This window comes from Cervus elaphus, chromosome 2 (genome assembly GCF_910594005.1).
Source record: "Cervus elaphus chromosome 2, mCerEla1.1, whole genome shotgun sequence".
NCBI lineage: Eukaryota > Metazoa > Chordata > Mammalia > Artiodactyla > Cervidae > Cervus > Cervus elaphus.
In genome coordinates this window covers 11,944,986-12,017,074 of record NC_057816.1, presented here as the reverse complement: position 1 = coordinate 12,017,074, position 72,089 = coordinate 11,944,986, and the positions used below count along the sequence as shown (strand labels likewise).

Sequence of the window (72,089 nt, the reverse complement as noted above, 5' to 3'; positions counted from 1 at the left end):
ACTTCTTATCAATCTGCCTAGGAATTGACTCTCTCATTCCCCACTTTTCTGTTAGGAGAATTATGTTGCCAAGGGATAGGGCCTTCATTTTCATTCCATAACTACTTCCTGCTGTTTAGGGGTGTGGCCCCTAAATTGTTAAGGCAACATATTCTCCTAACCCTCATATTGAGGGTCTCTGATCCACGGACCCCAAATAATAGTTGGAGGAGGCTGTGGCACTCATAAGAGCTCAGGCTTTGTAACTTAAAAGCCTTCATTCAACTAGAAACAAATCCAATAATGTAGTTACAGAGGCAGGGAACAAAAATAGAACAATCAGAATTATTGTCATTAAGATAGTTTTCCACCATGGGGAACTAGTTAACATCTCCCAAAGTGAGGCAATTGAGGCTTCAGGAGTCTCCATAGCCCCAATCATCTTGGTCATGTGTTTAGTAAAATGAGTAACATCAGTGCTCATATCAGGTATATAAGTATAGCATTGGGTATGAATAATGGTGCAAGTTCCTCTTTGCACAGCTGGCAGAATATCTAAAGCTAATCTGTTTTGTAAAATACCTTTTTAATTCATGCTTGTTCAGCATTAAGAGCTAAAATAGCTTTTTGAGAATCTTGTAATGCCTGTTGAATAAAATTAGTCAAAGCATCCACTCGTAGCATAACATCTATAGTTCCCAAAGAGGGAACAAACACTGCAACCAAATAATCATACCAGTGGAATACAGACCTTGCCCACTGGCTTTTAAGGTGGGGTAAATTAGCAGTTTTTTCTGGACGCTCTGAAAATATAAATCCGTGAGTAAAGGCTAGACCTAGGGTGCATCTCCCTATCCAACCAGGGGTAGCCATGCCCATAGGTGAGAGCCACATATCCAATAAGTCCTGATTGCAGCAAGCCAGTGTGACTGATATATCCAGTCACAATCAGTGCCTGGACAGACAAAGGGAGGACGTGAATTGGGGTTGAAACACACGGGGATGATTATACTGCATATTTCCTGAGGCAAAAATCCCAAGCGTTTCGTATCACTGTAATTAGGTTGCTAACTAACTTCTGGGGATGGCTCTCTTTGTTCAAATAGGGGCAGTAGATATTAGACGTCCTTTTTCAGGAGTTAACCATATAACCTCATCCCATATTTGATAGATGTCAGGTAAAAAAACATTAGATCTAGACCTATTTGCCTTATATGTGGCAAACTCGTCATTGAACTGAGACAATGAATAATCAAAATTAAAAGTCACATTATATCCATAGTTAAAGCACAATGTGTTGCACCCGTCCATTTTAGGGTTCTTAAATGTCTTCAGATGAAGAAGAGGCACTGCATATGATTGCTTTCAAAGGTATTCACAGACTTGGAGAAAGTATTTCCTTGAAGTAGAGATGTTCCCCATGGGAAGCCTTCCACTGATGAGAACGGGAGTGCTCCACAGACCCAGCAGTTAGACTGATTGTGAAATGCTGTATAGGAGTGAGCCCAGGACATGAAGGCTTTGTCTTGAGGATCAAACAACAGACTCAGGGTTTTTGGAATCAGCATAAGTAGACTCACATAGATTATCAGGCCCATCTGAAAAGTACAAAGTCAGAGCACAGAAAGTAAAGACATAAAATGAAGTCACTTAGTTCTGGTCAGGGCAACACATCTAACTCAAGTGTGATGTACCCATGAATCCATTCCTGGCACTTTGACAGCTATGGGAGAAGAAAGAATAACCTGGTAAGGGCCTTCCAGCAGGGCTCAAGGGATCGGCCCCTAGGCCCGATTGTTTTTATGGGGACCTCGGTTCCTGGCTCAAATAGAGGCTTGCTTGACTCAGAGGCTGGGTCAGGAGTCGTCTCTGGGAGCTCTGTTAATGCCTGTTGAAAAACTGAGAGCTGAGTTACATAACTTGTTAATTCCAAGGCTTCAGGGTCTATAAAAATGCCTGTGCATAAGAAAGGCCTTCCATAAATAGTTTCAAAGGGGGACAGTCCTTCCTTTGTGGAGGCAGTTCGAGCCCTCATTAAAGCTATGGGTAGGGCTTTAAAACAATTGTCCTGGGTCTCTTGAGTTAATTTGCACACATGTCTTTTGATAATGTCATTAGCTTTTTCAACTTTTCCTGAGGATTGGGGTCTCCAGGAACAGTGTAAGTGATATTCTATTCCCAGAGCTTTAGACACCCCCTGAGTTACAGCAGCTTTAAAGGAGGAGCCATTGTCACACTGAAGGCTTGGTGGCAGTCCAAACCTGGGGATAATTTCATGGATTAAAATCTTTATAACCTCCTTAGCTTGTTCACTACGACATGGAAAAGCCTCAATCCATCCAGTAAAAGTATCCACCCAAACTTTTAAGCAAAAATATCCGTTAGCTTTTGGCATATGAGTAAAATCAATTTCCCAGTCCTCTCCAGGATACTTTCCACTTCATTGTAATCCAGATTTTGCCAGCTTTTCAGTCTTTGGGTTATTTTTCTGACATACCTCACACCTTTTGATAATGGTCTTTAAAGTTTTCATTACATTTTTACCTTCAAACAAACGAGAAACCATTTGATAAGTACTCTCGGCACTCAAATGAAAACTCTGGTGTAAACCCTTAAGAATTTTCCATTGAGCACTTTCAGGAATTATTAATCGTCCATCCTCAGACTGTAACCATCCTTTATCAGTAACCTTTGCTCCTGTTTTCTCACATCTTTCTAATTCTTCCTCAGTATATTGTGGTTTTTCCTATTCCACAGGACCTGTCCAGATCAAAGGCATCTGTAGTGAGGGGTTTTGTAAAGTGCCGCTTTTCTGGCTTGACAATCACCCAACTGATTCCTTTCAGCTACTTTTCTCCCATCCCTGTTGTGTCCTTTGCAATGCACAACAGCTACTTCTTTAGGGCAATATATAGCAGTTAAAAGTCTCTCAATCTCTCTGAAATGTTTAATAACTTCTCTTGTTGCTGTTTTAAACTGTCTTTTTTCCATATTGGACCATGAGCATGTGAAAAAAAAACCAAAACTCTAGAATCAAAAACTCTAGAGCTCGGGTCAGAGCCACAAGCTCCGCTAACTGAGCACTGGTTCCCTGGGGGAAAGATTTTGCTTCTAAAACCTGTTCATCAGTCACCACGGTGTAACCTGCTTTATGCTCTCCATCTGGAACAAGAGAGCTGCCATCACGTCAGGATGGTCTAATGGGGTATACATTAGATCCTCCCGAGCTGCATAGTTTAAAGTTAGGAATTGGAAACAATCGTGATCAGGTGTTTCATTTTCCTTCTCAGGAAGGAAAGTGGCAGGATTTAAATTTCTACAAACTTTAAGCTTAGTTACTGGTCCTTCTAAGAACAATGACTAATATTTAAGAAGCCTACTGTCTGTCATCCAAATATTAACCTTAGAATTTAAGATTCCACTCACATCATGAGAAGTCAATACAGCAACGTTTTGCCCATTAATTATTTTAATATTAATTAATATTTAATTAATTAATTTAATTAATTAATATTTGTTTAATTACTTTAATTAATATTAATTATTAGCTTCAGGTGCTAATAAAGATTTTGCCCCAATTACTCTTAGACAGTGAGGCCACCCACATGAAATTACATCTAATTCTCTGCATAGATAAGCAATAGGTTGCTGGTGAGGCCCTCGGGGTTGTGTCAAAACTCCCAAAGCCACACCTTTTCTTTCAGTGACAAACAAATTAAATTCTGACCCTGTGGGCAAGCTCAGAGCAGGAGCTTGCAGGAGGGAAATATGAAGAACCTTAAAAGCCTTCTGAGTTATCTGGAGACCAAACCAGTTTGTCAGTTTGGGCCTGCTGACTTTCAGCTATAAGTTTATATAAAGAATGGGCAGGTTACCCATAAGCTGGAATCCACATGTGACAGTAGCCAGTGATTCCCCCAAATCCTCTCAATTCTCTTAAAGTCATAGGTAGAGGATGATTTATTATAGGTTTAATTCTCTCAGGGCCTATGGCCCTAGTCCCTTCTGATATGATTAGGCCCAGATATCTAACAGATTGTTGACAAGCTGAGCCTTCTTTCTTGATACTTTGTAACTGCAACCTGCCAGAAAGTTTAAGAAGTCTTCTGAGGCTGGTGAACAAGCTTCCTGTATCTCAGTACAGAGCAAAATATCATCTACAAATTGTAACACCACCATTTCGGAGCTTTTAAATTTGTGTAGAGCCCGTGAGAAACTTTGTCCAAATAAGTGAGGGCTGTCACGAAATCCCTGGGGAAAAACTGTCCAGGTTAACTGAGAAGCTGGCTGTGTAGGGTCCTCAAAGGCAAATAGAAATTGACTTACCAAAGGCACTGAATAGAAGGCATATTTCAAATCAATTACCGAGAAATATTTGACATATTCAGGAATTTCAGACAATAGCATATAAGGATTAGCCACCATGGGGTGTAAAGGAACTACAGCCTCATTTATTATTTTAAATCTTAAACGAGTCTCCATTTACCATTTGATTTCTTTATACCCAAAGTAGGAGTATTGCTTCAACTCTTATACTGAATTAATCGTCCCTGCTACTTTAAATTCTCAGTGATGGATTTTAACCCTTCCTTAACCTCAGGTTTCAGTGGATACTGCTTCTTATGTGAAAATAAGTGTGAGTCTTTGAGCTTGACAACTACAGGAATAGCATTTTTTGCTCGACCTGCAGATTTTCCATCAACCCATACTCCAGGATTCTCATTTTGTTCAATCAAAGGGAGAGAAAGGGAAGGCTCCATATTCATGAAAACAGGCATGGACCTTGCTCAGTATACACCCCTCCTCAAAGGGGTGAGGGAAACTCTGGCACAATCAGAAACACATGTGAAAATAGCACAGAGTAACTAACAACTTACAAAAAACTGAAGGAATACCTTTTGGCTCATCCAGACAGTCCCATTACGGAAGCAGATAGGGAAGAAAGTGGGCCAGGAGCTTCAATAAACAAGGAGTAAGTTGCCCCAGTATCTAAAAGGAAATCAATGGTTTGGCCCCACACAGTTATTAATGCCCAGGGTTCTTCAGGTGTAATTAGGAAGTGAGCTTGTGTGGGGACCTGCGGGCATGTTCAGTCCTGATTGTCTTGAGAGTCTGACCCCTGAAAACTATGCCTCTGGGGGCCATCTCTTCCAGTGTGGTCCCTTGCGGACCCAACATGGAGCCAGGGGCGGCTTGGATGCTTGAGGGCAATCCTGCTTGAGGTGTGCCTCTTTTCCACAGTAATAGTAAGCCCATCCCTTTTCACCTAGATCCCTCTGTGCATTTTTCTCAGGCTGTTTAAGAACGGTTTTCATAGCCATTGTGAGGGCTTCTGCCTGTCCCCTTGTCCTTTTCTGCCTTTATTTCGTTTCCTCATTTTCCCTATCATAATAGAGTGTCTAAGCCAGTTGTAACAGAGCATGTAAAGACTGATTTGGTCCATATGCACGTTTTAGTAGCTTACAGCAGATATCTAGAAGCAACTGAGTGACAAAACTATCCTTTAAGATGACTTGTCCCTCTTCACTTTTGGGATCAATCTCGGTGAATCTGCAAAGGGGTTCTCTCAGTCTATATAGGAATTTACCTGGAGCTTCCTTCTCCTCTGGTTCTATGTCTGCTAATTTGGCATAATTTAAAGGTCAAGCCAGGCTTCAGCAATTCGTGAACTGTGAACTTCCAGATGTTCAAGCTGGTTTTAGAAAAGACAGAGGAACCAGAGATCAAATTGCCAACATCTGCTAGATCATAGAAAAAGCAAGAAAGTTCCAGAAAAACATTTATTTCTGCTTTATTGATGACACCAAAGCCTTCAACTGTGTGGATCACAATAAACTGTGGAAAATTATTCAAGAGATGGGAATACCAGGCCACCTGACCTGCCCATTGAGAAATCCGTATGCAGGTCAGGAAGCAACAGTTAGAACTGGACATGGAACAACAGACTGGTTCCCAACAGGAAAAGGAGTACATCAAGGCTGTATATTGACACCTTGCTTATTTAACATATATGCAGAGTACATCATGAGAAATGCTGGGCTGGAAGAAGCACAAGCTGAAATCAAGATTGTCAGGAGAAACATCAATAACCTCAGATATGCAGATGACAACACCCTTATGGCAGAAAGTGAAGAGGAACTAAAAAGCCTCTTGATGAAAGTGAAAGAGGAGAGTGAAAAAGTTGGCTTAAAGCTTAACATTCAGAAAACTAAAATCATGGCATCTGGTCCCATCGCCTCATGGGAAATAGATGGGGAGACAGTGGAAACACTGTCAGACTTTATTTTTGGGGGCTCCAAAATCACGGCAGATGGTGACTGCAGCCATGAAATTAAAAGACACTTACTCCTTGGAAGGAAAGTTATGACCAACCTAGATATCATATTAAAAAGCAGAGAAATTATTTTGCCAATAAAGGTCCGTCTGGTCAAGTCTATTTTTCCAAGAGTCCAGTATGTATGTCAGAGTTGGACTGTGAAGAAAGCTGAGTGCCCCCAAATTGCTGCTTTTGAACTATGGTGTTGGAGAATACTCTTGAAAGTCTGTTGGACTGCAAGGAGATCCAACCAGTCCATCCTAAAGATCACTCCTGGGTGTTCATTGGAAGGACTGATGCTGAGGCTGAAACTCAAGTACTTTGGCCACCTCATGTGAGGAGTTGACTCATTGGAAGAGACCCTGATGCTGGGAAGGATTGGGGGCAGGAGGAAAAGGGGACAGCAGAGGATGAGATGGCTGGATGGCATCACCGACTCGATGGACATGAGTTTGAATAAACTCCAGGTGTTGGTGATGGACAGGGAGGCCTGGCATGCTGCAGGTCATGTGGTTGCAGAGTCGGACACAACTGAGCGACTGAACTGAACTGTATTGAACTGAACTGAAAGGCTTAGCACGTGCCTGCCTGAGTCCTTCAAGAACACATCTGACAAAATGACTCTGATCCCATCTTCCTTTAGCTGTGTTGTAATCCCAGTCTGGTTCTGTAGTTTAGACTGCCTGATTTCCAGTGGAGGGGGGGGGGGCAGTTATCTCGTCCTCTCTCTTCCATACTGATTCATTAACAAACCATTCATCCCCATAAGCATCCTCTTTCCCCAAAATTCAAGTCTTTGATTCAGGAGTCAGTGTTTGCCCCAAGACATACATCACATCCTTCCAAGTAAGGTCATAAAGCAGAGTAACACCTTTAAAAGCTCTAATATATTTTTCTGTGTCCTCTAGATAGTCTCCCAGATTCTCCTTGATTTTTTTGTATTTCTTGATAAGAAAAAGGCTTATTAACTCTCATAGACTGATTATTTCTCCTGGTGGGTACTTCCTGAAGAGGCAACAATTTGTGTGGCTGTTCCTCAGTCTCTCTGGCTGCTCTGTGCATATGATCCTAGGGATAGATTGGAGAAACCTGCCTTTCTTTATCTCTTTGTCTCCTGTCCTCCATCTCATCTAGCAAAATAGGAGGACAGGAAGGAGCTGAAGAGGTCACACCCAAATTTATACCCTTAGGACCTAACTCTTGCATATTTCTCAGACAGAAAAAGGGCAACACATATGCTACGTCTACCCATTTTCCTTGTTTTCTACAGAATTGGTCTAATTGTAAAACAGTATTATGCTTAAGAGACCCTCCAATTGGCCACCATTTGCTGTCTTCCAATGGATACTGTGGCCATGAAGTATCACATAGGAAGACAAGGTGTGTCTTCTTTAAGCCCTGGGGATCAAGTCTATCCCAGTCTTTCAGGATACAGTTCAAAGTAGTGAGGCTGGAATTATTAGATCCCATCTGTAAGAGAGAAAAAAAGCGACCAGCACCCTCTTTCTACCAGAGGCATTCCTCCCTGCTCTAGATGGGAGTATAGAAAGATTTCACACCAAAGCGTTTCTTTCCTGGTCAAACTTAGTCTGTCCCTTACTGACTCAGGCGACCTACTCATCCCTCCCGGTTCTACCACTGAGATGGGGTAGAGATGCACCAGGGGCAGACCTGATGGCATCCCTTACTGACGTCCAGCTCCTAAACATAAAAACCTTGATTGCCTCTGATGCCACCCGGGGTGCAATCAGAGTAACCATCCAGAATGCCTCCCAGGCTTAACTGCTGGGGGGAAAATTCTCGTCACCTGAGTGCCTGTGTACGACCCTGAGTACATTCCTGACCACAATACTACTGATATGAACATAAAACTGAGATGTTCCTTCCAAGCCTCACCATACCAATATAAGAGCCTCCTAAGTGTCACCAAACCAGTATAAGAGTCTCCTCTGGCCCACTAAAAGCCAGCGTTACCAAAGGGGGGGGGGAAAAAAAAAAAACATTGCAGTTCCAATCTGAGTAACCTTTAATCTCAGAGATGTTCTTGAAGCTAGAGTTCCATCTAGCTTCCAAACTTTGCATGCCTAGCAAGGCTAGGCGCTTCCTGACCACCAATCCAAGTTTGGGTCCAAAGTCATCATACACAGTAATAGCATAGATCACGAGTCTCTTGACAGTCTAGGATCCGAAAGATTAGGTTAGTACTTCTAATTCCAAGGAGTTCTGAAATGGTCAAAGAGACCAAAAAATTTGACCGGAAAGGAGAGTTCAGTCCACACGATTTGCCCGTTTCTAGTGGGTCCCCCAAAGGAGCTATGGGTGCCTCTTGGCATTGACAGGTCGGTATAAACCCCCAACAGGTATCTGCCATAAGCTGTGTGAGGTCATGACGGACCCGCAGAGCAGGGCTTCACACGTGCTTTGTGCAGGGCGTGTCATTCATTCACACAAGCACACCATAGAATGAGTAAAGTACAGCAGGAAATATGTTCGCTAGGAGAACAAGGAGCTAGAGCTCCAAGCATCCTTACCTTATCCTGAAGAATCCCCCCAGGATGAAAAGTTGTTGCTGAATCATGCAAAGACGCCGGGATTCTTGGACTCCAGAGGAGAAGAATTCAATCCGGGGCCCAAGATGACTCTTGAACACTCAAAACTTTTGTGTAATAAAGTATAAAGTATAAAAGTATAAAGTATAAAAAAAAGTATAAAATATAAAGGAGATAGAGAAAACTACTGACATAAGCATCAGAAGGGGGCAGAAAGAGTACCCCCTTGCTAGTGTTAGCCATGGAGTTATATACTCTCTTATTAGTTATTACAGTGAATCAAAAGAATGTCTGGAGGTTGTAAAGACTTTAGTTGACCTACTCCCATAATGTACACCTTAAGATACCAGGATTAGCCAGAAGGTTTTTTAATTTATTTTTTTTTTCCCCAGAGACTGTCCTCAAGTAAGATACATTATTGTTATATAATCCTAAGGAATGTAGAGGGACAAAGGAAGCTTGTCCTTTCTTCCTCCTTGAGAATTCCAGACCCCTCTCTCCTTGGGGATCTCTGGACTTCTTATCAATCTGCTTAGGAATTGACTCTGTCAACAATATACAGCCTTTACATACTCCTTTCCTGATTTGGAACCAGTCTGTTTTTCCATGTTCAGTTCTATCTGTTGCTTCTTGACCTGCATTCAGATTTCTCAGAAGGAAGGTAAGATGGTCTGGTATTCCAATCTCTGTAAGTTTTCCAGAGTTTGTTGTGATCCACAGTCAAAGGCTTTTGCATGGTCAATAAAGCAGAAGTAGGTGTATTTCTGGAATTCTCTTACTTTTTTTCTGATCCAGTGGATGTTGGCAATTTGATCCCTGGTTCCTCTGCCTTTTCTAAATCCAGCTTGAACATATAGAATTTCACAGTTCATGTACTGTTGAAGACTTGCTTGGGGAAATTACTTTGTTAACACGTCAGATGAGTGCAAATGTGTGGTAGTTAAACATTCTCTGAAATCGCCTTTCTTTGGGATTGCAATCAAAACGACATTTCCAGTCCTGTGTCCACTGCTGAGTTTTCCAAATTTGCTGGCATATTGACTGCAGCACTTTAACTGCATCATTTCTTAGGACTTCAAATAGCTCAACTGCAATCACCCCCACTAGCTTTGCTTGTAGTTATGCTTCTGAAGGTCCCCTTGACTTTGCATTACAGGATGTCTAGCCCTAGGTGAGTTATCACACCATCGTGGTTATCTGGGTTATTAATATCTTTTTTGTATAGTTCTTCTATATATTCTTTCAACCTCTTAACATATTCTCCTTTGCTAGATCCATGCCATTTCTGGCTTTCATTGTGCCCATCTTGCATGTAATGTTCCTTCCCTAGCTCTAATTTTCTTGAGCAGATCTGTGATCTTTCCCATTCTATTGTTCCGCTATTTCTTTGCACTGATCACCTAGGAAGGCTTTTTTTTTTTTTTTTTTTAATCTCTTCTTGCTATTCTTTGGACTCTACATTCACAGGGTATGTCTTTCTTTTCTCTTTTGACTTTTGCTTATATTCTTTCTTAAGTTATTTGTAAGGTCCTCACACAATCATTTTGCCTTTTTGCATTTCATTTTCTTGAGCATGTCTAAAGATGTGGTATGTACAGTTCAAACAACAAGGATAATTGCATCCAGTTTCATTACTTCATGGCACATGCAGGGAGAAAAAATTGAAACAGTGAAAGACGTTAATTTCCTGGTATCCAAATTCATTGCAGATAGTGACTGCCGCTGTGGGGGAAAAAAAAAAAAAAGGCACTTGCTCCTTGGGGGATGGGGGGAAACTATGAAAAACCTTGACAGCATACTAAAATGTAGAGACATTCCTTTACCAGTAACCCTCTGTATAGTCAAAGCTATGTTTTTTTCCATAAGTCGTGGGTGGATGTGAGAGTTGGACCATAAAGAAAGCTGAGTACCAAAGAACTGATGCTTTTGAACTGTCGTGTTGGACAAGACTCTTGAGAGTCACTTGAACTGCAAGGAGATTCAACCAGTCCATCCTAAAGGAAATCAGTCCTGACTATTCTTTGAATGGACCAATGCCGAAGCTGAACCTCCAATACTTTGACCACCTGATGGGAAGAACTGAATCATTAGAAAATACCCTGATACTGGTAAAGATTAAAGACAAGAGGCAAAGGGGAAGACAGAAGATGAAATTGTTGGGTGGCATCACCATGAGTTTGAGAAAGCTGTGGGAGCTGACAATGGACAGGAAACTCTACCGTGCTGCACCCCATGATATAGAAAAGAGTTGGACATGACTGAGAGACTGAACTGAACTGATGTACAGAGGACAATCAGGGAGCAGGTAAAAGTCTTTGGGGAAGGAGGAGGGAACGATTCCTAGATAGCTGACAATGATGGGTCAGCAGGACGTTTCAAGCTGGAGAAGCAGAAAGAAAGCAATTTTATGCCAGGTAGAGAGAATGGTAAGAGAAAGGCAGGGCAGCAGTGCTGGGATTACCCAGAGGACAAGATCCTTCTTCTGTTAAATTTTATCAATGCTCAATTTTGTTAGATGATTTGAAACATGAGTTTTGTTTAGGAAGTGGTGAGCAATATTCAGTGGAAGGACTGATGCTGAAGATAAAGCTCCAACACTCACACCATCTGCTGTGAATAACCAGTTCATTGGAAGAGACCCTGATACTATGAAAGATTGTAGGCAGAAGAAGAGGGATCAAAGGGATGATATGGTGAGATGGCATCACTGACTCAATGGACATGAGTTTGAGGAAAAACTACACAAAATAGTGAAGACAGGGAAGCCTGTTCTGTTGCCCTACATGTAATCACAAAGAGTCAGACATGACTTAGCAACTGAATAATACCAATGAAAAGAGAGGGTCCAGTGAAGCCTCTGGCCCTGGTGGGAGTGGAGAAAGATTTAGGTGGAAGGGGAGGCTCCCCATTCTCTGGTGCAGGTCCTTGAATCCAAGGCAAGGAGCACAAGATATTGAATGTGTTACCAAACATTATTTTCTAAAAAAACAAACAAACAAACAAAAGTCTCCTGCAGGAGTGAGAGCTTTGAATGGGATTGTGCTCTAGATATTACTGAGGGAATGTGGAAGGAAACTGGAGTGGGCTGAGTCTGCAAAATTCAGGTGACCAGCTACTGGAGGGTGAGGCATTTGGTAAACATTCTTCACTAGGTTGAAAACGAATGCAGAAAAACGTCCCTTCTGGAGTGTACATGCCAACGTTTCCCTTTGTTGCAGCAGATCACTTCAATGGTATTTTGGGGCAAGTGAGAAATGCACGATGGGTGGTTTGCTTTTGTCAATTCCTGTGGGTAGTTAGTTGACACAGTGTCTGGTTACTTCACTACATGGTTGGAATCATGCTTGGGAAAGAAAGCTAGATGAGGTCCACACATATTTTGTCATTAAACAGCAAGCATAGGAAGGTTTCTAAGGCAACTGTAGGTACTTTCAACATAAGGGGCCAAATGGGGGTAGTTTCATTTAACAGGCTGAGATTGGACTGTACAGGTTGCCATAGTTGTTGCTATGAAAAGTAGCCAAAACAGCTATTTGTTGCTATGCTGGAGATGTGGGAAACTGACAAGAGATCAAAAGCCTTACAACACTCCACGCACTGTGTTTTCAGACTAGAAGTAGTCGGCAAGGAAAGGCTGACAGGTAAGGCTGGGAAGGGAGTAATCTGAGCCAGTAGTCATTAGCTCTTGTTGGAGCCCAGAAAACAGAAGCATCGACTCAGTCAGAATTCTGTGTCATGGTTCAGAAATAGAGGTCATTTGGCTTGAATAAATATTTAGCCTTGGGGATGGGAGCCATAGCCTCTAAACAGAAGATTTCCTTCTCCCCAGGTGGGAGGATAATTCATATTTGTTCCAGACTCAGGAACCCAGAAAGCCCTATCAGCACCACTTGTTCTTAGCAGGCACACATGCAATCTAAATGGTGGAATTATCATCATGGTGCCCATTTTCCAGATGAGACAACTGAGGTTAAGGGACTTGATCAAGTTCACACACCTATACACATGGATCGCCAAGCAAAAACCCAGAGCAACAGTCCTCAGTTTGTGTGTTTTTGCTCCACACCCACTGGGAGTGGTGGGTGGTGATCTGGCACCAATGCATACGCAGAAGCAAGCAATATTACGGCTTAAATTGAAGAAAGTAAGGAAAACCACTAGAACATTCAGCTATGACCTGAATCATATCCCTAATGATTATATAGTGGAGATGAAAAATAGATTCATGGGATTAGGTCTGGTTGCCTGAAGAACTATGGTTGGAGGTTTGTAACATTGTAGGGCGGTGGTCACCAAAACCATCCCCAAGAAAACCAAATATGAGAAGGAAAAGTGGTTGCCTGAGGAGGTCTTAAAAACAGCTGAGAAAATAAGAGAGGTGAAAGGCAAAGGAGAAAGGGCAAGATATACCCAATGGAATGCACACCTCCAGAGAAAAGCAAGGAGAGATAAGAAAGACTTCGTAAGTGAACAGTGCAAGAATTAGAGGAAAATAATAGGATTGCCAGCATGGCGTGGCATCTCCACGTTTATTTCAGGATGATCAGTGTCCCAGACCGCCCTTTAGTCCCACTTAGTTGGTTTTGTGAGAGGCATTGGCCCAGCCACAAGGCTCAGCAGCATCTGCAATGGTGTGACATGGCCTGCAGAGGGCGCCCTCCCCCCAGCAGCAGCCCAGGGGTTCCTGCAAGCTCCAGTTTGAGAACCAACCCTTAGTATTTTCCCCTCACCTTGATGGTGTAAGCTTGAGCTGGCAGTGGGTAGTTGATGCCTTTGATGGAGAAGATAATAGAGGGCAGGGTATTGATAGCAAAACATGAAACGTAGTGCTGTTAGAGAAGGAGAGAGAGATGTTGGCCTTGGAGATGCTTGTTGTATGTGGAGACTGGGAGTGACCCTGGGGCATGACCTTTCAGCTCGGAACCCTGTGGCATGGCACCGAGGAGTCTCAGGATGTTATTGACCAGTCTTCATGGGCCAATGATCAGTGACGTCCTGGTGTCCACAAGGGCCTCAAAGCCAGCATTACAGCAAAAATATATCTTCCCATGGAGATCCTGAGAGACAGTGGAACAAAGTGGGCACCACGGTCACTCTGAGTCTCCCCAGAGCTGCCCCCTTCCTGACTGCCTCCTAAACAGCCCTTTGTCTCTTGCCCTGACTCTCTTCATCTGCTCTCGACACGGCACCTCTCTTGACATCCTTGAATGCAGTTCTTGAATACACCAGGATCTTTTGTACCTTGACACAAGCTGGCCTTCCTTCCTAGAACACTCCCCTCCCCTTTGACTAGCAAAGTTCTTCTCATCTTGCAGATTCCAGCTTAATTGTATTGTTTTCAAGGAAGACTTTCCCCCGGAGTTTATCAGTCTCCTCTCTTGGTCACTCTCTGTAGACCCTTCCCCACGACTAGCATGTACCAAAGTCACAATTCACTAAGTGTGTGTGTCATTTCTGTGCATCTGCCTTCTTAGATGTGAGGGCAAGTTTTATTTTCATTGCCTCCCTAAAGTGCCTGGCACACAGTGGATGCCCAATATTTGTCTGTTCAATAAGTGAATGAAGACTGTGAAAATAATGAGAAACATCTAGAGAGCTGTATCTGGTGGGGAACAAATAATGGATCAAACACACAGTGAAGATGGAGATTTTCAGGGGCAGCAGATTCTCATAGTAAGGGGAGAGAGGGGCTCCTCTGGGAGAGGGTGTCTCCCAGCACTGTTCCTAAAACCAGCTCAGACCCTGAGACCCTGGCCAGGAAATATATGACTAGCCCACGGAAACTCCAAATGACAGGTCAGCATTTGTCTGAGCGTATCACACAGAATCCTATCAGTTATTGACTCTTGTCCTCAGGTCACTCCTGGATCCCACCTTCCTGATTCTCTCAGTTATAGCCCCTGTCCCACTCTGTGCCCAGGGACGTGGGGTGCCTTTTTTATTAGTTCCTTTCACGTCTTAAGACTGCAGCCAACCTCTCTCCACTGCTGGGTAGCTTCTCCATAAGGAGAACAGTTTTCCCCATTTTCTCAGACTTTCCCTGTTTTTAAACTGATATTTATCTGTACTGAGAACTTGCTTGGTCCCAGGTAGCCCTGGACAGTTGGTCATCTTGTAACTCTGTCCAGGATGGTGAAATCCTCCCTGATCCTGTTCACCACACTGCAGAGTCCTCTGACCGTGCTCCCCGCCTCACAGGGCAGCAGGTTTAGTGCTCTCCCAGCTGCACAGACCTCTCTGGACCCTGTGAGGACCGTGGTCAGAGCCCTGGTCAGGAGGCCTGGGGATTATGAATCCATGGGCTGTTTGTATATCTGTGTGCTTGCATGTTTGTTTGTATAAGTGTTTGTATGTGTCTCTGTGTCTTCTTCTGTGTCTCTGACTAGCTACGCATGTTTATATGTGTCTCTGTGTATGTGTATATGTGTCTGCTTGTGTGTTTCCATATGTCTGTGTGCCTGTTTGCATCATTGTGGATGGTGTATATATTTGTGTGACTATGTGTCTGAGAATCCATTTGTGAGTGTCTGCCTGTGTCCATGTACTGATGTGGAGCATCCCTTGGGCTGACCCTCAGAGGGAGAGACTTTCCAGTCCATGTGTACATGCCAGTTGCCTGCTTGGATCAATGGTACCCTGTTGAGCGCTCCCTGGTAGTAGGATTCATCCACTCCACCAAACATCACCACACTCCCCTCTGGCTTGCCTCTGTAGAGAGAAGACTGTGGGGGGTATCCTTGGAAGACTGTAACAACAGCACTGTCTGAGAGCTTTGCTTCTCCACCTATTAGGCCCTAATAAGGTCCTCATTGACAGATGCAGAAACCGAGGCTAGGAGCAATTGAGAACCAGACTGAGGTCGGTTCCTGGCTAATGAGTGGCACAGAGGAGGTTAGAAGCTGAGTCACCTGGCGGGGCTCCACCCACTATATCTTCTGAAGATGCCCTGGACCTCCTCTGACATGAGTGCTCAGACACTCTCAGAGGACAGGGTGCTGAAGCATTTTGGCTCTCCCCTTGTCCACTTTGTCATTTTTCATGAAAATCAAGGCCTGGGAGTGCTAAGGGTGTGGGATCAGGTCACCCAGAGTTGGCTCCAATGGCCTGTGACGTCCACTGTCTAAAGGGCCCCAAACTCAGAAGGGACCCCACCTCTGCTCTCATGTCTTGAAATGCTTAATATTTCTTGAACAAGGGGTCTCATATTTTGTTTTGTGTCCCACATTTTCGTTTCTCACTGGCTCCTGCAAATTGGGTAGCTGGTCCTGGGCTTGCAGTGAAATGCTTATGAGGAAGGAAGGGTATCCACCATCCTTCTCCTTCCATATCAAATCCATAAGCAAATCCTAATGCATTTTCCATCAACTTGTTTCCTGTTGACTTCCATTAGTTTTCCTCCTCACTCATCCCCCTAGACCAAGGTACTGATCTTCAGCCCAGGAGCAGGGTTATGTTCCAATCAAACATTATTTATAAAAGCCAGTGGTGAAGCCAGGTAGAGCCCTGGGACCATAGTTATCCTGGATTAGATTATCTCTCAGGATACTTCTTTATCAAGTTTTCTATAAATTTCCTACAACTGAAAGTAAATTACAGCTAATTTGGATAAACGAATTGTCCATCTCAGACTTACTTGCTCAGGCAGAAGGCAAAAACAGGCTCAGAAACAGCACCTTGATTCTTCGGGTTGTCAAAGATGGGGATGCATCCAGTGAGAGATATGTTGGGGTAGCTCAAGCCCAAGATGCCATCAAAAGGCTTTCCCTCAAACCCAGAATGATTCACGTTTAGAATAAAAGGCTGGTCAGTACTTACAAGTTCCCCAATCTGTGGGAGAGAAGAGTGATCCCACTTACAGATACGTGAAGTGGGGCTACGACTGGGCTGGGGTGCATTGGCATTAGATCCTCAGAGAATAATTGAGGCTGGTATGTGTCTTCAGTGGACCTCATGCGTTTAGACCAAACTGGGAGGGGAATTTGGGTTCCATTGGAGAGAGGCTGTGAATTTTAAAACATCTGCCCCTCTGAAAAAAACCACCCGAGTAAATCAAATTGGCCTCGTGGCTTCTGTACAGGTGGGGCAACCAAGAGTCAAGCCAGGACCCACTGGTGTCCCCTTGTGGACAAAATGTGCCGAGAGCAAGGTAGCCTTCTCTTTGGCATCACTGTGACCTAATGACAGGAATGGACTGCATTCTCTGTAAGGTACTGTGGATTCTGCATCTGTCCAGGAAGACAGAAGCCGAAAACACATTCTTGCTTGCAGGGATCTAAGAAATTACTGCCTGGGGATTCACTTTTGGGGATATGTGTGTCTTTGTGTGAGTGTGTATGAGAGAGAAAGAGAGAGGGGGGAACTACTCAAGTACTTTGGGGGAGGCAGGCCATAAGTTTTGTTGGACACTCAAAGGCCCCCTAGAGTGAGAACTCAATTATCAGCCCCCTATCTTCTCAGGCCTCCAGTTTCCCAGTTTGGATACCTGAAGCCCTTGACTGCACAGAGGGTCCCCAGATCAGTTTTATCCTGTCCCCAAACACCCCACAGCAAATTCAGTCCTGAAAAGCCAGCCGAGCTCTACTGTTTACCACATGTGTGTCCTCAGCAAGGCCCTTGCTGTCTGTACCTCAGGTTCCTCATATGTCTCATGAGCTAATCAGAGTAACTGCTGTGTGGGGTTGTTGCAGGACTAAACCACTTATCACCTGAAAGTGCCTGGAACAGTCTGAGAATATAAAAGTGGGTGCTTGTCCCCCTCTTCTCGCTCCCAGCCAAATGAACCTTGAACTGCTCATGGGTAGAGATGCTGCAAGTCCCCATCTCAAGCCACTCTCTGGGTTAGCTAATCTGTGTGCTCCTGTGTCAACATGGGCACTGCCTCCCCAGGGACAGGATCCTGTGTGTAAGATGTCCAATATCTATGGGAGTTAGGCTAGGAGGGTCCTGCCAGAAGGTCCTGCATCTGTTTTGCTAGAGGTGACCATTTCATTTGACCTGTATTTTCTAATATGCTTATCTCTCAGGACGGCATGAGCATTCTTGAAGACAAAATAAGCCCCTTTTCTAAGCTAAAAACAGTAAAAACAGTGTTAGATACTTATGGCCTTACATGGAATACGGGTTCAGTAACTTTTTACGGCTGTGGTTCTTGCATCTCTGGAAACTGAATTCCTCGGCCTGGGGATTCACAATTGCTTTGCCATTGGTTCTACCATTTGATCAGTGGTGGTTCACTCTTCATCTGTAACTGATTGACTCACTTATTTCAGAAGGAACAATCTCCCTCAAACTAATGACACATCTTTGACACAGAAATGGATATTTACCTGCCACCTGGGAATTGTCGGGCCCAGTCACAAAGACCAACAGTTGAGGATGAGAGTGTGTTCTCCTCTGGATGTGGTCCCTGTTTTCCAGTGTTTCTGCCTCCGGCAGGAACCCCAACCCCACATCCCACCTGGCACCTCCAGATGAACCCCGGTGCTAGGCTAGAGCACGAGGGAGTACTGTGGAGCACCATCCTCTGAAAATCCTCACATCCTCGATGTTTCTCAGGGGGTGTGTAGCTATATTTGAGCCAAGAGAAGAAGTCAGGTACAGTCTGTAAGCATGTTCCTTCAGGAAAATGTTCAGCATGTTTTTTTTCACTGTGGGTTTTTCTCATGATCTTCATTCTCGTTATAGGTATTCTTTACCGAGCATTTGACAAAGAAAACAAAGAAGAAGCTACAATTACCTGTCAGTGTTCAGGTAAAACTGTGGTTGTAATGGCCCTGTGTATTTTCTAATCATTTTTATGAGGCACATTATTATCAGAATTTTATTCATATACCATGGCAAAGACATAGGTTTGATTACAGGTTCTGTTCTGCAATCTGGGATAAGCCATATGACCATGTGGTTTCTCAGTCTCCCCCTCGGTAAAATGGTGGAATGTAACAATACAAACCCTCCAAATAGAATATCTTGGGGATAAGTGAAGTGACGGATATAAGGTACCTGATAAATAGGAAGTCTCAACAATGACAGCCATTAGCATCGCTGGTGCCATCACACTGTATCCTTCTCATAGAACCTCGAGGAAGGAGGTAGAAGGGGAACTTGTGCTATTTTACAATGGAACTATTTGAAATGCAAGGGGTACTGAGTTGGCTGTGGTCACACTGCTTTTCAGGTATAAAACTGAATATAACTCAGTGTATCTTTCTCCAAGTTGAAAGAGAAGAGGGAGCTGAAAGAAGAATCCAGGAGATAGGGAACAAGTAAGGGAAATTCAGGGGCTCGAGAAGGAAGGATGAGTTAAATGAAAAATTAAAAAAAAAAAAAAAAACAACAACAACACAGAGAGAAATACACTCACAGAGAATTCCAAAGAGACAGAGAGGTAAATGATAGTGATACAGAGATGCAGACATAGACATATACACATTGAAGTAGAGAGGGAACAAAGAGGACTTGTTGAAGAAAATGTAGAAAAGTGCTATTCCACAGGACCACACCTACATCTGCATAGACTGTACACTGAACAGTTGTAAGGAGTTGAATTTTCAATAGGTCATGACTGGACACCAAGAGATGTGCAACCATGCAAATCTACACCAAAACCCTTGGGATCCACAGTTCCTAAAGCAAGGTACTTATCAATAAGGGTTGAACTTTAAGACTGTCAGGGAAATATTCCATTCCCATCTAAACCTGATGGGTGGGAGAATAATCAGATGGAAAGAAAAATCCGACACAGGAAGATGATGCAGCTTACAGTCCCCATACTTACTTGACTATGCACTCTGAGAAAACCACCAGCCCGAGGAGCACAAGCCACTTCATGCTTCTTTCCTGGCTCCATGTACTTGGGGAAGTTCGGGTTCTTAACATGTAGTGGTGACCGGGAGCCCCTAGTTATATATGCTCTGACTTACCCAATTTTCCCCTTTACACTACTAATAGATCTGATAAAAACACAAAGCTTTTGATAAAATCCAGACCTTCATCAGTGTCCTCGGTAAGTGGACTTTGAAGCTTCTCAGAACACAAAAAATTGAACTGTAATGTCTTCCTTGAAGCTTGGTTGGAAAATCAAACTGATCTGCATGGACATCTAAGGAGACAGAGAACCTTGCCTACTTAGAGAAAAATCTGCTAAGAACTTCATGAAAATGGTAACGAGGGGCCATACTCGACATTCATGGTTTCATGTCATCTTCCTAGACACTTCATGAGATGTGCATTGCTGTCTTCATTGGAGAGGAGATTGCTAGGAGGATAAGTTGTCAAATGGCAAAGTGAAGACTTCAGGGACAGCCCAGGGACATGCAACTAGCCTTAGGTAGTGGGTCTAATGGCAGAGATCAGGGGCACCTGTGATGTCAGTCGGAATCAAAGATTTAAGGTAGAGCATTAGTTCTATTGCATGGGTTTCAGTATTGGAAAAATTGTCATATTCATCCACAAGATATTTTACATCATCCATCAAACGTACAAGGAAGAACTGTGTGCTGGCTTCTAGGTTAAAGGATTCAAAATCAAAGTTGATCAAAATAAAAGTAGTCTTTATCTTAAGAGAGCCAGCAGTCTAGTTCTCACAAACTCATGGCTCCAGGAGCCAAGAGAAATGATAATAGGATTAGGTGCTGATGCTGGACCCTGACCCCTGGGAGCAGCCTTTCCTCCACTTCAACCATGCTGATAAGCAGGCCACTTGCCCATGTTTTCACGAGAATCAGAAGGTTGGATATTTATGTACAATCTACTGATTATAATGTTAGCAACTAATTTGTTTTTTGTTTGTTTGTTTGTTTTCGAAAAAACAGTGGGAACGAAATATTCACAATGATGTGCTGGAATCAGCCTTCAGTCTCTGCAGGTTTTTATTTCCAGCCTAGTCTTGGGAGTGCAGTGGGGACAGTATTTAAGTTGGTCGGTTTAAAAAGAGATTGAATGCACACTGAACATGTTTGTTTCCTTTCTATTTATAAAGAAAGATCATACAAACCAACAAATTTAACTGCTAAAGATAAATGGATATATTTCTAATATAATTTCTTCCATAGGGTCTATACCATGAAAATTTTTGTCTGTGAAACAAACATACAAAATAATAATAATAATAATAATTTTGAAAGGTCTTCCCAATCAAAGAAGGCAAAAGAGCTATGGCAGCCAAAGTAAAGACAGTCGTGTTTAATGATTCATCCCGGACTGCCAGGGCCTATTCCTACATGAGATCTATCCAGGCCTCTCACTTGAATACAACAGGACCCTCTCCTGTTGCCAGGTGTATGTAGGTGGGGCACTGTGTCTTAATTCTCATTTTTGCATATTGTTTAATTCAGTTTTGGTGGTTAAAGTCCCAACAGGGGGAATACGATGTCACTGAAAAATGACACACATATATGCCCTTTGAACTATGGCCTTGGAGAAGACTTTTTTTTTTTTCATTTATTTTTATTAGTTGGAGGCTAATTACTTTACAAGATTGTAGTGGTTTTTGCCATACATTGACATGAATCAGCCATGGATTTACATGTGTTCCCCATCCTGATCCCCCCTCCCTCCTCCCTCTCCATCCTATCCCTCTGGGTCTTCCCAGTGCACCAGTCCTGAGCACTTGTCTCATGCATCCAACCTAGGCTGGTGATCTGTTTCACCCTTGATAGTATACTTGTTTCAATGCTATTCTCTCAGAATATCTCACCCTTGCCTTCTCCCACAGAGTCCAAATGTCTGTAGTATACATCTGTGTCTCTTTTGCTGTTTGCATATAGGATTATCGTTACCACCTTTTTATATTCCACATATATGTGTTAGTATACTGCATTGGTGTTTATCTTTCTGGCTTACTTCACTCTGTATAATGGGCTCCAGTTGCATCCATCTCATTAGAACTAATTCAAATGAATTATTTTTAACAGCTGAGTAATATTCCATAATGCATATGTACCATAGGTTCCTTATCCATTCATCTGCTGATGGGCATCTAGGTTACTTCCATGTCCTGGCAATTATCAACAATGCTGCGATGAACATTGGGGTACACGTGTCTCTTTCATTTCTGGTTTCCTCGGTGTGTATGACCAGGAGTGGGATTGCTGGGTCATATGGCAGTTCTATTTCCAGTTTTTTAAGGAATCTCCACAATGTTCTCCATAGAGGCTGTACTAGTTTGCATTCCCACCAGCAGTGTAAGAGGGTTCCCTTTTCTCCACACCCTCCCCAGCATTTATTGCTTGTAGACTTTTGGATAGGAGCCATCCTGACTGGCATGTAATGGTACCTCATTGTGGTTTTGATTTACCTTTCTCTGATAATAAGTGATGTTGAACATCTTTTCATGTGTTTGTTAGCCATCTTTATGTCTTCTTTGGAGAAATGTCTGTTTAGTTCTTTGACCCATTTTTTGAATGGGTCATTTATTTTTCTGGAATTGAGCTGCAGGAGTTGCTTGTATATCTTTGAGATTAATCCTTTGTCTATTGCTTCGTTTGCTATTATTTTCTCCCATTCTGAAGGATGTCTTTTCACCTTGCTTATAGTTTCCTTTGTTGTGCAAAAGCTTTTAAGTTTAATTAGGTCCCGTTTGTTTATTTTTGCTTTTATATCCAATATTCTGGGAGGTGGCTCATAGAGGATCCTGCTGTGATTTATGTCGGAGAGTGTTTTGCCTATGTTCTCCTCTAGGAGTTTTATAGTTTCTGGTCTGACATTTAGATCTTTAATCCATTTTGAGTTTATTTTTGTGTATGGTGTTAGAAAGTGTTCTAGTTTCATTCTTTTACATGTGGTTGACCAGTTTTCCCAGCACCACTTGTTAAAGAGGTTGTCTTTTTTCCATTGTATATCCTTGCCTCCTTTGTCAAAGATAAGTTGTCCATAGGTATGTGGATTTATCTCTGAGCTTTCTATTTTGTTCCATTGTTCTATATTTCTGTCTTTGTGCCAGTACCATACTGTCTTGATGTCTGTGGCTTTGTAGTAGAACCTGAAGTCAGGGAGTTTGATTCCTTCAGTTCCATTCTTCTTTCAAATTACTTTGATTATTCGAGGTTTTTTGTATTTTCATACAAACTGTATAATTATTTGTTCTAGTTCTGTGAAGACTTGATAGGGATTGCATTGAATCTATAGATTGCTTTGGGTAGTATAGTCATTTTGACAAAATTGATTCTTCCAATCCATGAACACGGTATATTTCTCCATCTGTTTGTGTCCTCTTTGATTTTTTTCATCAGTGTTTTATAGTTTTCTATATATAGGTTTAGTTTCTTTAGGTAGATATACTCCTAAGTATTTTATTCTTTTTGTTGCAATGATGAATGGTATTGTTTCCTTAATTTCTCTTTCTGTTTTCTCATTGCTAGTGTATAGCAATGTAAGGGATTTCTGTGTGTTAATTTTATATCTTGCAACTTACTATATTCATTGATTAGCTCTAATTTTCTGGTAGAGTCTTTAGGGTTTTCTATGTAGAGGATCATGTCATCTGCGAACAGTGAGAGTTTCACTTCTTCTTTTCCTATCTGGATTCCTTTTATTTCTTTTTCTGCTCTGATTACTGTGGTCAACACTTCCAAAACTATGTTGAATAGTAGTGGTGAGAGTGGGCCCCCTTCTCTTTTTCCTGACTTTAAGGGAAATGCTTTAAATTTTCCCCCATTGAGGATAATGTTTGCTGTGTGTTTGTCATATATAGCTTTTATTATGTTGAGGTATGTTCCTTCTATTCCTGCTTTCTGGAGAGTTTTAATCATAAATGAATGTTGAATTTTGTCAAAGGCGTTTTCTGTATCTATTGAGATAATCACATGGTTTTTATCATTCAGTTTGTTAATGTGGTGTATTGTTTGATTTGCAGATATTAAAGTATCCTTGCATTCCTGGGATAAAGCCCACTTGGTCATGATGTATAATCTTTTCAACATGTTGTTGGATTCTCTTTGCTAAAATTTTGCTAAGGATTGTTGCGTCTATGTTCATCAGTGATATTGGCCTGTAGTTTTCTTTTTTTTTTTATGACATCTTTGTCTGGTTTTGGTATTAGGGTGATGGTGGCCTCATAGAATGAGTTTGGAAGTTTGCCTTCTTCTGCACGTTTCTGGAAGATTTTGAGTAAGATAGATGTTAGCTCTTCTCTAAATTTTTGGTGGAATTCAACTGTGAAGTCATCTGGTTCTGGGCTTTTGTTTGCTGGAAGATTTCTAATTACAGTTAGGATTTCCGTGCTTGTGATGGGTCTGTTAAGATTGTCTATGTCTTCCTGGTTCCGTTTTGGAAAGTTATACTTCTCTAAGAATTTGTTCATTTCTTCCAAGTTGTTTGTTTTATTGGCATATAGCTGCTGGTAGTAATCTCTTATAATCCTTAGTATTTCAGTGTTGACCTTTGTGATCTCTCCATTTTCATTTCTAATTTTGTTGATTTGGTTCTTTTCCTTTTGTCTCTTGATGAGTCTGGCTAACGGTTTGTCAATTTTATTTATCTTTTCAAAAAACCAACTTTTTTATTTTTGCTATGGTCTCTTTTGTTTATTTTGCATTTATTTCTGCCCTAATTTTAAGATTTATTTCCTTCTACTAACCCTGGGGTTCTTCATTTCCTCCTTCTCTAGTTGCTTTAGGAGTAGAGTTAAGTTTTTATTTATTTTTTCCTTGTTTCTTGAGGTTAGCCTGTATTGCTATGAACCTTCCCCTTAGCACTGCTTTTACAGTGTCCTATAGGTTTTGGGTTGTTGTGTTTCCATTTTCATTCGTTTCTATGCATATTTAATTTCTTTTTTGATTTCTTCTATGACTTGTTGGTTATTCAGAAGCATGTTATTTAGCCTTGATATGTTGGAATTTTTAATAGTTGTTGTTTTTTTTCCTGTAATTGAGATCTAATGTTACTGCATTGTGGTCAGAAAAGATGACTGGAATGATTTCAGTTTTTTTGAATTTACCAAGGCTAGATTTATGGCCCAGGATGTGATCTATCCTGGAGAAAGTTCTGTGTGCTCTTGAGAAAAAGGTTAAATTGATTGTTTTGGGGTGACATGTCCTATAGATATCAATGAGATCTAGCTGGACCATTGTGTCATTTAAAGTTTGTGTTTCCTTGATAATTTTCTGTTTAGTTTATCTATTCATAGGTGTGAGTGTGGTATTAAAGTCTCCCACTATTATTGTATTATTTTTAATTTCCCCTTTCATTCTTGTTAGCATTTGCCTTACATATTATGGTGTTCCTATGTTGGGTGCGTATATTTTTATAATTGTTATAACTTCTTGGATTTATCCTTTGATCATTATGTAGCATCCCTTTTTGTCTCTTTTCACAGCCTTTATTTTAAAGTCAATCTTATCTGATATGAGTATTGTGACTCCTGCTTTCTTTTAGTCTCCATTTGTGTGAAATATTTTTTTTCCAGCCCTTCACTTTCAATCTGTATGTGTCCCTTGTTTTGAAGTGGGTCTCTTGTAGACAGCATATATAGGGGTCTTGCTTTTGGATCCATTCAGTCAGTTTTTGTCTTTTGGTTGGGGCATTCAACCCATTTACATTTAAGGTTAATTACTGATAAGAATGGTCCCATTGCCATTTGCTTTGTTGTTTTGGGTTTGCATTCATACAACCTTTCTGTGTTTCCTGTCTAGAGAAGATCCTTTAGCATTTGTTGAAGAGATGGTTTGGTGGTGCTGAATTCTCTCAACTTTTGCTTGCCTGTAAAGCTTTTGAATTATCCTTCATATCTGAATGAGATCCTTGCTGGGTACAGTAATATGGGTTGTAGGTTATTCTCTTTCATTACTTTAAGTATGTCCTGCCTTTCCTTTCTGGCCTGAAGAGTTTCTATTGAAAGATCAGCTGTTATCCTTATGGGAATCCCCTTTGTGTGTTATTTGTTGTTTCTCCCTTGCTGCTTTTCATATTTGTTCTTTGTGTTTGATATTTGTTAATTTGATTAATATGTGTCTTGGGGTGTTTCACCTTGGATTTATCCTGTTTGGGACTCTCTGAGTTTCTTGGACTTGGACTTCACTATTTCCTTCCTCATTTTAGGGAAGTTTTCAGCTATTATCTCCTCAAGTATCTTCTCACAGCCTTTCTTTTTGTCCTCCTCTTCTGGGACTCCTATGATTGAATGTTGGGGCATTTCACATTGCCCAGCAGTCCCTGAGTTTGTCCTCATTTTTTGCTGTTGTTGTTGTTTTATTCTTTTTTTTTTTTTCTTTTTTCCTCTCTGCTTCATTTATTTCCACCATTTTATCTTCTACCTCACTTATCCTATCTTCTGCCTCCGTTATTCTACTCTTGGTTCCCTCCAGAGTGTTTTTGATCTCATTTATTGCATTATTCATTTTTAATTGACTCTTTTTTATTTCTTCTAGGTCCTTGTTAAACATTTCTTGCGTCTTCTCAATCCTTGTCTCCAGGCTATTTATCTGTAACTCTATTTTGTTTTCAAGATTTTGGATCATTTTTATTATCATTATTCTAAATTCTTTTTCAGTTAGATTCCCCTTCTCCCCCTCTTTTGATTTGCTTTGTGGCCATTTTTCATGTTCCTTTACCTGTTGGGTATTTCTCTACCTTTTCATCTTATTTAGAATGCTGTGTTTGGGGTGGCCTTTCTGTATTCTGGTAGTCTGTGGTTCCTTTTTATTGTGAAGGTTTCACCCAGTGGATGGGCCTGGACGTTTGGCTTGTCGAGGTTTGCTGGTTAGGGAAGCTTGCTTTGGTGTTCTGGTGGGTGGAGCTGGATTTCTTCTCTTTGGAGTGCATTGGAGTGCCCTGTAATGAGTTTTGAGATGCGTCTATGTGTTTGGTGTGACTTTGGGCAATCTGTATATTGATGCTCAGGGCTATGTTCCTGTGTTGCTGGAGAATTTGTGTGGTATGTCTTGCTCTGGAACTTATTGGCTCTTGGGTGGTGGTTGGTTTCAGTGTAGGTATGGAGGCTTTTGGATGATCTCTTATTTAATGTTCCCTGTAGTCAGGAGTTCTCTGGTGTTCTATGTTTTGGGCTTAAGCCTCTTGCCTCTGGATTTCAGTCTTATTCTTCCTGTAACCTCAAGACATCTCCATCCATACAGCACTGATAATAAAACATCTAGATTAATGGTGAAAGTGTTCTCCACAGTGAGGGACACCCAGAGAGGTTCACAGAGTTACATGAAGAAGAGGAGAGGGAGGAAGGAGATAAAGGTGAGCAGGAGGAGAAAAAGGGGGATTGATGAGAGGAGAGACAGATCTAGGTTGTACTGTGTTCCCTAAGTGTTCTCTGCAGCCCAGGACACCCACAGAGAGTCACTTATTTGGATTGAGTCGAAAAGGGGGAGGGAGAAAATAGAGGTGATCTGGGGGAGAAAAAGGAGAGTTAAAAGGGGAAGAGAGTAATCAAACCAGTAATCACACTCCTGAGTAAAAATGGGTATTAAAGGTTGGATTCTTAAATGTCCAAAATTGATATCAAATACTGAAAAGCAAAGATTAAAAATCTAGAGTAGAGGTTAGACTCTAAAAAATACAATATTAAAAAACAAAATACAAAATTTTAATAAATATATATGAAGTTCCCTTTAAAAATAGGGTCCTGTGAAACAGATTGCCAGTCCAAGTTGGATACCTGAGACAAGTGCTTGGGGCTGGTACACTGGGATGACCCAGTGGGATGGGATTGGGAGGAAGGTGGGAGGGGGGTCCAGGATGAGGAGCACATGTAAATCCATGGCTGATTCATGTCAATGTGTGGAAGAAAACACTACAATATTGTAAAGTATTTAGCCTCCAACTAATAAAAATAATTGTTGAAAAATAAATAAATAAAAATAGGGTCCTTTTTTTTTTGGCCAGGTTATAGCGCCTTATAAAAATGAAAATTAAGGAGCAATAGATGAGTAATAGAGGACTTTTAAAAAAAAGAAAGAATTTTTTTTTAATTAAAAAAATAAATTAAAAAAAAATAAATACAGTAAAAATATATCTTGAAATTTCTCTGGAGTTTTGCAGGCAGTGTGGGTTCAGTTCAGTTTCAGATAGCTCCTTGTTCCAGCTTACACTTCTCAATATCTATAGGCCCCTTCCAGTAAAGTCAGTGTTACCTACAGGGATTTTAATCCATTTCACCTGTCACTTCTGAGGCGATTCCCTTTGTTTATTTGGCTTCAGTGTCTAATTTCCACTCTGACACAAGTGGCTGGAGGTGGTATCTTGTTTAGGTTCGCTGTTCAGTCATGCTGTGGGGAGGGAGGGGCAGTGCATACAAATATCACTGGCGTGTGTGGGGAGTACTCGCAATGTTCCAGCCACACTGGGTTTGACCCCGCTAACCGTGTGTGTGCTTTCCCCGTCTACACTGCTCTGGCTCCAGTCTGCTCTACAGGGAGTGGGCCCTGAGTTGTGTGCACTTCCTTGGCCTAAGCCGCTCAGGTTCAGGTTCTTAGCTACTCCACAAAGGCCCAGACTCGGTTGGGCCTGCGTTTTGTGCCTTCCCCATTCCAGCAGCTCAGACAACCAGGAGCTTGATGACCACTCTGCCCGGGTGTAGCATGCCTTATTCCCTCTGTGGTCTCAGCCTCACTTCCCAGGCACGCTGGTCAGGTTCGCCTTGTGTCTCGTCTGGGGAGCTGATTTCTGGCTGCGACCCTCCCAGTGGATGTCAACCATCCAGAATCTCAGGAAATCTTTGGAAGCCTGTTTGCAGTCTGGTAGGGGATGCCGTCACTGGGGCCGAGTTTTCCCCTTTATCCTCTCTCCTGCCTCCTGCCTCTGGTGGGGGATTGGCCCATCCGAACCCGGCTAGGTCATCTCTGGTATTGGCTCAGTCCTTTTCTCTTGGAACGGGTGGGCAGGCCTAAGCTAGGACTTTTCCCAGGTTATTTCTCTCTCTCTTGCTACCCCACAGTTTAAGTTGCCATATCTTGTTAGCTCCTTCAGATTGCCCTCAGGGCTTTCAGGCCCGGTGCTTCCCCTAAGCAATGCCACCACATGCTCTGCTCCATTCAGCCCCCACTTGCTGGTGGTGGATGCGAGCATCTGGGGTACTTTTCTGCTGGGAGTTGTTTGTACACATGTAATCTGTGGGCTTTATTTATTTTTCCTCCCATTTAGGTTGCCCTCTGAGATTCAAAAGCTTCCCCCAGACCCGCCGGTGAGAGGGTTTCCTAGTGTTTGGAAACTTCCTCTATTAAGACTTCCTTCCCGGGATGTATCTCTGTCCCTACTCTATTGTCTCTCTTTTTATCTTTTATATTTTGCCCTACCTCCTTTCAAAGTTAATGGGCTGCTTTTCTGGGTGTCTGATGTCCTCTGCTAGAGATCAGAAGTTGTTTTGGGGAGTTTGCTCAGCATTCAAATGATCTTTTGATGAATTTGTGGGGGAGAAAGTGGTCTCCCCATCCTATTCCTGCGCCATCTTAGCTCCTCCCTCTGGAGAAGACGCTTGAGAGTCCCTTGGACTGCAACGAGATCAAACCAGTCCACCCTAAAGGAAATCAGTCCAGAATATTCACTGGAAGGACTGATGCTGAAGTTGAAGCTCCAATTAGTTGCCCACCTGTTGGGAAGAACTGACTCATTGGAAAAGACCCTGATGTAAGGAAAGAATGAAGGCAGGAGGAGAGGGGAAGGCAGAGGATGAGATGGTTGGATGGCATCACCAACTCGATGGACATGAGCTTGAGCAAGCTCATGTTAGTTATGGATAAGGAAGTTAGTGATGGATAAGGAAGCCTGACATGCCGCCGTCCATGGCGGTGCAAACAGACTGACAAGACTGAAGGACTGAACTGAACTGAACAAATTGAGAACAAACACTAATAAATCTAATTAAATCAAGTTGGTGACTAGCTGCATATAACAACACATGATTTAAGTGGCTTTAAAATTCAGGCTTATGACTACATTCAGAGTGGAATATCTTCTAAGGAAAAACAAAAACACTGCCCATCAAAAGCCAAACCAAAGAAAACCAAAAGAAAAAAAGGAAAGAAATATGAAACTATATTCAACAGCTTCAATTCTGTTCAGTCACTCAGTCATGTCCAACTCTTTGTGAGCCCACGAACCACAGCTTGCCAGGACTCCCTGTCCATCACCAATTCGTGGAGTCCTCACGAGCTCATATTCATTGAGTCAGTGATGCCATCCAACCGTCTCATCCTCTGTCATCCCCTTCTCCTCCTGCCCTCAATCTTTCCCAGCATCAGGGTCTTTTCAAATGAGTCAGCTCTTCGCATCAGGGGGCCAAAGTATTGGAGTTTCAGTCTCAGCATCAGTTCTTCCAGTGAACATTCACAACTGATTTCCTTTAGGATAGACTGGTTGGATCTCCTTGCAGTCCAAGGGACGCTCAAGAGTCTTCTCCAACACCACGGTTCAAAAGCATCAATTCTTTGGGTCTCAGCTTTCTTTATGGTCCAAATCCCACATCGATACATGACCACTGGAAAAACCATAGCCTTGACTAGACGGACCTTTCTTGACATAGTAATTTCCCTGCTTTTCAATATGCTGTCTAGGTTGGTCACAACTTTCCTTCCAAGGTGTAAGCATCTTTTAATTTCATGGCTGCAATCACCATCTGCAGTCATATTGGAGCCCATAAAAATAAAGTCAACCACTGTCTCCATTGTTTCCCTATCTATTTGCCATGAAGTATTGGGACCAGATACCATGATCTTAGTTCTATAAATATTGAGCTTTAAACCAACTTTTTCACTCTCCTCTTTCACCTTCATCAAGAGGTTCATTAGATCTTGCTCACTTTCTGCCATAAGTGTTGTGTCATCTGCATATCTGAGGTTATTGATATTTATCTTGACAATCATTATTCCAGCCTGTGCTTCCACCAGTGAAGCGTTTTCATGATGTACTCTGTATCCAAGTAAAATAAGCAGGGTGACAACATACAGCCTTGACATACTCCTTTCTTATTTGGAACCAGTCTGTGGTACCATGTCCAGTTCTAACTGTTGCTTCCTGACCTGCATACAGGTTTCTCAAGAGGCAGGTCAGGTGGTCTGGTATTCCCATTTCTTGAAGAATTTCCCACATTTTATGGTGATCCACACAGTCAAAGGCTTTGGCATAGTCAGTAAAGCAGAAGTATGTGTATTTTTTTTTCTGGAATTCTCTTGCTTTTTTGATTATCCATTGGATATTGGCAATATGATCTCTGGTTCCTCTGCCAGTTTATAAAACCAGCTTAAACATCTGGACGTTCACATTCACATATTGCTGAAGTCTGACTTGGAGAATCTTAAGCAATACTTTACCAGTGTGTGAGGTGAGTGCAATTGTGCAGTAGTTTGAACATTCTTTGGGATTGCCTTTATTTGGGATTGGAGTGAAAACTGACCTTTTCCAGTCCTGTGGTCACTGCTGAGTTTTCCAAGTTTTCTGGCATATTGAGTGCAGCACTATGACAGCATCATCTTTCAGGATTTGAAATAGCTCAACTGGAATTCCATCACCTCCACTAGCTTTGTTCGTAGTGATGTTTCCTAAGGCCCATTTGACTTCACATTCCAGGATGTCTGACTCTAGGTGAGTGATCACATCATTGTGATTATCTGGGTTGTGAAGATATTTTTGTACAGTTCTTCTGTGTATTCTTGCCACCTCTTCTTAATATCTTCTGTTTCTGTTAGGGCCATATCATTTCTGTCCTTTATTGAGCTCATCTTTGCGTGAAATATTCCCTTGGCATGTCTAATTTTCTTGAAGAGATCTCTAGTCTCTTCCATTCTATTGTTTTCCTCTATTGCTTTACATTGACCACTAAGGAAGGCTTTCTTGTCTCTCCTTGCTATTCTTTGGAACTCTGCATTCAAATGGGTATATCTTTCTTTTTCTCCTTTGCTTATTGCTTCCTTTCTTTTCACAGCTAACTGTAAGGCCTCCTCAGACAGCCATTTTGCTTTTTTGCATTACTTTTTCTTGGCGATGATTTTCTTTCCTGTCTCCTGTACAATGGCATGAACCTCTGTCCATAGCTCATCAGGGACTCTGTCTATTAGATATAGTTCCTTAAGTCTATTTCTCACTTCCACTGTATAGTGATAAGGAATTTGATTTAGGTCATACCTGAATGGTTTAGTGGTTTTTTCCACTTTCTTCAATTTCAGTCTGAATTTGGCAATAAGAAGTTCATAATCTGAGCCACAGTCAGCTCCCAGGCTTGTTTTTGCTGACTGTATAGAGCTTCTCCATCTTTGGCTGCAAATAATATAATCCATCTGATTTCGGTGTCGACCATCTGGTGATGTCCATGTGTAGAGACTTCTCTTGTGTTACTGAAAGAGGATGTTTGTTATGACTAGTGCATTCTCTTGGTAGAACTCTATTAGCCTTTACCCTGTTTCATTCTGTACTCCAAGGCCAAATTTGCGTGTTACTCCAGGAATTTCTTGACGTCCTACTTTGGCATTCCAGCCCCCTGTAATGAAAAGGACATCTTTTTTGGATGTCATTTTTTTTTTTTTTTTTTTTTTACTAGAACGTCTTGTAGGTCTTCATAGAACTGTTCAACTTCAGCTTCTTCAGCGTTACTGGTCAGGGCATAGACTTGAATTACTATGATATTGAATGGTTTGCCTTGGAAACAAACAGAGATCATTCTGTCATTTTTCAGGTTGCATCCAAGTACTGCATTTTGGACTCTTTTGTTGACTGTTATGGCTACTCCATTTCTTCTAAGGGACTCCTGCCTGCAGTAGTAGATATAGTGGTCATCTGAGTGAAAGTCACCCATTCCAGTCCATCTTAGTTCACTGTTTCCTAGAATGTCAATGTTCACTCTTGGTATCTCCTCTTTGACCACTTCCAATTTGCCTTGATTCATGGACCTAACAATCCAGGTCCCTATGCAATATTGCTCTCTATAGCATTGAATCTTGTTTCCATCACCAGTACCATCCACAACTGGGTGTTGTCTTTGCTTTGGCTCCATCCCTTCATTCTTTCTGGAGTTATGTCTCCACTGATCTCCCAGTAGCATATTGGGCACCTACCAACCTGGGGACTTTTTCTTTCACTGTCCTTTCTCTTTCCCTTATCATACTGTTCATGGAGTTCTCAAAGCAAGAATACCGAAGATGATTGCCATTCCCTTCTCCAGTGGACCACATTCTGTCAGACCTCTCCACCATGACCCCTCTGTCTTGGGTGTCCTCACATGGCATGGCTGAGTTTCATTGAGTTTGGCAATGCTGTGGTCCATATGACAGATCGGCTAGTTGTCTGTGATTGTGGTTTCAGTCTGTCTGACCTCTCTCAGTGCCTACTGTCTTACTTGGGTTTATCTTACCTTGGATGTGGGGCCCCTCTTCACGGCTGCTCCAGCAAAAAGCACCTGCTGCTCCTTACCTTGGAAGTAGAGTAACTCCTCTAGGCTGCCGCCCCTGATCTTAGATATGGGGAAGCTCCTCTCCAATGCGATTCTGCACTGCCCTTGCAGCCGCCACACTTTTGCACCGCCAACGCAGCTGTGGCTAGCAATAATTCAACAACTTATTCTTCCTGATATTGTTTCTGTTATTGTGACAGAATCGTATGTATGTTAATAGGTAAAATCAAGACAATAATTAAAACTCATATTCTGATGTAAGCCTTTCAGTGGCTAGAAAAGAGGTTCACACATAACATAAAGCAGTTTAATTAAAACCCTGCTGTCTTAAATCTTGAACTGAAAGCTTAAGTTTGTATGAACGAATTATATTCTGTTTTATTTTACTTTCTAAGGAAAATGTATACTTCTTCCTGTGACCACTGTAAAGCCTAGAAGCAAGACAACTTGATAACAGTGACTGTTCTGAGGTCTAACTTCAAGCTTCTAAAGACATTTCCCATCAGACGATCTTAAAGAGATGGTTGATTTCAGGACTGGCTCAAGAAATGCACAGAACAATCTTTTGAATCTTGAATGACAGGAACGTGAGGGACTTCAAAGACCTGTGGGGACTGGACAGAAATTTTAGGAATCCAAATGGAAAGGCCAAACATCTACCAGTTTATTGGGAGAATGATGTTTCTTCTTCTTGATGCACTGTTTATTTTTGCCATAGCTTTCCTGCCAAGAAGCAAACTTCTTCTGATTTCATGGCTGCAGTCATCATCCACAGTGGTTTTAGAGACTAAGATGAAGAAATCAGTCACTGCTTCCATCTTTTCTCCTTCTATTTGCCATGAAGGATGGGGCTGGATCCCATGATAAGAATTTTTTAATATTTAATTTAAAGCTGACCAAACGTGTCCAAATGTTAATAGGCAACATCTAATTTCTCACTGTGATAGATTCCTAAGGCACCAATACACTATTCTGTTCACTGAGAAAGCAGATAATCATCAATATTTTTGCTATTTTTGTTTCTATTAAGCATATGTTATGCAACTACAAATGGTCCCAGGTAAACAAGCTAGACTCTCTCTTCTGGAGGTGATGAGAGAGTGACAGGAAGCAGCTATAATACAGATGAAGCCTCACTCACTGGCCTGCAGCTCTCCTTCTGCTGGGGAGGTCTGGTTCCTAGTGGACTAAGGACTGGTACTGGTCCTGGCCCACTGTGCTGGTATTGTGGACTCCTGCTCTAAACCCAACAGTGGGACATTCTGTAAGACAAACTACCCTGCTTCCTCCCAGTTTCTGAACAAATAAATGGCATTAAAATTGGGAGAGGAAGAGTTATTTTGTCTTAAAGGAGAACAACCAAGTGCAACAAATGAGTACATTGTTTCAATGAACTGTGAAAAGACAACTGCTTTTTGAGAATCAGGGAAATTTGCACATGGACTGGATATAAGATGTTCATTTTATTGGGAAAAAAAGAGCAATTTTTTCACATTATGATTTTACCCCAGATACTCATTATGTATATTTTGTGAAATGTTCATCTCATCCCTAAAATACTTCACAAAAAAAAAAATGAATGCAGAGTAAAAGAAAGAGTCAGTTGAGGGTCTCTCTTGATTTAAAAACAGATCTGCATAGCTGCTATGGATTGAATTGTGTCCACCCTTGACTCCTAATGTGATGGAATCAGGAAGTAGGGTCTTTGTGGGGTACACAGGTTGACATGGGGTTTTGATGGTGGTCCCTCATGATGGGATTAGCCTCTCCTCTTTTTCTTTCTTATTCTCCCTCTTCCTCCTTCCCTTCCCCCACCACAATTGAGAACATAGCAAGAATAGAAAGAACTGATGCAACTCAAGAATGCCTTCACTGGGAACTCAACAGTCTACCACCTTAATGTTGCATAGTCTCCAGTCTATGACAACCTGTGGGACAAAGAGGCTAATTTTGTAGTTATTGATGCCAAATGATGAAATATAGGGTTGATGACACACTTCGTTCTTCTATTTGTTATGTTTGAAATTGTTTAGTAGTAAGAAGTTTATAGAAGGTCCATTTTGAAGTTTCTATCTTAGTGATACAATGAAGAGCCCAAGATAGCAGATTCAGTCAGGTACCCAATGAATGAGTGGTTGGAGGACCACATGTTCATTACTCCATCTCATCTCTTGTCATCTGAAAACTGTCCCCCACACCTGAAAACCTTACAGCACCCACCCACCCCCACCATCTGCATATCCATTTCCTTGCTAAGCTGAGTCATCTAGCTGGAGATGTCTATTCAGGACAGGGTCTGGAAGCAGAAGGAATGTGGACATTTTTAGAAACAATGAACTGGGCAGACCCCTCCTTGGTTTTCCCTTCTTTAGTGCCATCTTCAGGTGAGGGATTCAGCCCGGGTAGGGAGTGAGCCACAAGTGGACTGTGTAAATATCTGCAAGTGAAGAAGGAATTCAGAACCCAGTAACCAGGAGGTGGGCAGCTTGCACAGGACCCAGGATTGAAGGAAGAAGCACTGGGAAAAGAATAGTGCCTAACAGAGAGCCAGACCTACCTGAGTCTTCTGGATAAACTTGAAGGTCACGTCCTTCCTGCTGGAAATCTTACTCCAGATGTGGAGGGGAAAGAACTGTACTCACTGCCAAGCAGTCATGGGGAGATGGAAAGCCTCCCCCAGGGGCCCTTTGATTCCACTCTAACTGTGGGTGTCCTCCCAAGCCAGAGAGCAAATGGCAGGTCATCCAAAAGATGACCTACTTGACATAGTATTCAAAATAATACAAAATTTGTTTAAGAGTCCTGGCATATTTTGTTCCCAGAGTTTTTTAGGAGAGAGGATTCTTCACCCGAATTTGTGTTTACACTGAAGAATCTACACACTTCAGCATTAGTATCTTCTGACTTATAATGACCTGATCTCATCCCACAGAAACCAAACGATGGTAATTTCCAGTGGGCAAGGCCTCTAAGGTCCTCGGTGTCACAGCAGCTGTGTGCCAGGTGGTCTATCACTCCCAGTCCTGAGGCCAGGATCCAGGAATATCACCAGACAATTACAGCCCCCGGCCCACCAGAGGCAGCCTCAGCATCCTCAGCAACACACACCTCTGAGCCATTTGTCCACTGATTGGCACTGAGCTTCAGTCTGGAGCAAGTCCAGTCTCCCTCATCCAAGAGATGGGAAACTGAACCCTGGGGTATATGACTCAGCTTAAGCTGCAGGCAAGTTAGTGAAGACTTTGGACCCAGGAACTCTGGTTCCCAGGCTAGGAGACTTCCAGGAAGGGCAACTTTAGGGAAGTTCAATTGTATCCACTGCTGGGGAGCTCTCAGATGTCTGCAAGCACCAGAGTAGAAGTTCATTTCGCGTCGCCCCTCAAGTCTGGCTCCGATTTTATCAGCAGACCTGCCTCCATGTAGCAGCAGGAAAGCAATAGTCAGGGCTGTTTCTTCTCTGTTCAAGGCACAGTGTGGAAACCCCAGCTGTAGTGACCCCAGTAGGCAGTCGTGCATGTGGTGACTGACTCACTCCAAACTCAGAATCCAAAGAGCTCCCGCTCCTCATTCACTCACGACAGACCTTTGGCTGCCTGGGTGACATGAACCTGCATTCACAGCGAGAAGCATTCTCTTCTCAGCCTTCTAGCAAATAAGTTAAGTGTCTTATGTTTCCTCAGGGAAACCCTGGCTGAGTGAATTTGGGGTTTCAGACTAGCCTGGATGAAGGGGATGTGTTCCCTCTTTGATGTTCCAAGAGACCTTGGAGCATCAAAGGCCTTGAGTAGGTTACAATCACATTTATGATTTTCAGGGACATTGCTTTATGAATCTCATTGGAGACAAAGGACAGAAACACAGGACAAGGCTGGACATCTCTGCGCCCCAGCATGTTTTGAGTTGAGTTTCAGCCACCAGGCTTCAGAGTCAGGTGCTGATGTTATTCACAAGCCACCTTTGAAGAAGGAATAGAGGAAAGAGTTTTGGGCAGAGAGCAGTGTAGTCAAAGGGCCATGGGAATCACACAGGGCAAGATGAAACAAGAGTGATTACTTGTTTCTTTGCTCTATCAGTTCCTTGGAGTTTCTACTCCTAAAAACAAGTACATGGAGATAGTCGGAGGCATTGGTGGTGCCCCTGGCACCTGATGTTCCTGGTGATAACCAGTTTGTGTACACGTCCCTGAGTCCAGAGCCAACTCACCCTTGTGATAGCCCCAGGTTCTTCCTTCTTGGGAAGGTTGATATGGCTCATTGCTGCTAACTCACAACTGATTTATGGGATAAGGCCATGAATGTTGGCCCGTAGGCCAAGTTCCAAGCATGGAAGGTTGGTTGGCAGTGGAAGGGTAGCCATTTATTAAGGTTGGTTACCTTGGTTCTTAGCAATGGCTACTTCCCACATCTAAAATGCTTTTCTCCCAGCTTTTTGCATGGCCGGATCTTCTCAACATTTAGCATCATCTCAAATCAGTGTCTCTCAGGTTTGTTTTCCCTGGCCACTGCACTCTCACAAGCACAGACTCTGATCCAAAAAGTGCCTAGACACTTCCCTCTGTCAAAACAATAATTATAGTTACCACAGTGGCAATGTGGAAGAGGGATAAATTGAGAGTTTTAGATTAATATATGTATACTACTACATTTAACAGATAATCAACAAAGACCTACTTTATAGCACAGGAATTCTGCTCAGTAGTCTGTAATGTCCTGTATGGGAAAATAATCTAAGAAAGAATGGATACATGTGTATGTATAAGGGAATTAATTTCCCGTGCAAATAATATTAATACAATACTGTATAACACACTATACTCATATATAAATTAAAACCTCAATTTAGAAAAAGGAAAGAATGGATACATGTGTATGTATAAGGGAATTAGTTTCCCATACAACTAATATTAATACAATATGGTAAATACACTATACTCCTATATAAATTAAAACCTCAATTTAGAAAATAAAAGAGAGACCCATGGGGTTCTATAGACATGCAGTATTCCAGATATGATGCTGGAGATGGCAGAGTGGTTGCAGACATCTAGAAATGATCTGAGGTTTCATTTTCCTGAGGTTTGGTGTCTTCTGCTTCTAGTGTCACCTCTGATTTGTCTTTGGAGGATCTAAATCAAGGGCTGAGAGACACCAGCTGGGTGTAGTTGCAGGAGGAGAGGGAGTTGCTAGTAGGAGAGTGAAATCCCAGCTCCCTAGCCTTGGTTTGGGGCACATTTGAGGCACAACTTGTGTCCCAAGTTCCCTGTGAAAACAGACTGTAGCTTCCTTCTCCATGATTTGCATGAAATCAGACCCAGACTGGTTTCATCCTTTGTCATGTCCTGCTTCCCCTGAGACCACACTGGTTTTCTGGGACAATTTTTTTTTTTTCTTCATTAGGTCTACTGCTCATGACTTCTCTATTTGCAGCAATCAGGGGCTACTCTGTAATTGCAGCACACTGGTTTTCAATCCTGTGCTTCTCTTGAGCAGACCACAGGCTCTAGGGCACTCAGGCTCAGTAGTTGTGGGCCACCAGATTAGTTGCCCTGGGGAATTTGCAGTCTTCCCAAACCAGGTCTCAAATGTATATCTTAAGCACTGGATCAAAAGGGAAAACACTCTGGAAAGAATTTGAAATGCATCACTTTTACATGAAACTTGGCACCATGGCCTATTTATGAGGAGACTGATAGAGGACTGTGCCCTGCTTCAGGCAACCTCCTGAGACCAGGACTGATTTAGGTTCCCCTCCCAAATGTCCCTACAGCATCTTGACTGTCCTGCCATGTGACTTTGTTCTTACTTGAGTTTCTGAAACCCACACTAGACCACAGCTTCCAGAGGGCAGGGCTGTCACTTGACTCACTTGTAAGTATATGTCAGTAGATCTTGTCTCACCCAGACTCTAATGTCAAGACAAGGCTAACACAAAGATCAGTTATTCTATTATGAGTGTTAGGTTACAGTTTCAACTACTCTAATCAAACCTTAAATAACATTGTCTTACATAGAATACAATTTCAATTATCTTTCATATAATGGTAGTGCAGGTCTCTCCAGAGAGATGGGGACCCACTTCTTTCTTGTCACACCTTCACCTGTGCTACTTGCCTCTGGTCTAAAATGGCTACTCCAGCTCCTGTCATTACAGCTGCATCCCAGCACATGGGACAGAAAACCATACTTCCATTTGGAAGTGACTTATCAACTCTACTCAAATTCCACTGGCCGAAGTATCTTCCATGGTTATGGCAAACATGGAGGAGGTGGGTCCACAGAAGGGCAAGGGAATGTGATCCTACTACAGAGCATTTATGATGAGTCACAAGGGCCACCATCCTTCACTCATGCCCCCATAGTTCATTCTTCTTTGGTTCTCCCCACACACCTCTCAGTCAGTTTTGGCCTGCAGACATGGATATGGATGAGGTTATAAGAGAGGAAATGGCCCAGACTGTTCAAATACGGAGAAAACAAGAAAGGAAAGAATATAAGAATGTATAAAATGCAAAATCTATAGGAAAGCATGCTTGTAATCATAATTTTGCATTTATACAATTTAGGTATACCTGGGCTTTATGAACCAATTTATAAAATAAAAAGTAAGAGGAATGTAAAATATAAATATATTCACGAAACACAACAAAATAATAAGGCTATATCATATTAAACACATAGTAGTATCAGGATTAAGTTTGGATACACATTGTGAGAAACTAAAATAACCATAACTTTAGCAAGATAAACTTGATTTTTCTCTCCCAGTGAAACAAAGCCGAAGGTGGGCCAGCCAGAGCTTGGGTGGTATCCATCTACAAGGTTACATGATCGTCCAGTACAACTACAGGAGTTCCAGCCATCACAACTAAAATCCAGACAACTGTTAGGAAATAGGAGGGGAAGGGAAGAGTCTCATCTCTCAGCTAAATCAGCTCCTTGAAATCAGTCTTCCAAGAAATCCCTCTTCTACATCTGATTGCATCTCAAAGTCACCTGTCATGACTAAGAGCAAGAGTGGGCAGGAAATGCAGTCCTGTCGCTTCTGGGGTCATAGCTATATAAAAAACGATTTTCAGTTTTGAAAGAGAAGCAGAGAATAGGTCATCTTGTAGGTAGCCACAAGCGCCTGCCTTAAAGAACAAACCGTTTCTAATGGATGAGGCTGAACGGCTGGGCACAGTGTGGGAGCCAGGAGGAAGGAGCAGCGATGAGAAACAGCTAGATGAATCTGAACTGTCCTCCAGAAAAAGGAGACAGACTGGCCCGTAGAGATCTTCTAAGGACTGAAGTGAGGATTATACATACCACGTGACCCAATTTGTTTTGAAAACTGCATTTCCAACTCAGGGCCCAAATCTCTCTCAATTCTTCAGCTTCTAAATACCTTGTCTTTGTTACCTCACATTCTGACTTACCTGTCTCACCTTCCTTATTTCTGTTCACATCACTTCTCCATCTAGTCCACCAGCATTATAAGATCCAGTACCGAGGCGTTAGCGACACTTTCTAGAAGTGGGTAGAAACACAATGACTATTTCTACTATAGTATTTGTTTGTCCTGATCAAGGTCTTTTGAAGGACTGAGATGGCTAGAATTATGGAGATCTCATGTTTCCTCTAAAATCTCAACCAAGAATGTGACTTCCTTGGACCTGGAAGGGATGCGTTCACTTTTGCATCCACAGGTCTTAGCAGAACAGTAAGTCCCCTGTGTATGAACAAGTTACATTTCAAAAGGGTATTCAAAAATCCCAATTTCTTCATAAGTCCAGCAAATTTACTTAGGTAGCCAACTTAGACAATTGCTTATATATTAGTTTAAAATAGTAGTTTAATAGCTTTATGATACTTTTCACACAAGTAATGCATAAAATAAGAAACACCAACAATAAAACAAACATTTTTAACCTTGCAGTACCTGGATAGGGCATGACAACCCACTCCAGTATTCTTGTCTGGAGAATCCCCATGGCAAGAGATGCCTGGAGGAATACAGTCCGTATGTTGCCAAAGTTGGACACAGCTGAGCAACTAAGCACACCTTTAAAAGTAGAGTAGTAGTACCATCTACTTCACCACTGCATTTATGCTTCCGTCAAGACAGCGTAGGCTTGAAATAAAAACACCACACTATTGTCCTCCATACACTTCTGTACAATAAAGTACACAAAGCACATGCACTTCTCTGGGATGTGCCCACGACAATGTGTGTCAGATCTGTGAACTAACTGATGGGATTGCACATGCAAATGCACTTTACATGTTTGAAAGTTTTCAACTTGAAGGTTTGTATGTAACAGACTTGCTACACAGGCTTTCAGTGAATGTATGTAGTTAAGGAACACGAGAGGAGTGTAAGGACCTGCCAATTCTTTCCCTTTTTGCATGTATTATGGCCATTCTGAATAGAAATTTCACTGGGTATAATTGAGGCCCAGTGTATGGGAACATGGCTGCAAGTGACAGAGGACCAGGATCCCAGGAGGTAGGACAAGAGCCATGGTAGGTTGAAAAGAGCCTTGAAAAGAGGCTGAAATAGGAGGAAACAAGTTTTCACTGGTTTATGTGAAAGACTCGGCAAATATCATCTGGACTTGTTTGTAGTGGTTGAGCCGTGGTATAGAGGAGCAGTCCCTGTTGCCGATGGTGTGCAAGAGGGGAGAAGAGAGTGGAGACTGAACCTTGAAAATCAAACATGTATCCCAGGTCAAGTATGTCTAGTATTGAAGAGATGTAAGTCCTGTCAATTTATATGCTCCCTCCTGAGAAGAATTAGAGTAGTAAAAGCGGGAAGGTCCACACTATGGTATCACCTAGTTCTTCTTCTGTCCAGTGAACATTGATTTCCAATGCAATTTCTTTATAAACACAGCATATACTTTGTATGATGGAAGACTTCTAATTTACTGTCCCATATAAACTTTTGGGGCTGTTCTGTGCCCAGGCACATTGGGGCCCTGGAGACTGGCAGGCTCTGTTTAGGCAGCAGAGTGCAGTGTATGGGGATCTGCTGTCATCTGGGCCGGGGTTATATCTTCAGTATGGGTTCATATCTGAGGGTTCAACTCTAGTTGTGTTTAATTCTATCATCTTGCTCGTCATTTTCAATTTGTCCCATGTTCTTTCTTTCAACGTCTCTTTCTACCCCTGACTTCTTTGTGACTGAATAGTTTTTATTATTCCCTTTTATATCGTTTGTCACTTTATTAACTGTAACCGTTTTTGAAGTAGTTTTAAGATCCATGGTATGCATCTTTAACTTGCCCATCTATCATTATTAATCATGATAATTGTTAATAATTATTAAATTATTTACTTATTTGTCATTTCTTTGAATGTGTTCGTTCTTAGTGTGGAATGCAGGTCTTCCTTGTGGTAGGGACTCTCTATTTGAGGAGGGCAAGCTCAGTACTTGCAGCATGTAAACTCTATTTGAGATATGCAGGCTTTGTACTCAGTGGCATGTGGGATCTTAGTTCTTCGGCAAAGGAACAAACCAGCATCCCATTCAATGCAAAGCAGTTCCTTAACCATTGGACCACCAAGGAAGTCCCTATATTTACATTTTAATACATATTGCATGTTTATCATTTTGGGTACTGTTCATTCCCCTGGAGATCCATATTTCCACTTACTTTTAAATTCATTCTGACTGGAGACCTTTTATAAAACATTTATTACATTGGTCTGTTGGTGGTGATGCAGTCTTGTAGTCGTTGTATGTCTAAGAAAGTATTTTATCTTGTTTTTCATATGTATTTTTCTTGGGTATAGAATTCTGAGTCAATTTTATTTCTCTCAGCATTTTAAGATGTGGTGCCAGTGTCCTCTGGCTAACAATGTTTCATATGCCTAATCTGCTGTCATTCCCATTTTTTGTTTTACTATTTCTGTTTTTCCTTCTGGTTACATTACTTTGGTAGATTGTTTTAAACAATGAATTATGATATGCCTTTTTTTAGTTGTCATATTTCTTGTCCTTAAATTAATTGAGCTTCAATTAATTTTAATTACTTTACAGTATTGAGATGAAACTAGGACCAATATTTTCACAATTTATATGGAAATTTTAAATTGGATTGTAGATGTGATCACTTTTACCCTTTGGATCCTGGATATTCTTTACTTTTTATAAATTACTCCTTTCACCGTTTGCAAACACTGTTAATTTCTTGGAAACAATTGCATTTATTGAAGGCTTGCTGTTCTTCACCAGCTCCTGGAGCTTGGGCAAACTCATGTCCATTAAGTCAATGATGCCACCCAACCATCTCATCCTCTGTCTCCTCTTCTCCTCCTGCCTTCAATCTTTCCCAGTAACAGGGTCTTTTCTAATGAGTCAGTTCTTCATATCCTTTGGCCAAAGTATTGGAGGTTCAATTTCAGCATCAGTCCTTCCAATAAATATTCAGAATTGATTTCCTTGAGGATTGACTGGTTGAATCTCCTTGCAGTTCAAGGGACTCTCAAGAGTCTTGTCCAACACCACAGTTCAAAACCATCAATTCTTCATCACTCACCATTTTTTATGGTCCACCTGTCACATCCATACATTACAACTGGAAAAATCATAGCTTTGATTAAACTGAACATTTTCAGCAAAGAAATGTCTCTGCTTTTAAAAAATTTCTATAGGTTTGTCATCTATTTTCTTCAAATGAGCAAGCCTCTTTTAATTTCATGGCTGAAGTCATCATCTGCAGTGTTTTGGAGCCCCAAAAAATAAATCTCTCACTGTTTCCATTGTTTTGCCATCTATTTGCCATGAAGTGATGGGGTCAAATGTCAAGATCTTCATTTTCTGAATGTAGAGTTTAAACCAGATGTTTCACCCTCCTCTTTCACTTTCATCAAGAGGTTCTTCAGTTCCACTTCAATTTCTGCCATGAAGGTGGTGTTTTCTGCATATCTGAGGTTATTGATATTTCTCCCAGCAATCTTGATTTCAGCTTCTACTTCATCCAGTTGGCATGATGTACTCTGCATATAAGTTAAATAAGCAAGGTGACAATATAGAGCCTTTACCTACTCGTTTCCCTTTTGGAACCACTCCATTGTTCCATGTTCAGTTCTAATTGTTGCTTCTTGACCTGCATACCGATTTCTCAGAAGGCAAGTAAGATGGCCTGGTATTCCCATCTCTGTGAATTCTCCACAGTATGTTGTGATCCACACAGTCAAAAGCTTTTGCATGGTCAATAAAGCAGAAGTAGGTGTTTTTCTAGAATTCTCTTGCTTTTTCCATGATGGCCTTTTGATCTCTGGTCCCTCTGCCTTTTCTAAATCCAGCTAGATCATATGGAATTTCACAGTTTATATACTGTTAAAGACTTGCTTGGAGAAATTACTTTGGTAGCATGTGAGATGAGTGCAACTATGTGGTAGTTGAACATTCTTTGAAATCACCTTTCTTTGGGATTGCAATGAAAACGACCTTTCCAGTCCTGTGGCCACTGCTGAGTTTTCCAAAGTTGCTGGCATATTGAGTGCAGCACTTTCACAGCATCATTTTTTAGGATCTGATATAGCTCTACTGCAATTCCATCACCTCCACTAGCTTTGCTGGTAATGATGCTTCTGAAGGCCCATTGGCTTCACATTTCAGGATGTCTAGCTCTAGCTGAGTGATTACACGATCGTGCTTATCTGGGTCATTAATATCTTTTTTGTACAGTTCTTTTATGTATTCTTTCAACCTCTTCTTAATATATTCTGCTTCTGTTAGGTCCGTATCATTTCTCTCTTTTACTGTGCCCATCTTTGCCTGAAATGTTCCCTCCCTATCTCTAATTTTCTTGAAGAGATCTCTGGTATTTACCATTCTAACGTATTCCTCTATTTCTTTGCATTGATCACTTAGGAAGGCTTTTTTTAAATCTCTTCTTGCTATTCTTTGGAACTCTGCATTCAGATGGGTATATCTTTCTTTTCTCCTTTGTCTTTTCCTTCTCTTCTTTTTAAGTTATTTATAAGGCCACCTCAGACACCCATTTTACCTTTTTTCATTTATTTTTCCTGGGGATGGTCTTGATGTAGCATGTACAGATCAAAAAACAAAGATCATGGCATCCAGTTCCATCACTTCATGACAAATCCCTGGATAAACAATGAAAACATTGACAGCCTTTATTTTCCTGGGTTCCAAAATCACTGTAGATAGTGACTGCAGCTGTGAAAAAAGAGACACTTGCTCCTTGGAGAAAAGATATGAAAAACCTGACACCATACTAAAAAGCAGACACATTACTTTACCAGCAATGGTCTGTATAGTTAAAGCTATGGTATTGACAGAAGTTGTGACTGGATGTGAGAGTTGGACCATAAAGAAAGCTGAGCACCAAAGAATTTATGCTTTTAAACTGTGGTGTTGGACCAGACTCTTGAGAGTCCCTTGAACTGCAAGGAGATCCAAGCAGTCAATCCTAAATGAAATCTGTCCTGAATATTCTTTGGAAGGACTATTGCTAAAGCTGAACTTCCAATACTTTGGCCAGTTGATGAGAACTGACTCATTAGAAAAGGCCCTGATGCAGGGAAAGATTAAAGGAAGGAGGCAAAGGGGAAGACAGAAGACGAAATTGTTGGGTGGCATCACTGACTTGATAACATGAGTTTGAGCAAGCTACGGGAGTTGGTGATGGACAGGGAAACCTGGCATGCTGCACTGCATGAAATAGCAATGAGTTGGACATGACTGAGAGACTGAACTGAACTGATGTACAGAGGACATCAGGGATCAGGCAGAAGTCTTTGGGGAAGGTGGAAGGATCAATTCCTGGATAGCTGACAATGATGGGTCAGCAGGCCTTTTAAAGCTGGAGAAGCTGTAGGGAAGGAATTCTATGCCAGGTGAAGAGAATGGTAAGAGAAAGGCAGGGTGGCAGTGCTGGGATTTCCCAGAGGACAAGATCCCTGTTCAATTAAACTTTATCAGTGCTCAATATTGTTCCACAATTGGAATCATTAGTTTTGTTTTGGAAGTGGTAGAGCAATAATCAATGGAAAGACTGATGTTGAAGATGAAGCTCCAACACTTAGGCCACCTGATGTGAAGAGCCAGCTCATTGGAAGAGACCCTGATGCTGGGGAAGATTGTGGGCAGAAGGAGAGGGGTCAAAAGGATGAAATGGTGATTCGGCATCACTGACTCAATGGATGTGAGTTTGAGGAAACTCTGCAAAACAGCAAAAGCCAGGGAAGCCTGTTCTGTTTCCGTACATGTAATCACAAGGAACCTGACATGACTTAGCAACTGAACAATACCAATGAGAACAGAGGGTCCAGTCAAGCCTGGGGCCCTGGTGGGAGTGGTGAAAGATTTAGGTGGAAGGGGAGGCTTCCCATCCTCTCCTGCAGGTCCTTGAATCCAAGACAAGGAGCACAAGATTTTGAATGTGTTGCCAAACATTGTTTTCTGAAAAAAATTTAAAAAAATATCTTCTGCAGGAGTGAGAACTTTGACTGAGTTTGTTCTATAGATTTTACTGAGGGATGTGAAGGGATATGGATTGGGCTGAGTCTGCAAAAACCAGGTGACCAGCTGCTGGAGGGTGAGGCATGTGGTAAACCTTCTGCACTAGGTGGAAAACGAATCCAGAAAAAGTGTCCCTTCTGGAGTGTACATACCAATGTATCAGATTGTTTCAGCAGATCAGTTCAGTGGTGTTTTGGGGCAAGCAAGAAATGCACGATGGGTGGTTTGCTTTTGTCAATTCCTGTGGGTAGTTAGTTGACTCAGTGTCTGGTTACTTCACTACATGGTTGGAATCACGCTTGGAAAAGAAAGCTAGATGAGGTCCACACATGCTTTGTCATTAAACAGCAAGCACAGGAAGGCTTCTAAGACAACTGTAGGCAATTTAAACATGAGGGGCCAAATGGGGGCAGTTTCATTTAACAGGCTGAGATTGGACTCTACAGGTTGCCATAGTTGACGCTATGACAAGTAGCCATAACAGATAATTGTTGCTATGCTGGAGATGTGGGAAACTGACAAGAGACCAAGAGCCTGTTTGGCTTTCCTTTCAGTGTGATTTCAGGGGAGAAGTAGTTGACAAGGAAAGGCTGACTGGTAAGGCTGAGGAATGGATTAATCTGAGCCAGTAATGATTAGCTCTTCTGGGAACCCAGAAAACAGAAGCATCGGCTCAGTCAGAGTTCTGTGTCATGGTTCAGAAATAGAGGTCATTTGACTTGAATATATATTTAGCTTGGGGATGGCAGCCATAACCTCTGAACAGAAGATTTCCTTCTCCCCAGGAGGCAGAATAATTCATATTTCTTCCAGACTCAGAAACCCAGAGAGCTCTCATAGGGCCACTTGTTCTCAGCAGCACACATGCAATCTAAATGGTGGAATTATCATCATGGTGCCCATTCTCCAAATGGGACAACTGAGGTTAAGAGACTTGACCAAGGTCACACAGCTAAGCATGTGAAAAGCCAAGCACAAACCCAGGGTAACAGTCCTCAAATTGTGAGTTTTTGCTCCACACCCACTGGGAGTGGTGGGTGGTGATCTGGCACCAATGCTTAGGCAGAAGCAAGCACTATTCTGGCTTAAATTGAAGAAAGTAAGGAAAACTACTAGAACATTCAGGTATGACCTGAATCATATCCCTTATGATTATATAGTGGAGATGAAAAATAGATTCAAGGGATTAGGTCTGGTAGCCTGAAGAACTATGGATGGAGGTTTGTAACACTGTACAGGGAGTGGTCACCAAAACCATCCCCAAGGAAAACAAATGCAAGAAGGCAAAGTGGTTACCTGAGAAGGCCTTAAAAACAGCTGAGAAAATAAGAGAAGTGAACAGCAAAGGAGAAAGGGAAAGATATACCCAATGAAATGCAGACTTCCAGTGAATAGCAAGGAAAGATAAGAAAAGTCTTCACAAGTAAACAGTGCAAGGTTACTGGAAAACAACAGAATTGTAAAGAGTATAGATCTCTTCACGAAAATTGGAGAAACCAGAGGAACATGTCATGCAAACTTGGGCACAATAAAGGACAGAAAACTCAATGACCTAACAGAAGCAGATAGATTAAGAAGAGGTGGCAAGAATGCACAGAAGAACTATACAAAACTGGTCATAATGACCGGGATAGGGAATATTCTGGGGTCACTCACATAAAGCCAGATATACTAGAGCATGAAGTCAAGTGGGCCGTAGGAAGCATCACTACAAGCAAAGCTAGGGAAGGTGATGGAATTCCAGCTGAGGTGTTTAAAAATCCTATAGAATGAGGCTGTAAAAGTGCTGCATTCAATATGCCAGCAAATTTGGAAAACTCAGCTATGGCCACAGTGCTGGAAAAGGTCAGTTTTCATTCCAATCCAAAAGAAAGGAAATTTCAAAGAATGTTCAACCTATCATGCAATTGCACTCATCTCACTTGCTAGCAAGGTAATGCTCAAAATCCTTCAAGCTATGCTTCAACAGTAGATGAAATGAGAAATTCCAGATGTACAAACTGGTTTGAGGAATCAGAGGTCAAATTGCCAACATCCATTGGATCATAGAGAAAGCAAGGGAATCCCAGAAACACATTTTCATCTGCTTCACGGACCATGCTAAAGCCTTTCACTGTGTGGACCACAACACACTGTGGAAAATTCTTAAAGAAATGGGAGTACAAAATCATCTTACCTTTCTCCTAAAAAGTCTGTATGTGGATCAAAAAGCAGCAGTTAGCATCAGACACGGAACAACTGAAAGATTTAAAATTGGGAAAGGAGCATGACAAGGTATACATTGCCACTCTGGTTATTTAATTTTTATGTAGGATGCATCATTCCATATGCTAGTCTGGATAATTCCCAATCTGGAATCAAGATTGCTGTGAGAAGTATCAACATCCACAGATATAAAGAAGACACCACCCTAATAGCAGAGGGCAAAGAATTAAAGACCCTCTTGATGAGGAGAGGGGATGAAAATACTGGCTTAAAACTCAACATTCAAAAAACTATTCACAAAAAGATACTCACCATTCATAGCACCCAGTCCCACCACTTCATGGCATATAGATGAAGGAAAAGTGGAAACGATGGCAGATTTTATTTTCTTGGGCTCCAAAATCACTATGGACCTTGTTTGCAGCCACAAAATTAAAACACACTTGCTCCTTGGAAGAAAGGCTATGAAAAACCTGGACAGTGTATTAAAAAACAGAGACTCACTTTGCTACAGAGGTCTGTAGTGTCAAAGAATGGTATTTCCAGTAATCATATACAGATGTGAAATCTGGACCATAAGACAGGGTGAATGCCAAAGAATTGAGCTTTTGAACTGTGGTGCTTGAGAAGATTCTTGAGAGGCCCTTATACAACAAGGGGATCAAACCAGTCAATCTGAAAGGAAATCAACCTCTGACCCCTGCTATCTCAGCTGAGGCATCTACTGAGGGCCTCCAGGTGGAAAGAACGGATACTTCTACTGCAAAAGTGCCTAACCATGGCAGCTCCAAGCAGAGTTTGTAGCTCCACCCCTGGAGGAAGCTCAGAAAGGCTGAAGGCTCTGTGTACCCTGGGACCCCTGATATAAGCTTTGCATTATCCCCAGCAGCATTGGAGGCCAAAGAAGGGGCATTTTGGGCCCTGGAGGAGGGGGATGGCTCAGGGATCCACTGGGGCCATCACTTAACAAGTAGGACTGGAAAGGACAGAGCAGGTATATGTGGCAGAGAGCTGGTGACTGGTGTGTGGTCACAAAAGGGAACCAGCTCTGCATGAAGTACCTCACCCAAACTCCCCTGGGGGAGAAGCCCAGTGATAAGTTCATCTGAGATGGGATGAAATCAGTCTATATCATTACCCCTTAGAATTCCTCTGAATGAGGAGGTGGTGGAGTTGGTGGGTCATCAGGAACTCTTCCATGGCCTACACCATCCCCCAGTTGCTATCCTTGGGGCTGCCTCTCCCCAGCTTCAGTCATGTAGTTCTGGAGGAAACTGAGAATCATGTGTGTCCTCTGGGTCAGGGCCAATGACCATGTAATGCCAATCATATGACCCCATGTCCTTGCCAGGTTGGCTGACCTAGAGCTGTAAAGGTGATCTGAGGTGGGTCATTCAGAGAACACACTTGAACTCTGATGTCTGCAATCTTTTTCCTTATTGGAGATTTCTTCAGGATATAAAACCCTAGGACAGGTAGCTTGGACTCCCTCACTAGGTGTAGAAGCATTAAGAAAGAAAGTTGTCAGGTTAAGACCCCCAAAGAAGAGTGAAGGGAAAGAGCGAGGGTGAGAAAGAGAAAACTGATGACTTCTGATTTCTTGGGTCCAGTCACTGATATCTTTACATTTGCTCTGAGTCTTGTGTCGTGGATTATCAGAATCATTTCAGTGAATCTCCACATTCTTCCAAGCTGGTTGCTGTTGTCTCCCCTCAACTGTGATTCAGACTTTGTTCTAAATCCTTCCTGATCATTGTACACCTCCAAGGCGCGAACATAGGCACCCATTTGTTTCAGCACCATTTTGAGTGAAACCCTTTATTCTTTACTGAGAATAGGGTGTGCAGACCACCAGTTACAGTTCACCAGCATCCTGGGCAGGAGTGCCCTAAGTGTGAGTGAGTGTTTCTTAGGGGCGGCCGTACTGATTCCTGTGCCACTCCAAGCATGTACACTGCCTGTGCCGGGCCAATCCTGTCATTTCCTCGATCAAAGACTGAGAAATGCAGTCTCAGGAAGATGTGACCCAGGATCCACGTCTCTGTAGATGTACTCGCTGTGTTCTCTTTAAAGGTGGTATGGCAGTGGCCTCTAGAATCCTGGGGGAGTCAGAGACACACACCAGTCAGCCTGAGCCCTTATGTGCGACTCCCACAAATATCTAGACCCAGCACACTTGGTTTTATTTCCCTCTTTTGGTAAGTATCAAGGGATTTTCCCTTTAGCAGGGGATATATGAGAGTTCATCCAAACGAAAAAGGGCCTGTACATGCAGTTGCCATGAGGAAGGGTGTGGGGAAACAGAGGAATGATAAAAAACAAAGTCCTACTGTACAGCATAAGGAACTCTATTCAATATCCAGTGATAAACCACATGAAAGAGAATAAGAAAAAGAATATATATTTTTTTATGTGTATAACTGAGTCACATTGCTGTGCAGCAGAACTTAAGGTGACACTGAAGTTCAGCCACACTTCAGTACAATTTTTAGAAAAGAACAAGAGTGTCCCTTGGTTCTCCTCACTCCCTGTTTCTTTCCTCCTGACCGTTTTCTCTGCAGAGAATGCTGGTTCTCCTCATGCATCCCTGCAATCCATACTTTATTTTGAAACTACATTTTGTATTGCAGTATAGCTGATTAACAATAATCTGGGTTTCAGGTGGACAGTAAAGGGACTCAACCATATGTATCTGTGTATTCCGGTCCCAGAGATACCCCTCCCATCCAGGCTGTCATAAAGCTGAGCGGAGTTCCCTGTGCTACACAGTAACTCTTTCTTGGTTATCCATCTTAAATATGGCAGTGCCCACAACACATTCTTGAAGACTTAATTCAGTAACTCTGGGAAGCCTCCTTTGGCCCACAGTCACCCTTTTTGGCCACTTCAGGCTTGGGGTAACATACTCTGGCTCCGCATTCCCACCAGTCAGTCCGTAGACGTCATCACCCCTAGTAAGTCCCCAGTGCCCCAATGCAGAGCACCTTGGGATGCCATTTGCCTGGAATCCAGTGCAGTGTTGCCTAGAACCAAGCAACCCTCCATATGGCTCCATGAGTTTGTGGTTTTAGAATTCCTGAAATTCCCTCTGTTCCTCACAGCCTTCTCTGAGCCCACCAGCCAGCTCTGAACTCCCACAGGGAGCTGACATGAAGCCTCCACCCTGTGCCGGGGCTGAGCGGTCACCATGCACTCTTTATTCCCCTTAGCATCCAACCTCCCCACAGAGGGGTCAGGTACCCCAACTCACAAAGGGGGCACCTGGCCAGAACAAGGTGAAGATGGCAGCATAGAACTAGGCTGACCATGTTATTTATCATCTAAACAAGGAAAACTGCGAGAAGGGGAGGGAGAGGGTTAATCCCTGTGGTGGGACAGCACACTGGGACTTTTCCCAGCCATTCTCCTTGTCACATGGCTTATTTCAGGGACTGCTAGTGCTGACTTCCCGGGTTCATGCATCTGAGGTTTCCTTTTGAACTGAAGTTCCTTGAACACTGAGGACCTTAGTGTTCCTCTCTCGTTGAGACTCCCACCATGCCAGCATGGTGGGGCATCTCCGCATTTATTTCAGGATGATCATTGTCCCAGACGGGCCTTTGCTCTCAAGTTTTTGGTGGTGTGTGAGGCTCTGGCCCAGCCCAAGGGCTCAGCAGCATCTGCAATAGTGCGAGATGGCCTGCAGAGGGCGGCCTCCTCCCAGCAGCAGCCTTAGGGTTATTTCGAGTTTCTATTGGAGAACCACCACTCAGCGTCCTCCCCTCACCTTGAGGATGTAGGTTCGAGCTGGCACTGGGTAGTTGATACCATTGATGGTGAAGATAATAGAGGGCAAGGTATTGACCACAAAACATGAAATATAGTGCTATTAGAGAGAGAGAGAGAGAGTTTGGCCCTGGAGATCCTTGTTGTGTGTGGAGACTGGGAGTGACCCTGGGGCATGACCCTTCACCTCGGAACACCATGGCGTGGCACCAATGAGCTTCTGGATGTTATTGATCAGTCTTCTTGGGCCAAGGATCAGTGATGTCCCGGTGCCCACAAGAGCCTCACAGTTTCCAGAACAAGCAGTAACCTGTCTTTTTATGGAGATGCTGAGAGACAGTGGAACAAAGCATGCATCAAGGTCACTCTGAGTCTCCCCAGATCTTTCCGCTTCCCGACTGTCTCCTAAACAGCCCTTCGTCTCTTGCCCTGAGTCTTTTCACTTGCTCTCGACATGGCACTTCCTTGACATCCCTGAATGCAGTACTTGAATACACCAGGATCTTTTGTACCTTGACACAAGCTGGTTTTACTTTCTAGAAGATTCCCCTCCTCTTTGACTAGCAAATTTCTTCTCATCTTCCAGATTCCAGCTTAATCGATATGGTTTCAGGGAAGTCTTTCCCCCGGTGTTTATCAGTTTCCCTTCTTGACACTGGCTGTAGAGCCTTCCTCACGTCTAGCATGTACCAAAGTCACAATTCACTATGTGTGTGTGTCACTTCTGTGCATCTGCCTTCTTAGAAGTGAGGGCGAGTTTTGTTCTTATTGCCTCCCTAAAGTGCCTGGCACACAGTGGATGCACAACGCTTGTCTGTTTAGCGAGTGAATGAAGACTTTGAAAATAATGAATGAGAAACATCCGGAGATCAGTATCTTGTGGGGAGCAAATAACCAGTCAACCACAGGGTGAAGATGGAGATTCGCAGGGTAGCAGATTCTCATAGCGGTAGGAAAGAGGGGGTTCTCTGAGAGAGGGTGTCTCCCAGCATTGCTGCTACAACCAGCTTGGATCCTGAGACTCTGACCAGGAAATACATGACTAGCACACAGAAACTCCAAAGGACAGGTCAGCATTTGTCTGAGGGTACAACACAGAATCCTCTCAGTTATTGCCTCTTTTCCTCAGGTCACTCCTGGTTATCACCTTTCTGATTTTCTGTTATAGCCCTTCCCCAGTGTATGCCCAGGTATGTGGGGTGTCTTTTTTATTAGTTGCTTTCACGTCTTAAGACTGCAGCCAAGAATCTCTCCACTGCTGGGTAGCTTCTCCATAAGGAGAACAGTTTTCCCCATTTCCTCAGGACTTTCCCTTTTTTTAAACTGACATTTATGTGTACTGAGAACTTCTTTGGTCCCAGGTAACCCTGGACAGTTTGTCATCTTATAACACTGTCCAGGCTGGTGAAATCCTCCCTGATCCTGTTCATCATGCTGTAGAGTCCTCTGACCATGCCCCCCACCTCACAGGGCAGCGGGTGCAGTGCTCTCCCAGCTGCACAGACCTCTCTGGACCCTTTGAGGACCCTGGGCAGAGCACTGGTCAGGAGGACTGCGGTGGTTATGAACCCATGGGTTGTTCGTGTATCTATGTGCTTGTGTGTTTGTTTGTATGTGTGTTTGTATGTGTCTATGTGTTTTTCTGTGTGTCTCTGACTAGTATGCATTTTTATATGTGTCTCTGTGTATGTTTATATGTGTCCGCTTATATGTTTCCATGTGGCTGTGTATCTCTCTGTGTCATTGTGGGTGGTGTATATGTCTGTGTTACTATGTGTCTGAGAATCCATTTGTGTGTTTCTGCCTGTGTCCATGTATAGTAGTGGGAGCATCACTTGGGCTGACCCTCAGAGGGAGAGGCTTACCGGTCCATGTTTACACGCCAGTCACCCGCTTGGGTCAATGGTACCCAGTTGAGCTCTCCCTTGTACTAGCGGTGGTCCACCCCTCGAAACATCACCAGACTGCCTTTCACCCTGCATCTATAGAGAAAAGAGAGGAGGGGATCTTTGGAGGACAGTAGCAACAGCACTGAGAGCTTTGCTTCTCCACCCATCAAGGCCCTAATAAGGTCCCCATCTACAGATTCAGAAATTGAGTCTAGGAGTGATTGAGAACCAGACTGAGGTTGGTTACTGGCTAATGAGTGGCACAGATGAGGTTAGAGGCTGAGTCACATGGTTGGGCTCCGCCCACTATGTCTTCTGAAGAGGCCCTGGGCCTCCTGTGACCTGAGTCCTCAGACATCCTCAGAGGACAGGCTGCTGAAGTATTTTGGCTCTCTCCTTGTCCAGATGTCATTTATTCAAGAAAATCAAGGCCTGGGAGTGCTAAGGGTGTGGATTCAGGTCACCCAGAGTTGGTTCCACTGGCCTATGACCTCTACAGTCCAAAGGACCCCACACTCAGAAGGGAACCCACCTCTGCTCTCGCTGTTTTGAAATGCCTAATATTTCTTGAACAAAGGGTCCCACACTTTTGTTTTGTGTCCCACACTTTTGTTTTTCACTGGCTCCTGCAAATTGGGTAGCTAGTCCTGAGCTCACCATGAAATGCTAATGAGGAAGGAAAGCTACCCACCATCCTTCTCCTTCCTTCCTTATCAAATTCATAAGCAAATCCTATTGCCTTTTCCTTCAACTTGTTCCCTGTTGCCTTCCATTAGTCTTCCTCCACACTCAGTCCCCTAGACCAAGTTATTGGTCTTGAGCCCAGGAGCATGGTTATGTTCCAATAAAACATTATTTATAAAACCAGTGGTGAAGCTAGGTATGGCCCTAGGGCTATAGTTATCCTGGGTTAAATTATCTCTCGGAATATTTCTTTATCACTTGTTCTACAATTTTCATGCAACTGAAAGCATCTTACAGATAATTTAGAAAAAGGATTGTCCATCTCAGACTTACTTGCTGAAGTAGAAGGCAAAATCAGGCCAAGAAATGGCTTCTTGATTCTTCAGGTTGTCAAAGATGGGGATAGCTCCAAAGATAGATAGGTCAGGGTAGTTCAAGCACAAGATGCCATCAAAGGTACACCCTCACACTCAAATTTTACCACGCTTAGACCGAACAGATGGTCAGTACTTACAAGGTCCCCAATCTGTGGGAGAGAAGAGTGTTCCCACTTACAGATATGTGAAGTGGGGCTAGGACTGGAATGGGGTGCATTGCCATTAGATCCTCAGAGAAGAATTGAGGCTGGGCTGTGTCTTTGGTGGACCTCAGATTGTTAGACCAACCTGGGAGGGGAATTTGGGTTCCGTTTGTGAGAGGCTCTGAATTTTAAAACATCTGGCCCTCTGAAAAACACCACCTGAGTGAGTCAAATTGGCCTCGTGGCTTCTGTACAGGTGGGGCAACCAAGAGTCAGGCCAGGTCCCATTGGTGCTCCCTCTGGACAAAATGAGCCAAGAACAAGGTAGCCTTCTCTTTGGCATCACTGTGGCCTAATGACAGGAATGGACTGCATTCTCTGTAAGGTACTGTGGATTCTGCATCTGTCCAGGAAGACAGAAGCTGAAAATACAATCTTGCTTGCAGGGATCTATGAAATTACTCCTGGGAAATTCACTTTTGGGGATATGTGTGTCTTTGTGTAGGTATGACAGAGAAAGAGAGAGAGGAACTACTCAAGTGCTTTGGGGAGGCAGGCCATAGGCTTTATTAGACTCTCAAGGGTCCTCTAGAGTGAGAACTCATCTATCAGGGCCCCTGACTTATCTGGCCTCCAGTTTACCAGTCTGGATACCTGAAGCCCTTGACTGTCCCAAGGATCCCTAGACCAGTTTTATCCTGTCCCCAAACACCCCACAGCAACTGCAGTCCTGAAAAGCCAGCCTAGCTCCATCATTTACCATATGTGTGACCTCAGCAAGGCCCTTGCTGTCTGCACCTCAGTTTCCTCATATGTCTCATGAGCTAATCAGACCACCTGCTATGTGAGGTTGTTGCAGGATTAAAACAATTATTACATGAAAGTGCCTGGAGCAGTCTGAGGATAAAAAATGGGTGTTCTTTTTTCCCCTCTTCTCGCTCCCAACAAAATGAACCTTGAACTGCTCATGGGCAGAGAAGCTGCAAGTCCCCATCTCAAGTCACTCTCTGGGTTAGCTAATCTGTTTACTCGTGTGTCACCATGGGCGCTGCCTCCCCAGGAACAGAATCCTGTAGGTAAGATGGCCAATATCTATGGGAGTTAGGCTAGGAAGGGTCCAGCCAGAAGGTCCTGCATCTGTTTTGCAAGCATTGGTCACTCCATAGGCAGTCCTGACTCAGCTTCTGTTTACACTGTTACCCGAATGGTGTCATAAACAAGAAATGCCTTCATGCTCCTAGATCCATAGGCGATGCTGAAGGTCTTTTGCTTAGGCCGGAAGGTGGAATACTCAAGATGTCTGAACCTAACTTGTGTAGCTGCAGACAAAAGAAATGAGTGTCATCAGGGCCAAGGGTGCAAAACAGGGTGGCAAGGCAAGTGAAAGATTCTCCAGGTACAGGGTGTCTGTACTCACAACAGGTTGGGCTTGTGCAAAAGAGGGAGGGTACCCACAAGTCAGATAAGCCTGTGTCAAAGATAACCTGGAATTCCTGAGGGGGTGTTCCAATGGTGATGTTACCCACGTACACCAACTACAGGGAAAAGGAGGGAGTGGTTTAGTGCAGAACTGGCTACCCTCTATTCCCACATTCAGGCCTGCCTCTGGATGTCACATATCTCTTGAGATCACTTTCCAACCACTGTGCAGCTCACAGCCTTTAATCACAGAGGTGCTTGCATTTGATATTTTGTGTGTGTGCTACATGGTATGCAGGATACTGACTCTATAACAGGGCATTGAAGTGGTACCTCCTGCATTGGAAGTGCAGAGGCATGACCACTGGACCTCCAGGACCACTGGACACGCAGGGAAGTTCTGATGCCTTCATTTGAGATACTCTGTAGTCTCTTCAAACCCAGCCTTAGCACCCCCTTCTCCAGGAGGTCCTTCTTGATCAACCTCAGCCACTCCCTCTAAACTCAGAACACATCCAATCAACACCACACAGGTGACCCTTTATTTTGACATGTATTTACTGTTTGCCTATCTCTCAGACCGGCATGGGCATTCTTCAAGACAAAATAAGCCTTTGTTTTTCTAATCTAAAAACAGTAACCAATGTGTTAGATTCTTATGGCCTTACACAGAATACAGATTCAGTAACTTTTTATGGCTGTGGCTCTTGCATCTGTGGAAACTGAATTCCTCTGCCTGGGTACTCACAATTGCTTTGCAGTTTGTTCTACCTTCTGATCAGAGATGGTTCACTCCTCATCTGTAACTGAGTGACTCACTTAGTTCAGAAGGAACCATTGCTGCTGCTAATGTTGCTGCTGCCGCTGCCGCTAAGTCACTTCAGTCATGCCCGAGTCTTTGCAACCGAATAGACTGCAGCCCACCAGGCTCCCCCTTTCCTGGGATTTTCCAGGCAAGAACACTGGAGTTGGTTGCCATTTCCTTCACCAATTCAGGAAAGTGAAATGTGAAAGTCAAGTCACTCTGTTGTGTCTGACTCTTAGTGAACCCATGGACTGCAGCCTTCCAGGCTCCTCCATCCTTGGAGTTTCCCAGGCAAGAGTACTGCAGTGGGTCACCATTGCTTTCTCCTCAGAAGGAACAACCTCCCTCAAACTAATGACACATCTTTGACACAGAAATGGATGTTTACCTGCCACCTGCTAATTTCTGGGCCCAGTAACCAAGATCAGGAGTTGAGGATGAGAGTGCCTTTTCCTCTGGGTGGGGCCCCTATGCCCAGGGTTTCCATGTCCTGCAGGAGCCCTGGCCCCAACAACCCACGTGGCATCTCCAAATGAGCCCCAGTGCTAGGCTAGAGCATGAGGGGTGCTGGGTAGCACCATCCTCCCAAAACACTCACTTCCATGATGTTCCTCAGGGGGTGAATAGTTATATTTGAGCCACGAGAAGAAATCTGACACCGTCTATAAGCATGTTCCTTCACGAAGTTGTTCAGCATGTTTTTTTCACTGAGGGTATTTCTCATGGTCCTCATTTTCGTTAGAGGTATTCTTTACCAATCATTTGACAAAGAAAGCAAAGAAGCTACAATTAGCTGTCAGTGTTAAGGTATAACTGTTATTGTAATGGCACTGTGTATTTTCCAATCATTTTTATGAGTCACCTTATTATCAGAATGTTATGCATATACCATGGCAAAGAATAGGTTTGATTACAGGTTCTGTTATGTAATGTTAGGTAAGCCATATGAGTGGGGTCTCAGTCTCCCCTCAGTAAAATGGTGGAACGTAATGATTAAAACCCTCCAAATAGATTATTTTGGGGATAAGTGGAGTGATGTATTTATGGTATTTAATAAATATGCAGTCTCAACAATGACAGCCATTGGCATTGCAGTTGCCATCCCAATGTATCCTTCTCATAGAAGCTCAGGGAAGGAGGTAGAAAGGGGATTCCTATCCTCTTTTACAAGGGAGGTATTTGAATTGCAAGAGGTTTGTGAATTGGCTCTGGTCACACTGCTTGTCAGATATAAAACAGTGTATAAGTAGCTCTTCCAATCTTTCTCCAAGAAAGAGAGGAGAGAGTTGAAAGAAGAATCCAGGAGATAGGGAACAAGTTAGGGAAATGTAGAGGCTTGAGAAGGAAGGATGAGTCAAATGAAAAATTAAAAGGAAACAATACAGAAACAAATGCACTCACAGAGACTTCCACAGAGATGGAGAGATAAATGATAGTGATACAGAAAATCAGACATAGACATATACACACTGAAGTAGAGAGGGAACAAAGAGGACATGTTAAATAAAAGGTAGAAAAGTGCTATTCCACAGGACCACACTTACATCTGCATTGACTCTGCACTGAACAATTGCAAGGAAGCCAATTTCCATAGGTCATGACATGACTGGACCCCAAGAGTTGTGCAACTCTGCAAATCTACACCAAACCTTGGGACCCACAGTTCTTATAGCAAGGTACTTATTAATAAGCAAGTGTTGAACTTTAACACTGTCAGGGAAATATTCCATTCCCTTCTAAACCTAATGGGTGGAAGAACAATCAGATGAAAAGAAAAATCACAGAAAGAAATATGATGCGGCTTACAGTCCCCATACTTACATGACTCTGAAATCTGAGAAGGCCATGAGATCGAAGAGCACAATCCAATTCATACTTATTTCCTGGCTCCAAGTACTCAGGGAAGTTCAGGTTCTTAGCATGTAGTGGTGACCAGGAGCCCCTAGGTATATATGCTCTGACATGCCCTAGTTTAGCCCTTTAGGCCAATAGTAGATCTGAAAAAAACACAAAGGTCTTGATAAAATCTGTACATTCATCAGCGTCCTTGGCAGGTGGACTTTGAAGCTTCTCAGAATACAGAGAATTGAACTGTAATCTCTTCCTTGAAGCTTGGCTGGAAAATCAAACTAATTTGCATGGACATCTAATAAGATGGAGAATCTTGCCTACTTGGAGAAAAAAAAAAAAAAACTGCAAAGAACATCATGAAAATGGTATCTAGGGGCCATAGTCAACATTCATGTTTTCATGTCATCTTCCTAGCCACTTCATGAGATATGCATTGCTGTCTTCATTGGAGAGGAGATTGCTAGGAGGATATGTTGTCAAATGGCAAAGTGAAGATTTCAGGGACAGCCCAGGGACATACAACTGGCTTTAGGTAGTGGGTCTAATGGCAGAGATCAGGGGCACCTATGATGCCAGTCTGCATCAAAGATTTAGGGCAGAGCAGTACTTCAATTACATGGTTTCAGTATTGGAAGAAATGTCATATGCATCCACAAGATATTTCATATCATCCAACAAATGTACAAGGAAGTACTGTGTGTTGGGTTCTGGGTTAAAGGCTTCAAAGTCAAAGTTGATCAAGACAAAAGTAGTCTTTATTTTAAGAGAGCCAGCAGTCTAGTTCTCACAAACTCATGGCCCGAGGAGGCAAGAGAAATGATAGTAGGACGAGGTGGCCATGCTGGACCCAGGGCAGCACAGGCCTGACCACTGGGAGCAGCCTTTCCTCCACTTCAACCATGCCGGAAGGCATGCCAGTTGTCCATGTTTTCAGGAGAATCAGAAGGTTGGATATTTATGTACAATCTACTGATTTTAATGTTAGCAACTAATTTTTTTCCCAGAAAAAAACAGTGGGAACGCAATCTCCACAATGATGTGCTGGGACCAGCCTTCAGTCTCTGCAGGTTTTTATTTCTGGCCTAGACATGTGAGTGCAGTGGGAACAGAGAGGAATTTAATTCAAGTTGGTTGATTTACAAAGAGACTGAATGCATACTAAACATGTTTGTTTCCTTTCTATTTATAAAGAAAGATCATCAAGGACATACAAACCAATGAATTTCACTGTTGTAGATAAGTGGATATATTTCTGGTATAATTTCCCCATAGGGTCTATGCCATGAATAATTTTGTCTGCCAAAGCAAACATACAAAAAAATAATTTTGAAATGTCTTCACAATCAAAGAAGACAAAACAGCTGTGGCAGCCAAAGTAAAGACAATCGTGTATAATGACTCATCCAGGACTCCCAGGGCCTATTCCTGCATGAGATCTATCCAGGCCAATCCCTTGAATACAACAGAAGCCTCTTCTGTTGCCAGATGTGTTTAGATGGAGCACTGTGACTTAATCCTCATTTTTGCATATTGTTTAAACTCAGTATTGGTGGTTAAATCCCAAAAGGGGAATATGAAACCAGTGAGAAATGACACACATATATGCCCTTTGAACTATGGTGTTGGAGAAGACTCTTGAGAGTCCCTTGGTCTGGAAAGAGATCAAACCCGTCCATCCTAAAGGAAATCAGTCCTTAATATTCACTGGAAGGACTGATGCTGAAGCTGAAGCTCCAATTATTTGCCCACTTGGTGGGAAGAACAAGCTCAATGGAATAGCACCTGATGTTAGGAAAGTTTGAAGGCAGGAGAAGGGGAAGACAGAAGATGAGATCGTTGGATGGCATCACCAGCTTGATGGACATGAACTTGAGCAAGGTCTGGGAGTTGGTGATGGATAGGGAAGCCTGGCATGCTGCAGTCCAAGTCGTTGCAAACAGAAGGACACGACTGAGCAACTGAATTGAACTGTTCAAGTATAGAACAAAGACTGATAAATCTAATTGCATCAAGTTGGTGATGAGCTGCCCAGAACAACACATTACTTAAGTGGCTTTAAAATTCAGAATTGGGAGGAGCCAAGATGGTGGAGGAATAGGACGGGGAGACCAGTTTCTCCCGTACAAATTCATCAAAAGAACATTTGAACGCTGAGCAAACTTCACAAAACAACTTCTGACTGCTAGCAGAAGATTTCAGGTGCCCAGAAAAGTAGTACATCCTCTTCAAAAGGAGGTAGGACAAAATATAAAAGCTAAAAAGAGAGACAAAAGAGCTAGGGATGGAGACCCATCACAGGAAGGGAGTCATAATAGAGGAAGTTTTCAAACACCAGGAAACCCTCTCACTGGCAGGCCTGGAGGACCTCCAAGTTTTCAAATCTTGGAGGGCAACCTAACTGGGAGGAAAAATAAATAAAACCCACAGATTACAGGCCTAAAAGCAACTCCCAGCAGAAACATACCCCAGATGTCCGCATCTGCCAGCAGCAAGTGGGGGCAGAACGGAAAGGTGTGGGCGGCATTGGGTAGGGTAAGGAGCAGGCCTGAATGCCTTGAGGGCAATCGGAGGGAGCTAATGTGAGATAGCAACTTAAATTGTGGGATAGCAAGACAGAGAGAGAAAATTAACCAGCCCGAACACACTGCCGGCAGTTTGCAGAACAAAGGGACTGAGCAATTCCAGAGAAGAGCTAGCCAGTGGTGGACTGGCCCATCCTCCGCTGGAGGGTGGGGAAAGGGGCAAACTTGGCCCCAGAGACAGCACCCCTACAAAACTGCAAACAGGCCTCCAGTTTCTAACCAAAGACTTCCTGAGATTCTGGATGGTCGACATTTGCCGGGAGGGTCACAGCTAGAGGCCAGCTCCTGAGAATAGACACAAGGTGCACGCATGGGACTGGTGCACCCAGAAACTGAGGCTGGGACCATGGAGGGGAGAAGGTGCACTGCACCCTGGGAGAGTGCACCCCTCAAGCTCCTGTCCACCTGAGCTGCTCGGGCCAGGGAAGGTACAAAACGCAGGCCCAACTGAATCTGCACTTCTGTGGAATACCCGAAAACTGGAACCTCACGCAATGCAGGGCCCGCTCCATATAGAGCAGCCAGGACCTGAACAGTGTAGATGGGGAAAGCACACACCCGTGAGTGGGGGCAAACCCAGTGTGGCTGGAACACTGTGAGTGATACCCACACACTCCAGTGATATTCGTCTGCAGCGCCCCTCCCTCCCCGCAGCACGGCTGAACCAGTGTACCTAAACAAGAGACCACCTCCGCCTTCCTGTGTCAGGGTGGAAATTAGACACTGAAGAGACCAGCAAACAGAAGCCAAATAAACAAAGGAAACTGCTTCAGAAGTGACCAGTGCAACAGATTAATCCCTGTAGGTAACACTGACTACACCGGAAGGGGCCTATAGATACGGAAAAGTGTAAGCTGGAATGAGGAGCTATCTGAAACTCAACCGAATGCACACTGACCACAACAGCTCTAGATAAATTCCTAGATATATTTTTACATTTTTTTAAATAAAAAAAAATGTTTTAATTTTAAAAAGTTTTCCTTTTCTTTTCTTTTTTTTTTTTGTTTTTAAACTTTTATTTTCTTTTAAAGTTCCCTATTACTCCCTTATTACTCCTTAACTTTCATTTTCATTTTCATATATTTTTACTATTTCTTTTTAATTAGAAAGAAATTTTTTTTCTTGTTGTATTTTTTTTCTCTTATTTTCCTTTAAAGTCCTCTATTACACCTCTATAACTCCTTAAATTTCATTTTCATTTCACTATAACCCTGCAAAAAAAAGGAGAAGCCCTATTTCTAAATTGAAATTCATATATATTTCTAAAATTTTTTGTGTTTTTGTTTTTGTTTTTAATATTATATTTTTAAGTTTCTAACCTCTACTCTAGATTTCCAATCTTTGTTTTGCAGTTTTTTATATCAATTTTAGACATTTAAGAATCCAATATTCAGTATCCATTTTTACTCAGGAGTGTGTTGATTACGCTCTCCCCCTTTTGACTCTCCATTTTCTACCTCAGAAGACCTCTATTTCCTCCCTTCCCCTTTTCTTCCCAATCCAATTCTGTGAATCTCTGTGAGTGTCTGGGCTACAGAGAACACTTACAGAACAGAGAACTGCATAGAACTGCCTCTCTCCTCTTGAGTCCCCCCTTTTCTCCTCCTGCTCATCTCTATCTCCCTCCGCCCTGTCCTCTTCTTCATGTAACTCTGTGAACCTCTCTGGGTGTCCCTCACGGTGGAGAATCCTTTCACCATTAACCTAGAAGTTTTATTATCAGTGCTGTATAGTTGGAGAAGTCTTGAGACTACTGGAAGAATAAAACTGAAATCCAGAGGCAGGAGACTTAAGCCCAAAACCTGACAACACCAGAAAACTCCTGATTACATGGAACATTAAGTAATAAGAGACCATCCAAAAGCCTCCATACCTACACTGAAACCAACCACCACCCAAGAGCCAATAAGTTCCAGAGCAAGACATACCACGCAAATTCTCCAGCAATGCAGGGACATAGCCCTGAGTGTCAACACACAGGCTACCCAGAGTCACACTAAACACATAGACGCATCTCAAAACTCAGTACTGGGCACTCCATTGCACTCCAGAGAGAAGAAATCTAGTTCCACACACCAGAACACCGACACAAGCTTCCCTAACAAGCCAATCGTCCAACTCCACCCACTGGGTGAAACCTCCACAATAAAAAGGAACCACAGACCACCAGAATACAGAAAGCCCACTCGAGAAACAGAAATCAAAACAAGATGAAAAGGCAGAGAAATACCCAACAGGTAAAAGAACATGAAAAAAGCCCACTAAGTCAAACAAAAGAGGAGGAGAAGGGGAATCTACCTGAAAAATCATTTAGAATAATGATAATAAAAATGATCCAAAATCTTGAAAACAAAATAGAGTGACAGATAAATAGCCTGAAGACAAAGATTGAGAAGATGCAAGAAATGTTTAATAAGGACATAAAATAAATAAAAAGAGTCAATTAAAAATGAATAATGCAATAAATGAGATCAAAAACACTCTGGAGGGAACCAAGAGTAGAATAACAGAGACAGAAGATACAATAAGTGAGGTAGAAGATAAAATGGTGGAACTAAATGAAGCATAGAGGAATAAAGAAAAAAGAATCAAAAGAAATGAGGACAACCTCAGGGACCTCTGGGACAATGTGAAACACCCCAACATTCAAATCATATGAGTCCCATAAGAAGAAGACAAAAAGAAAGGCCATGAGAAAATACTCGAGGACATAATAGCTGAAAACTTCCCTAAAATGGGGAAGGAAATAGGGACACAGTCCAAGAAACCCAGAGAGTCCCAAGCAGGATAAACCCAAGGCGAAACACCCCAAGACACATATTAATCAAATTAACAAAGATCAAACACAAAGAACAAATATGAAAAGCAGCAAGGGAGAAACAACAAATAACATACAAAGGGATTCCCATAAGGAAAACAGCTGATCTATCAATAGAAACACGTCAGGCCAGAATGGAATGGCAGGACACACTTAAAGTAATGAAAGAGAATAACCTACAACCTAGATTACTGTACCCAGCAAGGATCTCATTCAGATATGAAGGAGAATTTAAAAGCTTTACAGACAAGCAAAAGCTGAGAGAATTCAGCACCACCAAACCATCTCTTCAACAAATGCTAAAGGATCTTCTCTAGATAGGAAACACAGAACGGTTGTATAAACGTGAACCCAAAACAACAAAGTAAATGGCAACAGGACCACACCTATCAATAATTACCTTAAATGTAAATGGGTTGAATGTCCCAACCAAAAGACAAAGACTGGCTGGATGGATACAAAAACAAGACCCCTATATGTGCTGTCTACAAGAGACCCACCTCAAAACAAGGGACACATACAGACAACAAGTGAAGGGCTGGAAAAAAAGTATTTCACACATATGGAGACCAAAAGAAAGCAGGAGTGGCAATACTTATATTAGATAAAATAGACTTTAAAATAAAGACTGTGAAAAGAGACAAAGAAGGACACTACATAATGATCAAAGGATCAATCCAAGAAGAAGATATAAAATTATAAATATATATGCACCCAAAATAGGAGCACTGCAATATGTAAGGCAACTGCTAATGAGTATGAAAGAGGAAATTAATAGTAATACAATAGTGTGAGACTTTAATACCCCACTCACAACTATGGATAGATCAACTAAACAGAAAATTAACAAGGAAACACAAACTTTAAATGACACAATGGACCAGCTAGACCTAATTGATATCTATAGGACATTTCACCCCAAAATAATCAACTTCACCATTTTCTCAAGTGCACACGAACCATGTCTAGAATAGATCACATCCTGGGCCAAAAATCTAGCCTTGGTAAATTGAAAAAAATTAAAATCACTCCAGTCATCTTTTCTGACAACAGTACAGTAAGATTAGATTTCAACTACAGGAAAAAACATTATTAAAAATTCAAACATATGGAGGCTAAATAACACGCTTCTTAATAACCAACAAATCATAGAAGAAATAAAAAAAGAAACCAAAATATGCATAGAAATGAATGAAAATGAAAACACAACAACCCAAAATGTATGGGGCACTGTGAAAGCAGTGCTAAGGGGAAGGTTCATAGCATTACAGGCTTACCTCAAGAAACAACAAAAAAGTCAAATAAATAACCTAACTCTACACCTAAAGCAACTAGACAAGGAAGAAAAGAAGAACCCCAGGGTTAGTAGAAGGATAGAAATCTTAAAAATTAGGGCAGGAATAAATGCAAAAGAAACTAAAGAGACCATAGCAAAAATCAAGAAATCTAAAAGCTGTTTTTTGAAAAAATAAACAAAATTGACAAACTGTTAGCAAGACTCATTAAGAAACAAAGGGAGAAGAACCAAATTAACAAAATTAGAAATGAAAATGGAGAGATCACAACAGAGAACACTGAAATACAAAGGATCATAAGAGACTACTACCAGCAGCTCTATGCCAATAAAATCGGCAACTTGGAAGAAATGGACAAATTCTTAGAAAAGTATAACTTTCCAAAACTGAACCAGAAAGAAATAGAAGATCTTAACAGACCCATCACAAGCACAGAAATCAAAACTTTAATCAGAAATCTTCCAGCAAACTAAAGCCCAGGACCAAATGGCTTCACAGCTGAATTCTACCAAAAATTTAGAGAAGAGCTAACACCTATCTTACTCAAACTCTTCCAAAAAATTGCAGAAGAAGGTAAACTTCCAAACTCATTCTATGAGGCCACAAGCACCCTAATTCCAAAACCAGTCAAAGATGCCGCAAAAAAAGAAAACTACAGGCCAATATCACTAATGAACATAGATGCAAAAATTCTTAACAAAATTCTAGCAAACAGAATCCAATGACATATTAAAAAAAAATCATACATCATGAACAAGTGGGCTTTATCCCAGGAATGCAAGGATTCTTTAATATCCACAAATCAATCAATGTAATACACCACATTAACAAATTGAAAGATAAAAACCGTAAGATTATCTCAGTAGATGCAGAAAAAGCCTTTGACAAAATTCAACATCCATTTATGATTAAAACTCTCCAGAAAGCAGGAATAGAAGGAACATACCTCAACATAATAAAAGCTATATATGACAAACCCACAGCAAGCATCACCCTCAATGGTGAAAAATTGAAAGCATTTCCTCTAAAATCAGGAACAAGACAAGGGTGCCCAACTCTCACCACTACTATTCAGCATAGTTTTGGAAGTGTTGGCCACAGCAATCAGAGCAGAAAAAGAAGTAAAAGGAATCCAGATAGGAAAAGAAGAAGTGAAACTCTCACTGTTTGCAGATGGCATGATACTCTACATAGAAAACCCTAAAGACTCTGCCAGAAAATTACTAGAGCTAATCAATGAATATAGTAAAGTTGCAGGATATAAAATTAACACACAGAAATCCCTTGCATTCCTATACACTAACATTGAGAAAACAGAAAGAAAAATTAAGGAAACAATACCATTCACCATTGCAACGAAAAGAATAAAATACTTAGGAGTATATCTACATAAAGAAACAAAAGACCTATATATAGAAAACTATAAAACACTGATGAAAGAAATCAAAGAGGACACAAATGGATAAGGAAGGTGTGGTACATATACACCATGGAATATTACTCAGCCATTAAAAGGAATTCATTTGAAGCAGTTCTAATGAGATGGATGAAACTGGAGCCCATTATACAGAGTGAAGTAAGCCAGAAAGATAAAGACCAATACAGTATACTAACACATATATATGGAATTTAGAAAGATGGTAATGATAACCCTATATGCAAAACAGAAAAAGAGACACAGATGTACAGAACAGACTTTTGGACTCTGTGGGAGAAGATGAGGGTGGGATGTTTCGAGAGAACAGCATCAAAACATGTATATTATCTAGGGTGAAACAGATCACCACACCAGATTGGATCCATGAGACAAGTGCTCGGGCCTAAGACCGAGAGGGATCGGGTAGAGAGGGATGTGGGAGGGGGGATCGGGATGGGGAATACATGCAAATTCATGGCTGATTCATGTCAATGTATCACAAAAATCACTGCAATATTGTAAAGTAATTAGCCTACAACTAATAAAAATAAATGGAAAAAAATAAAAAATAAAATTCAGAATTATGACTACATTCGGAGTGGAATATCTTCTAAGGAAAAACAAAAATACTGTCCATCCAAAACAAAGCCAAAGAAAACCAAAAGAAAAACAGGAAAGAAATCTGAAACTATATTCAACAACTTAATGTTCCTCATATTGCTTCTTTTATTATGATAGAATAATATTTAAGTTAACAGGTAAAAGCAAAACAATAAATAAAACTAATGTTCTGAAGTAAGCCTTTCAGTGGCTAGAAAAAGAGGTTCACACATAACATAAAGAAGTTTAATTAAAACCCTGCTGTCTTAAATCTTGAACTGAAAGCATATGTTTGTACCAACTAATTATATTCCTTTTTATTTTATTTTTTAAGGAAAATGTGTACTTCCTACTCTAACAAATGTAAAGGCTATAAGCAACGACAACCTGATAACAGTGACTATTCTGAGGTCTAACATGTAGCTTCTAAATATATTTTCCATTAGACAATCCATGGATTCATAAAGAGATGGCTGATTTCAGGACTGGGTCAAGAAATGCACAAAATATTCTTGGGAATCGTGAAGGACCAGGAAGCTGAGGGACTTCAAAGACCAGTGGGGACTGGAGAGAAAGTTTAGGAATCCAAAAAAAAAGGCCAAACATCTACTAGTTTGTTGGGCATAATGGTGTTTCTGCTTATCAACCAACTGTTTGTGTTTGTCATAGCTTTCCTGCCAAGAAGCAAACACCTTCTGATTCCATGGCTACAGTCATCATCCACAGTGGTTTTAGAGGCTAAGATGAAGAATCCTGTCCTGCTTTGACATTCTCTCATTCTATTTGCCATGAAGGATGGGGCTGGATCCCATGATCAGAGTTTTTTTTTTTTTAATATTTAATTTTAAGTTGGTCAAAAGTATCCAAATGTTAATAGGCAACATCTAATTTCTCACTGTGATAGACTGCTAGGGCACCAACTCACCATTCTGAGCACTGAGAAAGGAAAATAATCATCAATATTTATGCTATTTTTGTTTCTATTAAGCGTATGTTATGTAACTACAAACAATTCCAGGAAAACAAGCTAGACTGTCCCTTTTGGGGGTGATGAGAGAGTGACAGGGAGTAGCTATAATACAGATGAAGCCTCACTCACTGGCCTGCAGCTCTCCTTCTGCTGGGGAGGTCTGGTTCCTTATAGACCAAGGACTGGTACTGGTCCTGGCCCACTGTGCTGGTATTGTGGACTCCTGCTCTAAACCCGATAGTGGGACATTCTGTAAGACAAACCACCCTGCTTCTTCCCAGTTTCTAAACAAATAAATGGCATTAAAATTGGGAGATGAACAGTTATTTTGTCTTAAAGGAGAACAACCTTAAAGTGAAAACTGCTTTTTGTGAATCAAGGAAATTTGTACATGGACTTGATATTAGATGTTAATTTTATTGGGGACAAAAGACCATTTTTTTTCACATCCTATCATTTTATCCCAAATACTCATTATGTACATTTTGCGAAATATTCATCTTGTCCTTAAAATACTTCAGGAAAAAATGAATAAAGAGTTAAAACAAGAATGAAATGAGGGTCTGTCTTGATTTAAAAACAGATCTGCATAGCTGCTATGGATTGAACTGTGTCCACACTTGACTGCCAATGTGATGGTATTGGGAAGCAGGGCCTTTGGGAGGTACACAAGTTGACATGGTGTTTTCAAGGTGGTCCCTCATGATGAGATTAGCCTCTCCCTCTTTTTGTTTATTATTCTCCCTCTTCCTCCTTCCATTCTCCCACCACAAGTGAGAACATAGGAAGAAGAGAAAGACCTGATACAACTCAAGAATGTCTTCACCAGGAACTCAATTTTCCACCACCTGGATGTTGCATAGTCTCTACCCTATGAAAGCCTGTGGGAATGAGAAATTAGTTTTGTAGTTATTGCTGCTGGACGATGAAATATAGGGTTCATGACACTCTTCTTTCTTATATGTGTTATGTTTGAAATCATTTTGTAATAAGAAGTTTATAGAATGAAGTTTCTCCCTGAGGGGCCCAAGATAGCAGAATCAGGCAGGTCTCTGATGAGTGAGTGCTTGGAGAACCACTGCTGTTTAATCCACCTCTTCTCTTGTCATCTGAAAACCATGGCCCCACACCTGACAACCTTACCTCCAACCTTATCTGCATCTCCACTCCCTTGCTAAGCTACTGAGTCATCTAGATGTAGGTCTTGATGATTCAGGACAGGGTCTGGAAGCAGAAGGAATGTGGACATTTTTAGAAAGAATGAACTGGGCAGACCCCTCCTTGGTTTTCCCTTCTTTAGTGCCATCTTCAGGTGAGGGATTGGGCCTGGGTAGGGAGTGAGCCACAAGTGGAACTGCATAGATGTCTGCAAGTGAAGGGAGGAGGAATTCAGAACCCAGTAACCAGGAGGTGGGCAGCTTGCACAGGACCCAGGAAGGAAGGAAGAAGCACTGGGAAAAGAATAGTGCTTACCAGAAGGCCAGACCTACATGAGTCTTCTGGTTAAACTTGGAGGTCATGTCCTTCCTGCTGGAATTCCTACTCCAGGTGTGGAGGGGATAGAGCTCTACTCACTGCTAATGAGACATGGGAAAAGGGGCAGCCTCTCTCAGGGGCCCTTTGATTCCACTATAACTATGGGCATCATCCCAAGCCAGAGAGCAAATGGCAGGTCATCCAAAAGATGACCTACTTGAAATAGTATTTAAAATACCACAAAATTTGTCTAAGAGTCCTGGCATATCTTGTTCCCAGGGTTTTTTTAGGAGAGATGATTCATCAGCTTAATTTAGGTGTCTGCTGAGGAATCTACAAGCTTCCCCATTGGTAACTTCTGAATTATAACAACCTGATCTCATCCCGCAGAACCCAAGTGGTGGTAAGGTCCAGTGGGCAAGACCTCTAAGGTCCTCGATGTCACAGCAGCTGTGTGCCAAGTGGTCTACCACTCCCAGGCCTGACCCAAGGGCCCAGGAACATCACCAGTTACAGCCCCGGCCCAGCAGAGGCAGCCTCAACATCCTCAGCAACACGCACCTCTGAGCCACTTGTCCACTGAATGGCACTGAGCTTCAGTCTGAAACAAGTCTTCTGGAACAAGTCCAATCTCCCTCCTCCAAAAGATGGGAAACTGAACCTTGGGGGTGTATGTCTCGCCTTAAGGCAGCAGGTAAGTTAGTGAAGACTTGAGACCCAGGAACTCTGATTCCCAGGCTAGACTTCCAGGAAGGGCAAGATGAGTGAAAGCTCAATTGCATCCACTGCTGGGGAGCTCTCAGATGTCTACAAGCAACAGAGTGGAAGTTCCTTTCCTGTTGCCCCTGAAGTTTGGCTACGATTTTATCAGCAAACCTGCCTCCATGTAGCAGCAGGAAAGCAATAGTCAGGGCTGTTCCTCTGGGTTCCAGGCACAGTGGGGGAGCCCCAGCTATAGTGACCCCAGGAGGCAGTCATGCAGGTGGTGACCGACTCACTCCCAACTCAGAATCCAAAGAGCTCCCACTCCTCATTCACACAGCACAGACCCTGGGTGACTGGAAAACATGGACCTACATTCACAGCAAGAAGCATTCTCTTCTCAGCCTCTGGCAACTTATATAAGTGCCTTATGTTTCTTCAGGGAACCCCTC

General features: G+C 42.3%; 1 long non-coding RNA gene and 1 pseudogene across 1 annotated transcript; both read right to left on the bottom strand.

Moving 5' to 3' along the window:
* Nucleotides 1-31,990: 31,990 nt before the first annotated feature.
* Nucleotides 31,991-49,220, bottom strand: LOC122674346. The gene is made up of 3 exons (XR_006334956.1): nt 49,179-49,220; nt 43,434-43,436; nt 31,991-32,169 (listed from the first exon to the last, which is right to left on the bottom strand). It is a non-coding gene; the product is annotated as an uncharacterized LOC122674346 (long non-coding RNA).
* Nucleotides 49,221-50,706: 1,486 nt separating this feature from the next.
* On the bottom strand, nt 50,707-59,800 carry LOC122706203 (annotated as a pseudogene).
* Between the last annotated feature and the right edge of the window lie 12,289 nt (nt 59,801-72,089).